The sequence below is a fragment of the Haliotis asinina genome, chromosome 14 (assembly GCF_037392515.1).
Source record: "Haliotis asinina isolate JCU_RB_2024 chromosome 14, JCU_Hal_asi_v2, whole genome shotgun sequence".
NCBI lineage: Eukaryota > Metazoa > Mollusca > Gastropoda > Lepetellida > Haliotidae > Haliotis > Haliotis asinina.
In genome coordinates, this window is record NC_090293.1 from 16,603,320 (window position 1) to 16,674,244 (window position 70,925).

The window sequence follows — 70,925 nt, forward strand, 5'->3', positions numbered from 1 at the left end:
GCCATGAATGGACACCATTTTCGTTATGGATCAACAACAGATGCTGGTATCTGCAGCAAACACCAGGGGTAGTCGTGTTATGTAATCATATAATAGGGGTTTTATCACGATGCCAGTGTTGCACGCACCAATCTTCTGGTTTTGCAGTTCGAGAAGTTTCTTGTGCCTGTGTGAGCGCGCGCGCGTCAAGTCAGACAGTGTGACTGCTTCAGGCCGATTTGAGCAATGTTCCAGCGGGGTACACAGAACTGGGCTTCACACACTGTACCCGTGTGGAGACGAACAAGGGCCATTATTCTCGAACCGTTCCTTGCTGTAAGAATCTCTGATAGTAGCCAATGTGTTCATGACTGGTTTAAATAGTTCGTAGGGCAACGAAGTTTCGAGAAGAGCTAGCCTTGCTTCCACCATCCAGCGTGTATCGTTCTGTGGGAAAATGGCCAACTGTGGTAGTTTTCGGTGCAGCAACGTAGCCTGTCGATGTGATGGTTGACCATATGATGTAACATCATATCAGTGTCAGCTGAACATTACGGTTCTTGTTTAAATCTACGAACAATGGCTCAAGCTGAAAAAATCCAAATTATTCATTAAGCTGTATGACAAGAGATCGGGTTCGAGTTTATCCTAGTGATGCTAATACGCCACGGGGTTACAAAATACAAAAACCAGTACAAGGGTTGAGAGTTTTATATGTTAATCTTTGACCAGTTATTTCACATGGGTTATGGATTCCAAAAGATCATTTGATGTGACAATAAAATAGCTTAGGACAGACAGTCAAAGAGTCCAGGTTTTTTTTACAAAAGCGATATCAACAAATTTAGAGTAGCATAACACATAACAAGTACATACTGAAACTAACTCTCTGGGTCATTTGTGAGCATGTCCAGACAGGTCTTGCTATCTGAATCCACTTTCACCACGTCATTACAATATCATTTGCACACAACTGTTCATCAGGAAAACGTCTGTTCCGATGAATTTCCAAGAACTGTGCATCTTTGGGCCATACCCGGGTTCCACAGTTAGCCAGAGAACCCCTTGTTAGCACTGTCATCGATATTTGTTATGTACATCCGGTTTTATAAAATGGTCACCCTGGGGAACGTCATATATGCCCGTTCTGAATCCACAGTACACGTTCCCTGTGATAACATGGACTACAGCAACTTTGTACAATACATGCATGCAAAGAGCCTTCATAACATATGTACAACTCGGTATTCGTTATAACGAGGAACACAAGACAGCGCTAATACCAGAACCAGGGCATTCAACAGTTCCCTATCCTACAAGCACAACACAGCATCTTTGGTTCAATTGATCGATGTCGTGAACGTATATATTTATAAACATAGAATACGAGGAAATAGGCAAATACACGCTTGATAATGGCACCCGTCTTATAACGCGGTATGTTTGTATTCAGGGTGACACCAACCAAATAGTCTACAGATATACACAAAACACGTGAAAGTCTCCGATTGGTGGATCAGAATGCGTATATGTAAAATTAACATGCGTTACATATCATCCAATGTCTTCGGTATTTTGATAATCGTAGTTTCAAATAGTTCTGTTGATGCTGTCAGTCCGACAACTGCGTTTAACACGCGAAGATGGACAATCCTGACATATCCGAAATCTGCCAAAATTAGCGAGAAACCGAGTTCCAAACTTCATGACTGTTGCGCTTGGCGCATGCGTACAAATGTGTCTAAATCTATTGAAAGTAATACAACAAGGATTGTATCCAATGAGTTTAGCACGAGACGAAGTCCACGCTGAAACAGACGCCCGATTGTATCTACCAGTACATACGTCTAACCTATGGCGACCGGCAGATGACGAACGAACCTTTGTCAGTAAGAGTTGTCCAGGAAACACAGTCTGCTGAAAACAGCATGCATTGTTAGATGCCCTTCGCAGGATGCGAGAATGTAAATATGGTACATCTCATGGAGTATTTGAAATGAAAGTCCCTGCCATATGTCCTCAACCTGGCCCCTAAGGGGATGGTGTGGTTGCTGAGCCCGATTTCCTCTTGCGATCCTTCTTTGGTCGTCGCTTCTTACCTTTTGACTTTTTCCCCTTTTTCTTGTTCTTTCCTTTACCCTTTCCTTTCTTTCCTTTCCTTCCTTTCCCCTTCTTGCGTTTACCTCCCTTCTTTTTACCTTTCGATTTCCCTTTGCCACCCTGGGCTTGATCAGTTGAGGGCATTGTAGTCAAGCCGATGACCTCGCTGTTGAACAGGTCTTTACACTCATGCCCCTTCTTAATCTTCTTAAGGGCCTTCTTGAAATCCTTATTTTTCTTCTCCCACGGGACCACGAAGGACATGACGAATTTATTATCTTTCTTGTTTCCCATTATGAGAAATTTGCTTCTGGTGTCATTGAGAAGGTCGCACTGGCAGCTTGCACCCCCTTCGATCACGAAGGCCATATTCTTCTTATCCTTCTTTGATAGGGCTTCCTCTTTCTTATAAAACTTTTTCTTTTTCTTCAGAACCACGATTGCGTCAGCATCCCTCTTCTGAAGTTCGGCGACACCTGTTCGTATAACTGAAACAGGAAAATAGCACTATGAACGCATGAACAATGATCAATTCCTTCTCTCTGGCGCAGCTTAGTGCTTAAGGCGTTCGCACGTCACGCCGAATCCAAGGTTCAATTCTCCACATGGGCACAATCTGCGAAGCCTATGACTGGTGTCCCCCGCCGTGATATTACGGGAGTATTGCCAAAAACAGTGTAAACCAAACTCCCACACTCTCATAAGTCTATGGCAATGCGTTGCGCCGAGCAGAGTTGCGTCCCTTGGACACGAAAGGATCGTACGTTCGAATTCCAATTCGATCTAATTCTGTTTTGTCTGCGTAGCACCCGTACATATGGAATGTTTGCGAAGTGGGAAATGTAACACTTAGACTCAGTCAGTCAGTCCCTAAGAGGACGGGATTCTGGTAACTACCGATGAGCTTCGTGTCATTGACGTATACCCCGCCACCGTCGTAACTCTACGACAGATTCGCACTCTCCCTTTAGAGTACAGGTATTAGTAAAGATTACATTCAGTAAGCAGTTCTTTCGTTTGAAAGAATTATTATGCAGTATAACAGATGTATTCCGGGATGAAACTAAAGACAAATCCATATTCTAGTCCGACAATGTGTGATATTCAATTGTGATTGGCTAAGAGCTAACGCGTTCGGTTGTTACATTACATTTCGCGGTCTTAAATCAACAATATAGCACCGCAAAATTGAAAACAGGGATGCTTTGTCTTCTAATTAAATATTGCAAACGCAGTCTTTGGGACTGTCCTCATCAAAAGTGTCATACTGTCTGAAATGGGAATAATATTAAAAAAGAACATTTGATACCATTCCACCCTTTTTTCTTTGAAAACAAAACTTTGCAAATTTGTCCAATCGTGAAATTGCACCCGTTCTGAAATGACCTTTCGAAACGAATCTTTCCTTTTTAATTGATGCAATTTTGTAAGCTATCAAGACTTCTATCGGCGAGGATTATCCTAATCTTAGAGATGCCCATCAGAACGTCGTAACTGTATTTCATGTTCTCGGAGAATAAAGGCGTCGGAAGGCTGTGAATCATAGGTAAGCCAGGTCGACATCACTTGATGTACAGCCCGAAATATATATTCACGTTGCCTTACATTCATCACAAATATTATGGCTCACGTTTCACAAAATATTGTCTGGAGATCGGGGTATTGTAGTAGACTATCCCGCCATTGTTAAGCCCTATCATTGGAAACCTAAGCTACCCTTTGAAACGAGTTATGCAACGAGCTCCGAACAAAGACGTTTGAATAAAATCTGCGGCAAACAAGTGTGTGTCAACATTGTTGTCAACACCCCAAGTGAGCCCGTGTTGCACCCTTGCCAGTTTTCTGCATAACACGAATCGTCAGTAAGGAACACTCTTTCATTATGCGACGGTACGCGGGGTCGGTCTATCTGGTTTTCAATATAGATTTTCCTGTCCATTCTTCGGGTGAGTGAGTATGGTTTTACGCCGCTTTTAGCACCATTTCACCAATATCACGGCGAGGGACACCAGAAATCCGGCTTTACATCCATTGATAAAAAATCGTAGACATCATTTGTTGTGAAACATGTTTGTCCGAATAATATTTTATGAATCAACGTGTTTACAAATATCCGGATTTTAAAGACACCGTGTGTACAGTAGAGTTATAACGCATAACATAGCCCGTGATGATAGCTGACATTAGCTGGTAAGGGCGTGATGAAAGCTAGTAAGGACGGGCATCTGACGAGTGAGCTGTATTTGTTCGCCAGTGACATTATTGATGAAACGGAGGTGGGCACGAGATCGAAACCGGACCTGCACAGACAGTACAATCTGAGTTCATAATGTGAAGTTATTTGTGTTACGGAATTTATGTCAGAACACAAGATGTTAATCCATCCTTTTCTGTACTAGTATCTAAGAGGGCCAGTGGGGTAGCCGAGTGGTTAAAGATCCGAAGATCCGTTTTCGATTCCCCACAAGTGTACAGTGTGTGAAGCCAATTTCTTGTGTCCTCCGCCGTGATATTGCTGGAACAACGCTATATGCGGCGTAAAACTAAACTCTCTCGCTCATATAAGGCTGCTACATTCAAGGGACGTAACTCTGAAGATAGAGCTAAAAGACATAGACAAAAGCTAAGACGATGGGAGGAGTTAGTGTTCCTTGTTGGAACATTGGTAAAAGCGGCGTAAAACTAAATTCACTCACTCACTCACGTCCAGGTTGTGTACTAATCAACAGTTGAACATCTCGATCGATTTTGTGATTGGAGAGGCTAACGACATCATAAAGAAATGGTCGAATGGGGATATCATTGGCTGCCACTATCAGTCCACCGACGTCATCGCAACGTAAAAACACTGACGCTAAACCTTTTTCCGGCGTAATTCCATCATCGTTCTTGCTTTGTAATCAGACAAGATTGTTGTGAAATCCGTGACGAGACCCCAAAAAGTGAAGGTTGTCAGCCCTTACTTCAGCTAAATAAATGCTATTATTTCCCCGTACACAATATGAAAGAGAGTTTAAGATAAATTTATAGGGTGAGGCGTTGACTGGTGGAATGGAAACGCAATCAAGGTTGTCTTTCTTCTGTTACTCTCGCATAAATCACGGACCGAATTCTAACACCGTGTCTGCAGCGCCATGAAGGAAGCACGTGGGGGAAAGGGATTACTCTCCCTTCCCGCTGAAACACCGACTTATGCAGTGAGCGACGCCATACACTCCCCTCCTAAACAAACACACAGTTCACTAACAACGCTGGGTTTTTCACGGTTTTTACCCTTGTTAAATTCCGTTTGGAATTCATACGGTAATATCCAGTTTAAACAACTATTTCTACACCTAAAGTAACATGAGGTGAAACGATGTTGTATCCAGTTGCAGTCTTTTTCTGAAATATATCGATAACCTATTATGATGCCAAGGTATAAGAAAGGTATTGTCGTTAGGGTAGCTGTCAGCGCACTTTCTATTTCTGATTCTTCACAAAACCAGCATACACACAGACGGGTTCATAACCGATCGGTTAACCATGTCAGACCGGTGCAAATATTTTATGTCTGCCACGGGGGACAATAGATGTCGTTATGCAGTTAAATCCTTCTCATTTACTGCGACTGAACAAGAGAGCAAGTTCTCGGGGTGCGAAACTGAAGCCGTAGGTGGTTAAAATGAATCTGGAGATTAAAATCCTGAAGCTTTGGGTATTTTACACACTATTCTACCTTTACAGAGCTCGGGGAAAATCTGATACCACGCATAACGAATTCTGTTTAAAAAAATGTGTAAAACGACCTTACCAAATTGGGACCGACAGTTGTTGTCGACGATGGCTTCGAATGTCATTGGGTGTTTGCAGGCGGTACAGTTATTATCAGCTGAAACACCAACAACAAAGGGTTTAATCAGCATATATGACAGATAGCATTGCTGTCAACACCAAGGGGAAAGAGTCTCGCTTCATGGCGCATGTGTGAACGACGATGGTGTCTGTAAAACCTGTCAGAAAGTCAGCTCGTGGTGAGGTCAGGTATCCTTCCAGTTGATCGTCACTAAAGTTTGTAGTGCAGTCAAACTCGTGATTTTTTTGTTGTCTACTATTTCCACAGCCTGAGTTCAAAGCCTTTACTCACAGTCAAAGTTCGTCATCAAATCCTGTAGTGCACTCAAACTTGTAATTGTTTTGTTATTTGCTATTTCCACAGCATGAGTTCAAAGTCTGTACTCACAGTCAGAGTTCTCCAAGCTTGAGTGATAATATAAACAGCGTAATGAACGAATAACATCGTGACGCTCACTTTATAAAAGTCACTAGTGATGACCTGAAACTTGAAGACTCAAGTACATCCCTAAATGGTATGGGGACAGCTGTTTTCGACCGTAACCAGCAATGTACCAGCCACACACAGGCGGCCAGTGAATATATTCAATATTTGAATGCATTTATAAATAACGACGAGAATGTCCTTTCGTCCACACGAGGATACACGCGTTGATAACAGCGTAACGGATTACTACTGGTATTAATACCTCCCACCCAATCCGCCAAGAAATATGTTGTAGTGGATTTTAAGCAAAATATGTCGACAATAATGACACAATGACTACTTATAATGCACGAAAACTGAAGGCAACGTGACATCTCGAGGAGCAATGATGCAGCTCAAGCCTGGCAACAGCAACAGGCAACAGCAGTCCGTTTGTGGACAGTGTCCGTGGCCTAACTGTATATGTATAAAGTTTTTACTCCAAATCACCATGTTTTCTTTTCAGGTCCTGGGCGGTGGGGTAGCCTAGTGGTTAAAGCATTCGCTCGTCACGCCGAAGACCCGCGTTCGATTCCCCACATGGGTACAATGTGTGAAGCCCATTTTCTGGTGTGATATTGCTGGAACATTGCTAAAAGCGGCGTAAAACTAAACTCACTCACTCTTTTCAGGTCCTGATTCATTTGTTATGGTTATATAAACAAAGCGCGATTCCTTCCGTATATTTTGAGTACTATATCGTGCGTAATGATAGCGACTTATCGTCGTAACGCCTGTTGTATCTAACAAGACTGATATCTGAAAAACACAGACACACACACAACTTAAAATGAAAAAAAAAGAAAAAAGCTGTCTTTCCTTATTCAGTCCGTGTGGTGGTCAGATGGTTACAGACCAAGAGTCAGTGTCGTTACATATACCATGTCGAGTCCCGTTTTAGCGCTGTTAATACTTCTTGTTATATGAATGATATTACATGTGTGATACAACGATGACGAAGTGGTATCATACTGGACACGTACTTACCATACTGGCCAATACGAAGACCGACACAGTTTCTTGTTTTGTAAAGGTTCCAGACCAATATTTCAGTTTGTTCAAGTTTGAGATTCTTGAGAGGAATTTACAAGTTAGTGAATATATAAGACAAGTATTTGGGTGGCAAATTCTTCCTTATTCCATAACTCGACGTTTCTGTGCTACTTCTTGTCCGTTCCTCAGTTGTTATATAATAAAGAAGTCGCCATCCATGCTCGTCTCATATGTTCAGGTTTGGAAGTGATAATAATGTCAATAAAAGAAATAATTATTTTCATATATGTTTTTTAAGACTATTATATTTTATCGAGACATTAAAGTTGAAATAGATGTATTTCCTTTTTCAAATAAACGAAATACGGCTGAGACATTGATAAAACAAGAACTGCCCCGGTCCAAGTATGCAAAACACGACTTACGCTGGAACACCATGATGAGACCATCTACACACAAACATATCGTCATTTCTGTAGAATGACAAGTCACCATGGTGATGGAAATTAAGGACAAATGGCTACCCGCTTCATCTGACCATTTGACACTGCAATGTGAAATGTTTCCTTGCAAAACACTGACCAGGGTCATCGTGACGGACACATGTTGACGTACACAAACTTTGGACATTCTTCTCAACTGTGTATCAACGCTGAAGTCGTTTTATACACGTAAACCGACCGAAAAAAGTAAGTGACCATGAATATTTTTTGGGAATAGGTTTCGGAATAAGTGAAAACAGACAAACAATGTCTTACAAGTATTCAAAAAAAATATTCATGATTCTTTACTTTCTTTTGTCCCGCATATAATTTTACCATGACACCTTGCTCAAGTTGAACCTATCGCGGTCAATTTTGTTTTAGTCGAATACAACAGGTCTAATCTATCATGCAGAATGTGCCCTGTATAAATATGTCTACAGTTACGGACAGAGAGAGAAATGAGGAATAGAGCATGCCATATTCAAGTTAAATAGAAAATAACTATTTGTTAAAACGAGGTATTTGCTAGTATACACCCCGGTTGTTATAAAGAGGGTAGGGGATTTATTTCTCATTAGGAATAGGTCGCTGCAAAAGATATCACATTTTGACACAAAAGATAGAATTCCTTCCCCTGGCACACTCAGTTGATCCTTGAAACATTTAAGTAATTCCCCAGGACAAGGCAGGGCTGCTCTCATTAATTTTTCGATCCTTCATATTTTTTCTCACACATTTCTCAAACAAATTACCTTTACACCAATCAACACAAACCTGCTCTTGAAAACCAAACTAAGTGTCCGCGAGAAACTATGGTTCACCTGAGCAGCAAAAACAGAGATATTGACAGAAAACATTGTTCTGAGTTAGTTCCTAATATCACTACTAATGGGACTTGATGAGTCAACTCTCCGCCAGCCTCAGGACTCCGATACCTCCAACTTATTATGATAAATACCCTGAATTTCCGATGTTCATCACTGCCGCAATTTTAGGAAACTTTCCATAGGATATCTGTCTCCGGAAACGTTATTAGATCCGATACTTTCTGAGCGCCACATAATTTTAAGCTCAAAATAAGTCACAGCAGCAAATGGGAGTCAGGGTATTTATACAATACGATGGACGAAAATGCCCTTGATAATAGAGGATGTCAACCCGTTGAATTAATAATATTATCCCACAGATGACGAAACTTATACAATGAATTGAAATCTAAGTACATGCTCAAAACAAACTGAGAGAGCATAATACGTGAGGAAGGTGGGGCGTCAAGTTGGGTGCGACATTTGATCTGACTAAATGTGTTAGGATAGGGTGGCTAAAACAAAGAAAGTTGGAAGAATTATCAAATTATGATGTAGGTGAAAGAACAACACAAATCAAACAGGGGTTACGAATCAAACTTAGGTCAAACAAGGTTATTCTCCTATCAGTTCAGTACACCTTCTTGAAGTACAAAGCCATGGAATCAACTGTCCTAATGATACAAGCATGCACGTGGGTGATACTTGGGTGCAGGTGATGTTTTCACACCATTAATCACAAATAACTATACGTAACTGTATAAATGCGCTGAATATACCAAACTTCACGTGTAATGAAATGTTGCACGGGAGTTTATTCTTTTCCAGCCATTTCACATTTTCACATTCAAGCCATATCACGACAGCCATTACGTGTTCACCGTCCGAGCCAGGCAGACCAGATTACCAATGACCAAGGTCGTTGGGGTACCATGGTAGGCATTCAGTAACGTCACACACTGGGTCATTACTCCGAGGCGGACGTCGTCAGTGTTCAATACGAACACCTGCGCAACAAACAGGCATCTTGGTCAGTAAAATCCTAACGCCGAAAAACAACGGTAAATGGACACAGCGGATCTCAGTCACAGAGCCATAAATTCAAGCACATATCCATGTTAATGTGTATTAATGGTGAAACCCATTTCTGGTGTCCTCCGCCGTGATATTGCAGGAACATTGCTGAACGCGGCGCAAAACTAAACTCACTCACTTACACTGATGTCTGTACTTGATCATGTTCTTGAAATGAAGGGGATTCTATGTCATATTGACCAAGTCAGCATTAGATAACACCACATAGAAAATACGATACATGATGCGTATGTGAACACAGCATAACCTTAAATGCATGCTACATTTGTCTTATTCCTTAATAAGACTCAATCATCTTCCTTACACAATTGTGTATCCTAGCATAGCTGAGGCAATGTATTCTCTAAGAAGATGCAGTGAACCTAACTACTACGACCGACGATGCTTGTTAGAGAGGCCACAATCACAAGAAATTTACCTAGGAAACCACCTGAAGAACTCCCATCGTTTTTACATTGAGTACCAATGCACGCTGAAATGATAAACATTGAAAGCCATGGAGCCACACTCACTCATTCCGTCATAATAGGAGGCACAAATCGTGTCAAAGCTCGGCATTGCTAAGATGCTGTTTTCCAGCTAGAATCTACAATAACTGGTATCGGCGTCTGAAAAAGGCCATTAACGTTCAACAGGCAAGGAGACAAATTTCATTGTAAGACATCAAAACGTTCATTTGATTTCTCATATCAGATGTTGAAAATTCGTTAAATTAGTCATTTTTGCGTTCTGCATTTTGTAACAACTTCGCCATTCGCAACATCTTCATCGTTAGATAACGTGGTGTGGAATTCTAATAAGGAGGCTGTCGCCACACGTAGTTGAATGAAACGGAATTAAAGAACTTCTTCTCAAGAAACGTCTCCTGGTCTGTTGGTGACAATACTACAGTCGACGCCATGCTGATGTGATGGCTACCCTGTCATGACATGTGCAAAGATACACAACCTTCTTCCTATCAGCTGACACAAAGTATAGGTACTGGCTCTAATGTCATTTCAGTAAAACACGTGTATTTTTGCCCTGGATGATCAAAGAGCAGAATCTCAGCGTTTAAGTGATCCTAACCATACCTTAAGATGGAGTCGTTTGTGGTCCCGGAATGTTGATACTTGACATAAGGTTACTTTGCACATGTCATGTCTGGGTTTTGTGTACACATATATGATATTCACGTTCTGATTAGAATGAATAATGAAATGATCATGAATCCTGAAAATAAGACAACATCATATTATTTTTAAATCTCTCCAAAACATAGTCTGATACAGAGGTAGCACACAAAATCCTACATACGTGTTAGATGTTCGTCTTTATTTTAGCAGTATTAGTATCATTATCAATACATTAATGTATTACTTTTTCACTAATAATTTTTAAAAAAAAACAACCGCAAAAGGTTTTATTGTGTTTCAGGCTAAACATACTGGACATCTGCATTTTGGGTCAAGACTGAATATATAAAGCTAATTTTTGTCTCTTCATGAAGTACAAAGCGGTGTGAGAATTTTAACAAGTAATCATGAGACCAATGACAGCCAACAAAGCTTTCATAGTAAACCGTGGAAATGTTAGCGGTGAACCTATCTGAAACCAGAGGACGATTTCTCACAGTCCTCAAGTGCGGCGGCGCTATTGGTCTCCTACAGCGCCGTGACAAAGGTGACGTTACGGTTGCCCGTGTCACCAGCGGAGGCCACAATGGACTTTATCCGACAATTACCAGCAGTATATCGTCAAGTGTGTGCGGAGATTCCCCACCTGGGGTTGACATGTGGGAAGATACACTTGGATGTGTGGACAATATTCCCCCCTACGTCTCCACGCCTGCCCTGACATCCCTGTGACACGTTCTCAGGTATGGCCAGGCGTTTACAGGGACGGTATCAAAACCTCGCACGATGATTTACATATGGCATTTGGAATTTAAATGAGTTAAATGAGTCTGAACTTCAATATCAAGTATCCAAAACGTCTTTGGCCAATGTCCAAGACAGTTAAGCGGCCTCCATAATCGATGTCTTAAGATCTTTACTTGATCTGTTTCAAATTCACTCTTAACTGGTTCTCACACATCTAGTCAGTTTAGACATACGAAAACAAACATATCGTAAATTTAATACTTATTATTCACGAAATATGTCCAGCCCCTCTTCACATTTCGTGGGCTTATACTTGGTGACAGTTCTTCCATTTTGTATCATTGACAAGGCGGGAGTTTTACCGGAAGCGCAGTCTTCAGTCGGAATTTATTTTGGGTTATATTAAGATTATGCTCTCAACACAATTATAATCAAAACACTCGCCATGTCGACATGGACACTTTCGTAATGACCACGTACACAGATAACACATACTTTGTTGTGCTTCTGTTAATTTGACTATGAAAGGTCGTGTATTGCATATCATTTTATTAACCTAAAACCTGAGGCGGTCTCTAATGCACATCACTGACCTGAATACCGAGAGTATGCCTCTGATAATCGATTCCTGATTATAAACGGTTTGTTTGTTGTTTATTGCCGTACTAAAATGTTCAACCTGTATATGGCGGACTTTATATAATTCAGTCTGGACCAGACAATCAAGTGACTGAAATCATGAGCATGGATCTGCGCAACCGGAAAACGATGACATGCATCCACCAAGTGAGCGAGTAAATGGTTGTGAGTTGCCCCCTATTATAAACATTTGCACTGTGTACTTAACCGGGTGTGATACACGTGAGAGCAGCCCCAAGTCTACTCGTGTTCTTATTAATGTCACAATCAAGAAGCTGTTACAACGCTAACCAAACGTGTCACTGGCTATAAGAGGGACAGGCGATAACAGCACACAGTCCGTTCGAAACCGCCTATTCAGCATTGTTTCCTTACATACCGTGCCTGAGTACAACCCTTCATCCAAATTATCATGATAAACTTTGGACTGATTTTGACGCCACCATATAACTGGAACATTACGTATAACAACAAACCATATCGAGAAACAAGGTAGAGACGCCATATGGAGAGACGGGGTGGAGAAGTATTGAGAGATGGAGTGGAGAAGCCACATCTAGAGACGGGATGAATATGCCGGATCGGGAGACGGGATGGAGACAAACTCGATCGACACATGGTGAAACTACCCAAGTGTCATTTGAATGCATGCGCGTCATATGACCCACTCTGTGAGAGCGTTGGGTTTGGTGAAAGGTATAGTGGGTTAATAATACTCAGAAGTGGCGGATTGTAAATTATGTCAGTTTATGGCCAGTTCCTTCAGTTATTTTGTGATACGTCATAACACTTAAGTACCAAGAAGATGTATTAAAGTTGTCACCACTGCAAAGTATTATAAAAATCTGCTTTATTACCGCGAAGATAACTGATCTGGTGACACAACATGCACTGCAGAGACTGTTTGAGGTTACCATATAGTAAATAGATTTGACACAACGACTAATCTGTTTGTGCAAAATACAGAGTTGACGCAAATGTAAATATGAGACAGCACAACTGTAAATACAGTGTGAACACGACCCTAAACGTTCGAGACAGCACAACTGTAAATACAGAAATAACTGTAGATATAGACGTAACACATCTGTAAATACAGAGGCATAGGAACTGTAAATACAGAGGCAAAGGAACTGTAAATACAGAGGCAAAGGAACTGTAAATACAGAGGCAAAGGAACTGTAGATACAGACGTAACACGAATGTAAATGCAGAAGCAAAGGAACTGTAAATACAGAGACAGCACAACTGTAGATACAGAAGCAAAGGAACTGTAAATACAGAGGCAAAGGAACTGTAAATACAGAGGCAAAGAAACTGTAAACACAGTGACAGCACAACTGTAGATACAGACGTAACGCAACTGTAAACAGAGGGGTAACACGATCGTAAATACACGGGCAACACAACTGTAAATACAGGCGATACACAACTGTAAATACAGACGAAATACAACTGTAAATACAGAGGCAATACGAACGCAAATACAGAGACAGCACAACTGTAAATACAGACGAAATACAACTGTAAATACAGAGGCAAAGGAACTGTAAATACAGAGGCAAAGGAACTGTAAATACAGAGACAGCACAACTGTAGATACAGACGTAACGCAACTGTAAACAAAGGGGTAACGCGATCGTAAATACACAGGTAACACAACCGTAAATAAAAAACAAAAAAAACCAAAAAAAACCCCTGTAAATACAGACGAAACACAACTGTAAATACAGACAAAACACAACTGTAAATGCAGAGACAGCACAACTGTAACTACAGACGAAACACAACTGCAAATACAGACAAAACACAACTGTAAATACAAAGGTAACACAACTGTAAATACAGACGTAACACAACTGTAAATACAGAGGCAGCACAACTGTAACTACAGACGAAACACAACTGCAAATACAGAGGCACACAACTGTAAATACAAAGGTAACACAACTGTAAATACAGACGAAACACAACTGTAAATACAGAGGCAGCACAACTGTAACTACAGACGAAACACAACAGCAAATACAGAGGCACACAACTGTAAATACAAAGGTAACACAACTGTAAATACAGACGTAACACAACTGTAAATACAGAGGCAGCACAACTGTAAATACAGACGAAACACAACTGCAAATACAGAGGCACACAACTGTAAATACAAAGGTAACACAACTGTAACTACAGACGTAACACAAGTGTATATGCAGAGTCAACACAACTGTAAATACATATCAGCAGTTATGTAAACCTCTGAGGCTGCACAACTGCAAAACAGAGGCAACTCATGAACTATTAATACATGTGCAACACTCTGGAAAATAGGTTCGCATGTAAACACAGTGGCGGGTACTAAGCTATCGTTTGAGTTGATGTGTCGTTATTATTTCATAAAAGCACAAATTCGACCTATTCTATTGAAATGATCAACGCCGATGGAGTGAATAAATAGGTTTCATGCTTAATTTATGTTCGGCCATATGGAGCTTTTAGCATTGGGATGTCAGATCACTGATCAGGTCTAAAACGTAAAGTAACGTAAGATGTTTTTGCGAATATTTTACTTTAACTGCGGATACTGTATTAGCAGCAAGGGCGGGGGATATTTATGGATCACTCAAAAGTGAATATTACGTCTAGAAATTTCTTTGATACTTGGGGCGGTGTTGTAACCTGGTGGTTAAGCGTTCGCTCAAGAACATGGGTTTGATTCCCCGCATGGGCACAATGTGTGATGCCCAGTTCTGGTTTCATCACTGGAATATTTCTAAAAGCGGCGTAAAACTAAACTCACTCTTTGATAGGTCCTGGTGTCATTGATGACTCTGTGATTCATTGTTACAATCTTATGAAGCGTGGTTTAAAAGGTTTAACGGGATTATCGAGACTAGTTAATCTTTGGTGTTGAGGTCAGTTTTCTGTTGAGAAAGCACGGGAATTACTGAAGACAGCGATAGATTGTATACAGTAACCACTGGCGTCCAGAGTCTTTATTATCAAGGGTACTGAATGCATCATTGTGTATTTTGAGAATCGTGTTTTCACATCGTGTTGTAAATATGGGGTAGAAGTACATAAATAGCACACTGGGAGACACTGCACAAGTCGGACGTAATTACCAATTTTACTATCAATGAAACAACATTAAATTTCGACCTGTGGAGAAGATGTGTGAATGTGTCACCTTGGAAACAAATATGCAACATTCCAAGAAACAACGTCCTATGGGTAGGTCTTTGTTGTCACAGATGATGGAGTTCATACGGTGTGGATACAAAAAGTTCATTCATGTGATGACTGACAAAACACAAATGATATTCACTTCTCTATTTTAAAGAAGTTCATTTTAACAAACGTTTACAACTGTGGAGCTGATTTCTGCAAACGGGGTTAGTCGGGATTATATTATAAGTTACAGTTGTCCGGCTAGTTGTCCGGTGTGACTCGCGCCTTCCAACTGGTGCAGTTAACAGGTTATTTTCACAGAAATGGTACAGTCGAGGGATCATTGTATCGAAATGATCAAACATTTTTGTAGGGTTGTTTGCATGGAACTAGTATTATTGCGAGGGGCATTGTGTAAATATGATATTGTGGTGCTCATTTTATTTTAAAAAATGATATTGTGATGCTACATTTATAAATATGATATTTTGATTATCATTTTACGGAAATGATATTGTGATGATCATTTAACAGAAATGATAGAAGTTTAATGTTCATTTTATTAATTTGATATTTTGATGCTCGTTTTATGGAAATGATATTGTGATCGAAATTAATGTCATAAAACATTATAACAGGGGACCTCACGACTACAAAACAGTTACGGTCCCCGGGCTCAGTTTTATCAAATCGATTATCTGTGAGCATCAATCATCAAAGTCGAGCGATACACCGTCAAAATATTCAAGTCATGGTGCTCACGGCCATACCCACATTTAAAAACTGATGACATGCGCAATTCACCAACTTCGGCAACAAAATTTAAGCTGAAAATTAACGTCATGGACTGATCTTTCGGTGCAAGTGATCTAGGTGATGGAATAGTAAAACTACCCATGGTATGTACGATGGGTGTATTTAATTGAATAAATTTCACACAAAAGTTACACCAAGACATATTATTTGTTGTATAAAAGCAGCATCAAATGGCATGACATTATGAAGTGTCCTCTAATCCCGGGTCAACACGGGACTCTTCGTATGCACAATCCCCTGCCCCATCTGTCGTTGAATTATCTGTCTCTGGTGGACCACAGGGCGCCTAGCGACAGAGCGGACTGCCTACTTGCCACTCCCAGCGAAATTCTAGATGTACTTGACAAACATTGAAAGAATAAATCTTCCCCTGTTGAAAAAACTATTCTGTTGTCCCTGCTGTTGGATTACCTACAACTTGCGCTGAGCAGGTCGAGTTTTTTTCTTTGAGAAATTTATGAGTTTGGTTACCGTGTCTTCCCATTCATTTCAGCGCGTCAGGGCTAGTCAACAGAATACGGGCATATATCATCGCAAATATTTCTGACGTTTACGCCATCTAAATAGGTTTTTGCTCTGATTGTGCGAAAGAAAATTCCAAAAGATTTCGCAGCATATCAATTACTTCTGTAAAGTTCAGCACAAACGATGAGAGGTCGCGATGTTCTAGTCGCCGATTGCAATCACTTCGCCAAACACGTATACGTCTTTCAATGAACGCCTTCATTATTTCATTATTTGGATTTTTATGTAAAAATACATATAATTTGGTGAAGCTAGAAGCCGTGCTTTGATCATATTTATATACTGCACTATGGTAAAGATTACTTCTCTGAACTGTAAGATTTAAAGGATAAAAACATATCATTATTTCGCCGAATACCAGTGCCATGTTATTTGCTTGGAAACTCGTGTTTTCTCTACAACCGGCGCACTGACTATTATATTAATCATAGGAGTGAACCAGAAAATATCGGTGTATGAAAGATCATAGGAGTGAACCAGAAAATATCGGTGTATGAATGAAACCGGGCTGCATAAACATGAATTAATAGTTGACGGCTTATAAGTGTGCTAGGTTTATCAGTTGAGCTGTGGCCAGGAAAAAATGTTCTTACACTGTGTTTGTAAAGCTGTTATTTAAGGTTGTGTGTAATTTGGTTACATTACATAGCTCTGGTATCGTTCTACTTGCTTTGTAAGCAGTTTTATGCTGCCAGTATCAGGGTATTCATTCATTATGCAGCTGTCCATTATTAATCACTATTATCTTGAATAAAGAAGTACTCAAAGCATATGTATGTTTCGTTCAAGAAATATAAATATCCTATTTAAAAATATAGATCCGGATCAGAGTTTGCTACTATCAGCGCATTAGCTACTGCATTTAAAATGTGGACCCTCTTTCCAAAATTTGATAATTCCAGCATCTAAAATTTAAAACCTAAAATCGCGATTCTGATGCCTGAAAATTCCTGAAAATGGTACACGTTTTAACATAAGCATAATGCACTAGTTAACACCACACATTAACACACTTAATATGGCATTTATATTTACTCATACGTGGAGTTTGCAATGTCGAAATTTCTTTTCATTTAATTAATTTTGATTTGTACTCAAAATCACCCCAGTGGAAAGGTTTTTCCAGTAAGCACACAATAAGGCTTTTATGTTAATGCTGCGGTGCTATTTGATATAAACTAAATATCAGGGAAGTGCATCCTCCTGCTTCGGTATTCACTTTAATAAATTATCTTAATTTGGAAAGATATAAAGAAAAACAAGAAAATGATAAAATCCGGGTATCGTTTTAGCGTCAAGATGCGTTCAATAAATTATTAATCTAATTAACTGTACATAAATTAACATTATTTTACTGCCTCTGTCATGGGGAGTTGTAAGCTGAGTTCATTACAGAACATGTGTTTGACAGAACATGTACTCTGACAGTTATTCGTGCTTCCTCAGTACGATAAACCCTTTGGTTTAGTGTCTAGCGCCGACTCGGTGGTAAACATATACACACTCACAATCCATATCGAATGCAATCTATACACACACACCACGCTTATATGAAAGATTTATCTGACATGATTACAAAGTTACATTTCTTTAATGTCAGTTCAGATACATTTGTAAACTGTTACTGTTTGGAATCCAAGCTGGCTGAATCCAACCTAAACGGCACATGGTTGCTATGACTATCAAAATATAATTTTTAAGTCCAGTTTAGATAAAGATCATTTATCAAACATTTCCTGTTCCAAATGGAAGCAACCCTTACATGACATGTCGTCACTTATTGCACTATTCTTTATTTTGATGAAAATTCACATCAGGATCGCACTAGTCCCCATAACAATGGGACGCTTTATCTCCAGCACGTCACTACAAAGCGTACCGGCAGAGCACCTTACAAGCGTTCTAACCGTTGAATCAACACACCTTCTCGTATGCTGTTTGTTTTGTAAATCCACCCTTGAAATATTCTTTTGTGCACTATTGACATTTGTTATTATGAGCGTAATTATTCATCTGATAGAAAAATGAAAACGGCTCATTTTTAGGCCCGCAACCCACCGTTATGATATTCTGTCACAAGGTTATCGCGTGGTTATCGCCATGTGTAAAGTGTTTGATGTAAGACATTTGTCCGCTACAGGTTTATCTTACGTCTTGATAATGTTTGGTTACGCAAACTGCGCACTTACTACCTACTGTAATCTTATCTACTCCAACATGCCATTGCCTCTTCCCGTATATCGTTATTATTGAACCGATGTCACGCACACCTTCATTTAAGCTCATCTTATTACATCAGATATCCTCTTTGTTAATTTAGTTTGTCATTAAATATCAACAAATATTTTTTTACATAAGCAGTTGCGATTTCAAGAAGGTAGTCAATGCTTTAGCGTTTCAGAAAATAATTTGGACTTTGACGGGTTGTCTAAGTATATATCGATTTTACTTTCAAAAACACATAAATATACACAAAATAAACATAAAGAACATTAGAAAATGTATCTCGGTTTCCTGTGGAGAAATTTGAGTTACAAAGATATAAAATACATTATTTCTAGATTTTTTAAACAAAAAATGACCATGATATAATACGACATGACAATGGAGGTGTAGACTCCTTAAGTGCTGAATATGGACATAAAATGAGGTACAAAACAGAATATGTGTATCATCTGAACGAAATAGGCATTGAAGAATTTCAACATCCAATAATCGTAAAATTAAAAAAAAAGATATCTATAGATGTTATTTACAAAGTCGTTTCACTTGTAATGCCATTTAATTTACACATAGAAAACGTAAATATATAGGGTACATTTGAAAAGAGTTTTTGTGAGAAAATTCAGCACTTCGGTTAATGTGAAACAAAATGAGATGATCGTCATGGAATGAAACCGAAATGAAAGATCAGGCAAACTAAATACAAGGAGCAGTCGAGTTGCGGGGGCGGCCATGCAATAGCGAGGGACTTCTTCAGATGAAATAATATAGAGACTGACAGAAACCCAAACAATAGAACAAAGAGAGACAGTGAAAATTCAAAAGTGTATGTTGAGAAATAGCAAAGTACCGGAAGATGTCAAAACTAAGGGTATTTCAGATTCGAGAAGGAGTTAAAGAAACGAGAACAGAAAGGATGGGGAATGTTTTTTGTCATATTCCATGTTTGAGAATATGGCGAGAGAATATTCACGCCTTAAGGTTAGGGGGTAGAGGAAAATAAATATATACATATATACATATATACTTACGTTTGTTGTAGTTTTGCTGCTTGATGCACAGGTCGTTATCAACAGGAAACTTGTCGCATCGTAGCATTTCCGGCCAGTCGAATTTATAGTACTTCATTCTTACCAGGCATGCGTTTTTGACGCTTTCACACAGTGACCTACAGGGCCAAATTGTTCTTTCCAGGCACACGGGGGAAAACAACGAACACAGGAACAGCTTAACATCCGGGTGGCAATGAATACCAAGAAGAGGTACCCAGGACCTAGACTGCTGGGTCACTTCGTTGAGTGTATCATGATCCAAAAGGTTTGGCAATCTCATGCGTTTGTAGCCTATGTCTTGGCATAGGGTTAGATTTGTGGGAATATCAATGCACTTTGGGGTGACCCCGATCCACTTTGGTGTCCAGTCTCTCGGGTAGTCCCCGTGGATGATGTAGCCATCGTTGTTGTATTCATCTCGGTAGTAGTTGTAGTCGTACTCCGACGCCGAGGCTAATGAAACCAGGCAGATCAACACACTCAACCAGGCTTGCGGTTCCATCTCCATGATCTGATATCACTATAGACTTTCACAGTTACTCTTCCTGTGCCGTGGGTTAGCGGTTAGCGTCTAGTTGGATGTAACAAAGCTTTTGAATACGTAAACTTCCATAAGAGGCACCTACACCTCCAGTAGAAGTCAGGGTGCCAGGCACGACGCACGATACCTCCTACACTCCACTTGTAGCTCCCCTCGACTCGAGACACAGCACAATTCGAGCCCACCCCAATTGCTTAACAAATTATGACACGATAAGAGCGGTCTCCGACCAATTATCGGAGTGGTCTACACAGCAAGGTCCCAGCACATGTGTTGTCACTTGGTCGTAATTACAAGGTAGCAAGATGGGTCACTCTGAGCACTTTGGTGCAGTCCCTTCTCACGTGTTGATTGAAAGACGTTGTGCATAACATGCAGGGCTACACCATCCCAAGCCTCCGGTCGTAACTATTGTCAAGTCTAGCTAGACACAAACACAGGAATGATGAGACTTCCACAGTTCATTATTTGTCAGGATCCACAGAAAGGGAGCTCTGCCATGGCTAGGTAGCGAGTCTTACTCCATGCGAGTTTCCGCCGCCGTCGTCACGAACCCCACACTACTCGCGTAACCGTCTGTTTCCACGGAAACCCTTCCACTCAAATCCACTAAGCAGACACTGCAAATTCAAACCAATTCAATTAATTCAAGTTTTAAATTGAAGACTCACAAAAACTATACGGCGTTCTATAAGGCGACATGCGAAATAACCATATACAAAGCGTGAAAGATGAGCGAATAAAACGGCTATTGACTGTATCGTGTGTCTAGTGACAAGGCTGTCGCCGGTCGAGACAGTACCTCTGACACACTGACAAGACAGTGTTCGATGCTATATACACTACACTCTTACCCATACCCAAAACATACCACGTCTATTTCAGACAAACACACCCACAAAGGTCCACAGGCCTGTCACTCAAGCTTGTCTCGATTGGTTTACCAGGGCCCCTCAAGTGCCACTCATTCACCGCCCCGCCTCTCATCGAGGACTGAGCCTTTACAAAGGTAGGGATCACTATCCGAGGTATTTGAATGCGGATTTTCTACTGACAGTCTCCAAATCCCTTCATTCGAGTGGGCGGCGAAAGATTAGAAAAATGACGAGCATCATTTAACGCTAGATACATGGATGGTTCCCGAGGCTTACCGTCGGTAGGTGACATACCGGCGGCTTCCACAGACAGACGATACACTATGGGGGTTACCCCTGTCTGTGGATTTGCAATATACCACTGTCAGAGATTACAGGCACACGGACATAAGAGAACGAATTTGTCTGCTTTGCGAGAAGTTTGTGGCGAATGACGCTCTGGCGTGCTCCTATCAATAACCCCGACTTATGCACAAACACAATCGTTAGACTTACATATCCCGAGGAAAAGAGCTGAAGACTCCAGGCAAGAAGTTGTAGTAAAATTAGACACATCTGAAACACTCTGTTTACTTCACAGGAAAAAGTTTAATTACACACTGCTATATATGTGTGGTTCTCTGGTAAATACAAGCGATAAAACCCTTTCCTCAATCATAGACCACTATATCTGCTTTCTGATAAACAGAAACCATAACACCCTTTCCACAAAAATGTATATATATGTTGTAAATATTAACGATAACACTCTGTTCATAACCACACAGACCACTATATATCTTCTCTGGTAATTATATATACGATAAAACCCTTTCAACAACAATAGACCACTATATATGTTCTTTCCACATATTCATAACCACACAGACCACTATATATGGTCTTTGGTAAAGATAAACAATATGACACCCCTTCGACAACCATAAACCACTGTGTACGTTCTCTGGTAAATATACTGGACAAAAACAGTATGGGATATACGTGTGTGTAAAATTTGAAATTATTAGTAATGCTCTACTTATTTACTGACACACTGATAAAAATACCAATATCCGTAACTTATTTTGTCCAGTATATACACGATAATACCCTTTCCACATCCATAGATCACTGTATATGTTCTTTATTTAACATAATCGATAAAACCCTTTTCACATCCGTATGAAATGGATCAGACGATGCGTTGGTGAAACAGTCTACGGGTAATACTAAGGGTTTAGATATTTTTTTTAGCTTGTTCTCTGTTGACCAACATTTGATAGCATCTTTCAATAGTTAATAATTAGGTCACGTAATGATAATGAATATAATAATGGGATTCTGTAGAGCGGACGTGGTTTGATGTAAATATATATAGACAGAAGAAATAGAAGAAGAGTAAGGGAATAAGTACCGTATATATTTGTTTGCAGGTTTCTTTGCATCTTTGCATCTTTGGGAATTCATCGTTGATAGAAATCTTAGGATAATTTGAGGAACTCCTTAACGTTTATGCGTTCCTTTATGTCTTACCATCAGTTTAATTCCCCGATGCGCAGATGCTGCTTTCTCAATGTTGTGTGGCATCATGCGAGGTGTTGTCCTTTGGGTAGTCTAATGGATAAAGAGTTCTCACGTCACGCTGTGTTCGATTCCACACATGGTTACAGTCTGTGCAACCCATATTCGATGTCCCTGCGTTAGAGCGGGGATAATGTTACACGCTGCATAAAATCCAACTCACTCATTCACTCACCCACCCACCCACTCACTCATTCACTCACTCATACAATCACTGGAACTGAAGCTCACTACACAAAAACTGACATGACACAAAATTCCAGCAGACACTATACACAGTATCCAGCTGCTCTTGCTCGATCAACTCATGTGTTGGGGATGGCCAGGAATCTCAAGGTATAAACCCTATTACACGAGACAAAGGGGGAATCTCTTAAGCCTGTCAAAAGGGGAAATTGCTGCGTTGTGTACAGTTTCAGGTGAGATTCAATGCTTGACAGAGACGTTTGTGCCTGAGGCTTCTGAACTCACGTCAACTGCACCTCGCGACCTTTAGCACGTAACAAGTACCTGCCAACCATATTATGAACAGTTAGTTCAGCAGGGTAGGAACGCGGTGTGTATGGGAAGGGTTTATGGTATATAGACAGTCGCGGAGTATGCCACGCACGGGGACAGACAACTCACAGGTCTGGCTTGTACTAGTGAAAGCGACACATCTATGTCTCGTGGGAGTACGTTTTACATATATCTGGGGCTTGTACAGGGTAGACGTTTGTACGAGGTTCGTTAACACAAGGACACACAGAGCTAATGTGTGTGAACGCAGGTAACACGTACATATAGGTTGTACCGAAACACGTAGCACGGCAAAGAGACAAAAGGTAATAAGTAAATATTATGTGTGAACACATGTAACACGTGGATATGACGTGCGAACAAAGGTAACACGTAGACATGACTTGTGTTAACACATGTAACTCACAAATGTGTCGAACAGGTAACACGTGTACCTGACTTGGATGAAGACAGGTTACATGTAGATATGATAGGGACACAGGTAAACACTTAGTTATGACTTGGTCGAGCACAGGCAACACGTAGACATGACTTGTGTTGACACATGTAGCTCACAAATGTGACTTGTCGAACACTTAATACGTGTACCTGACTTGGACGAAGACAGGTTACATGTAGATATGATAGGGACACAGGAAAACTCTTAGTTATGACTTGGTCGAGCACAGGCAACACGTAGACATGGCTGGTGTTGACACATGTAACTCACAAATGTGACTTGTCGAACAGGTAACACGTGTACCTTACTTGGACGAAGACAGGTGACATGTAGATTTGACTTATAGGGAGACAGGAAACACTTAGTTATGACTTGGTCGAACACAGGTAACACGTAGACATGATTTGTCGAACACAGGTAACACATAGATATAATTGAGCGAACACAAGTAACACGTAGATAAGACTTGTGTTAACACATGTAACTCACAAATGTGTCGAACAGGTAAACTCTTAGCTATGACTTGGTCGAGCACAGGCAACACGTAGACATGACTGGTGTTGACACATGTAACTCACAAATGTGACTTGTCGAACAGGTAACACGTGTACCTTACTTGGACGAAGACAGGTGACATGTAGATATGACTTGTCGAACACAGGAAACACGTAGTAACACATACATGTGACACTGTCCTTGGCTTGTAAGGACACAGGTGATATCTAGGGTTCCAACTATATCGACAATGATTACATATATATGGCTAGTGCGGGTACCGGTTACATGTAGATTTGTAGGACACGTACACATGACTGTTTCGAGCTCCAGTACGTCATAAATACGACTGTTTCGAGCACCTGTAAGACCTAAATATGACTGTTTCGTGCACATAGAACACCTATATATGACACCAGTAACACGTATGTATGGCTTCGGGCCCCTGTAACATCTAAATACGACTGTTTCGGGGACTAGTAACACCTACACATGACTGTTTCGAGCACCGGTAACTTCTAAATACGACTGTTTCGGGCACCAGTAACACCTAAATATGACAGTTTCGGGCACCAGTAACACCTATATGACTGTTTCGGGCACCAGTAGAACCTTGATATGACTGTTTCGGGCACCAGTTACACCTATGTATGACTGTATCGGGCACCAGTAACACCTAGACGACTGTTTCGGGCACCAGTAACACCTATATATGACTGTTTCGAGCACCAGTAACACCTAGACGACTGTTTCGGGCACCTGTAACATATAGGTAAGCCATGTGTGGACACAGGAACCACCTACAATAAATATACATAGATAAGACATGACTTGTACTGACGAAGGAAAGAGTTAGCTATGAATTTTACGACCACACCAATAAATGGCCAATAAAATTGCGGTCTAAATGTTGCTTAAATACAACCGTCTTTTAATGCAAACATATCAAAATGGCTTTGAGTGGCATTTACAAGTGATACACAAAGGGTGAAACTGTTTCGATGTCCGCTTATGTAATATGAGGGACATATTCTTATATTCCTTCATCTGGTTATCAAGTCGCCTGATGTCGAAAAACGTTTATGTCGAAACTGTTCTACATCAAAAACGGTTAGGGCAGACGAACTGAATGTGGGACCTTCAGCTAAAGCATTAAAAAAAAGTACAGAAATATTTTTTGTAAAGTATATTCACAGTGTTCCTTTCACGAGGCAACCTTCACTAAGGTTAATCTTCCCATTCTTCAACACTGCGCTGAATGTACCTCACCTTACGATCACCTGTGAAAGAAGGTCCCGAACATTCGTCATAAAATGACCCCAGCCCTCCCGGAGAACATGGTGTGCGCGTGGAAAAATCACTGACGAATTATTTATCATGACGTAGCAAGGTGTGCAAAAAGGAACCGCAAATCAAGTTATGTGAAAACAGGAAAATATGTATTTCTTTAAATATACGTATCTGAGCACAATTTCGTTTCACGACGTCGTTTCTAGGAGGTAGATGTGACGAGCAGTTGGCCTGGGCTGTTATAATACGTCTTTCACTGAAATCGTCACCGTGACGTCGTTGTCAATTACACGCTTAACTTACCGTATTACAGTGTCACTCCGGGTATATTATTAATCGCTTGAGCATAAAATTCAAATTGTTATATTTAAAAACATCATGTGACCCTGTACCATACTCCGTGTTTATGTGAGACAGAGAAGGCTTTGCTATGTTCACGTTTAACAGAACTAGAAACATGAAAAGCAGGTTTGTGTACAGACAGTTTCTGACAGTAATTGCGTCGATATAGTATATAATCAGTTCTACTGTGTTTTGTTATCCTTGTCTTTTCCACGGTAGGCCCTTCCTATACATACATGCATCGCCATGATTGTCACCTAGACGCATTCATTCACTGTGAGTGGAAAGCTCAACAGTCTAAACTATGTTCACGCAAGTTGGCGTTTATCTTTCGTTTAATCTTTGTGCTCTCTATGAAAATATTAATTCGAAGCAATTGCTCTCATGACTATTCGTTAAAGCCTGTTTCCACGAAGAGAGTTGATTTGAGCCGTGTTTTACGTCATACCGGTTGCGGAGTCATGCAGTGACGAGACCGAGTCTGAAAACATACGCACTTTAAATACAAAGTCAAAAAGATTTTAATTTTTTATTATTGTTTATATCATTCCATTATTCTTCCCCTCGAAAAGTACTTCAGTTAATCAATTCTGTTGTTTAGTGCCTCACCATGTAAACACCCTGCGGTTTTCACAAACGTTCCTGGTATTTCTTAAAACGAAGTCAATCTGACATGAAAACCAAGGTTAACAAACACAACCAGACGTGTCTAGAACAAGGAGTGTCCATTTTATGTTATGTGATTTTTTAAAATCCAGTAACTCAAAATTCTTAAATACCCTTTTTATTGGACTCAATGAAATGTTGGCAACCGAGGAAGAATCGATTACACGAAGACGGCCTGGAACTGCGATTGGACTAGACAGCGTTACGCCGGGAGCTCCTTATTATGAGTGAGTATAGTTTTACGCCACACTCCTCAATATTTCTGCTGGGGGTGGGGGGGTGGGGGGGGGGGGGGGGGTGTCCTTACTTACTTACTATAAACAGGTCATTAAGACGAAGATCATGCTACCCTCCATTAGTACCCATGTGTACAGCATGGCCACACGTCAGTCAGCCCTACCAGATACATGTAGTCCAAACGTATAATGAAACAGTATCCTGCGCGAATTACCCGCCGTAACGCTAGTGTCGCCGTTGTTCTAGACCCTGATTACACGATGTGTTTGGCTAATATTTATGTGTCTGCGAAGTGGAAATCGAGAGGGTAATTATCCAGGATTAGACTTCTCGACAAGGACTTTTACAGGCGTGCCGGAGACTTTAGGTGAGAGCTGTCAGCGACTATGCAGTAAACATAGCTTGAGAAACACAGCATGACTGCCCCACACCATGTGATCCGACAACGCTGTCTTCATGGACAGGCGTACTTATTCGGTCCTGCAGCTAAGTCCGTATGCCCTAAGGCGGTGCGTGTATTATGGAAGAAGTGAGGATAGTTTTACGTCGCGTTTAGCAATTCTCCAGCAATATCACGGCAGGGGACACCAGAAACCATGTGAGTAATACAACAGGTGGGTAATTGTATTACAGGAGTAGGGTGCAGAGGGTGTTACCTATATTCTTTAAAGGGTACATCTTCCTTAACGGTACTGAAATGACAAATTGACGTATGGATGAGTGAGTGGTACTTTTAATGAGGGTAGCTGAAGTGAGTGAGCGATTTGACGCAATGGGCCTTCATTTCAGTTCTCTTACGTGACTGACTAGGTTGGGTACTACCTACACATCTGTGGTCATGCTATGTTTATTATACAGTTCAGAAGACGTCGATTGGGTAGCCTAGTGGATAAAGCGTCAACTCGTTCGAGGCCAGTAGGATGTGATACAAACGAATAAAGTATAAAAAAGATCAGCTAAAACTGTGAGGAACAAACTAATATGCTAATGTGTGGAATAATATAGAATACTGGGCGTTTCTTAGACTAGCGTTTTGTCTATGAACATATATAAGTTTGATATTAACAACAACGGGGTTTAAAATGAAAAAGGAACCCCAGAAATTCAGAACCTGAGGGAAATCTAGATTGCTTCTCTTAGGGCTTTAGCATTGTACGGAGTTCTATGCAGTAGGGGAAATAATGTAATTCAGGGACGGTGAGACAGACTAGGCGGTTCCAACAATAACCAGTTCAAGAGTCTTGTATTTGAATGTTGCTAGGCTATGGCTGATAACAGTGGGATGTAGTTCGACCTTAACAAGAACTACGGCAATACTTGCACTCCAGACGTGTGGCTCTCGCGGCTGAAGGAGGCTGGCAAAAGCATCCGTGCTTCCCATCCATCATCTCGCCGAGTTGTGAATGACGGATGAGTCTGAGAAGCGTAGCACATCTGCGGGGATGTAACGGCTCATCGGCACAAACGTACCCAACGTAGCGATAGCTATCTACACGATAAAGAAGCGAGGCGAGCGGTGCTTGAGCCACGATTCACACGTTTCGTAACAAATATCAGAGTTTTCTGTGATAATATGACATATACGTTTTGTAATCTGTAGATAAATGACAGGGCAATTGTTTTCATAATATATAATATGTTTCACTACTTTAACGCTCACGCTACTAACAGACTCTAGCTGAAAAGTGCTGCGTGTTGATGATTGAGTTTAGTTTTACGCCGCTTTTAATGATAGTCCATCAATATCACGGCGAAGTATATTACGAATGGGCTTCACATATTATACCCATGTGGAGAATCGACCCATGAGGAGCGAACACAATAATTACCAGGCTACCCGATCGCCGCAAACCCTACTGCGAAATGTTGGTAAACATAAAATGATGTATGAAGTAAGGTATTAAATGTTTTGCAGCTATGGCATCTAAGAAGGTTTTAGAAAAGATTTTAATAGTAATACTATTGCTGTCAAAATACCACCAGTGCGTAGATCAACCAAACAGACCACTGCAAATGCTTCTAACACTTTGTAGAACAAACAAGGGGCAGGTAAGGGTAACGCCGTCATCATTTATGAAATGAGTAAGTGAGTTGGGTTTGGGCTGTTTTTAGCAACACTCCTGCAATATCACCTCGGGATACATCAGAAATGGGCTTCACGCATGGTGCCTATATGGGGAATCGAACGTGGGTCTTCGGCTTGAGGAGCAGACGCTTTAACCACTCCGCCCCATCCTCGTTTCGTTGATATTTCAGGTCAACAACTGTACTAACAACACAGGGTCGAGATGCGATATGGTGAAAAATGATAAAATGTTTTAAGCGTTTCCTACATGCCAGTATGGGTTCCATGAACTCAATTTCCTGTGACTAACATTTTACGATGTATGTTATGAAAAGCAAAAGCAAGAGTGCTGGAAAAATAAATCAACACAAATCTTCGTGAGGCCTTTCCTTTCTTCCCCAAACCCTGTTACAAGTCACAATCGCGGGAGCAGTTATTCTTGCAACTTCAAACAGAAACTGTTGATGGCACTGTACAAAGGGCACCTGTTAACGATGGCACACAAACATCCTGCGACGCACGTCCAGCGTAACGACTAAAGACAGCGTCGGAGGAGGACTCACACTACTATCTATCTTACTGGCTGTTGACTATCCGGGAAGACACTTTTACGACTCCGTGTTCGACTAACACAGAATACCTAATAAGTGAGCAGGGCGGTGATGGCATAAAACTATCGTTTAGTCTCCGAGCACATTTTGACAGACAAACAACTTCAATTAAATTGAAAATGAGCTCCAGCGAATATGGACATTCTGAAACTGATAGGCCGCCTCCTATTGCTGGAATACTGCCGAGAGCGGAGTAAAACTTAACTCACTCAGTCACTCCGTCTGAAACTGACGGCATATGTGCTTCATCCAGGACCTAGATTTTCGAAGCTTTCTTAGCACTAAGGTAGTCGTAAGTTAAAGTTAATGTATGACACAACTATCCTAGAGCAAAGAGAGCTCGGAAGATCTAGACCAAGGGCTATAGCACTGCAGGAAGTTAAGGGATAAAATGTTATTGAGGGACTCTTTATGATGGACAGACAATGATTGTATGTGCAACTCCATTCACTTTGTTTATTGTGGTAAGAAATGCACTGGGACATTGGTGTATTGAAGAGCCATCCATATTTGTTTGTACGTTCCTCATCTTAAACAGCAATTGTCATGCGGAAAAAAATTATATAAATAAAAACAAGAAACGTAACAAAATATGTTTCGCTACTTTCACAATTGTTTTCATGCATTTTCAAATTTTACACTATACAAAGAAAGAGTAATCCACATTAACATTTGTTCAAATGCATTGCTTCGGTAACACTATTTAAAAATATATACACAGATTTTAACAGATTAAGTTGGCCCTTTCATCATATCAGCGCATACAAGTCAGTGTATTTCAGGGACTGCGAGACTGTGATACGGACTAACTGTGGTATGGAAAACTGAGATGAGAATTTTTTTAGCGCTTCGCGTCAGAATGAAAGTCATGGGCAGACGGGAGATGGGAAACACAGAAAAACTACAAACAGCCTAAGCAACGGGTTCAGACAGTGCCCGTCGGACTTTCGGCAACTTCCCTGGCTTGTTGTCAAATTCAGGTCTGATACGCTTATCCAGACACTTGCGACTTTTTGCTTTAAAACTACCATCCACTGCCAAGATTTGCCTTTGAAAAGAAAATCTTTATAGCATACAGACAAACACAGCCGCGGAAAATCGGGACTCCTTATTACTATTTCGTCTCAAACGGTTTTTTAAAATTCTCAACTCCCTCCTGAGGTTTGACTGTAATCAACTGGTGTCGTGTTTTTATGGTGCTGTACGAGTTCTCATCTGCCAATATGTCGTGATCTTAGCTACTTTTCTGATGCCTAATAAGGTTAGATTTAATATACGTCTTCTCTATAATGCATACCCGTGGTTCATACTGTAACGCTGACGACCATGAATGTGACTTACGAATGCCGATCACATCCTCCTAGAACCCGTGAAGATCCGGGTCTGAACTGGACTTGCTCATCGCACGAGGTACCAACGTGATTGGGTGGTCAGGATCGCTGACTTGCTCGGTGCTTGGGATCGTATCCCACTTGATTTGAATGATGTTCAGATTATTTTCCACTGTTACAGCATCATGCTACCCTTAGTATCTTAGCTTTTGTAATTGTTAGTCTATCATGCCCCCACTATTGTACACCAATCAAATACATTGGCTTCTATTGATTAATCCATTGTAACAACATCATACCAGCTTTTGTATATTTTAATCCTCCTTTCATCTGCTATGTTTTAATTGTATATAACTTCTTAAAATCACCTCTCTGGCTTCATGTACATTACTAGTATATATATCCTGTTTAACTTTTAGTTAGCATCCAGCTGACGAGGGGGCAAGGAATACCCCAGAAACGTTGTGAAAACAATAAAGAAGAATTTGACATCCATAACATTTTGTGGTATATCAGATTATTTTCGCTTTCACATTGCCATAGTATGTTTTTGATTAGTGCTTATGGGATTAGATAGGTCAGATAATACATACCATTAGGTTTAAATCTGACATACGCCATAAGCAGCATTTAACTACAGTATTCACCAGTGGTAGGGTAGTCTAATGGTCAATAGTGGTTAAAGCATTCGCTCGTCACGTCGAAGACCCTAACATGGGTACATTGTGGGATGCCGACTTCTATAATTACAGTGATGGCGTTCTTAAAAACGGCGTAAAACAACACTAATAACATATCATTCTGCTTCTATATGGAATTGGCACACAATGAGAATCAGTTTTGTATCGTGGTATAATCAAACGTAGAGTAGTAAATGAATGTCAGTACGAGGACCTTATCTCTGGGTCATTGTTCATACCCTTACAAACATGATTAAACAATAGTTTGTCAAGATTAGAATACTTGAGATAACTAAAAGATCTTGGGAGCGGTTGCAACGACATTGAGATTAACCCATGTGCGTGCAGTTGATTAGATGTTTGGTTGAACCTTGTTCAAAGATTATACGCGGTTAAGAAAATGCACATAACGGTTCGACCCTTAATATTTTGGGTCATATCTTCACACCCGTCTATCACTACGTTGATATTACAAAGAGTCTTACCGTCACAGTGGCTAACAAAGTATGGGAGAGGTGTTGTAAACCAGACAACGCATTCCGCACGGTCAAGGTCACGAAGGGGGACAACCTACAGTAACTGTCTCAGACATTATTGCCTCTTTGTCCGTGATATCTACCAGCACACCAGTTGGCGCAAAAATATACACACTTACGGTGTATCACATCTGGTAAATGTCAGAGACAGGCACCTTCCATATGAAACAGACATGCCCTAACTTAAGATGATGTCGTTAAAGCGACGGTAAACTCACTCACTCTGCGTTCGGCAATCTACCGACCAAACGGGTGTGATTCATATGTTGAATAAACGTCAATTGCAAATGGCAACATTTTATGTGGAAATCCGGACAACACAAATGACAATGAGGGTTAATAAAGCGTTCGCTTTTATGTCAGCACACACGGTCCAGTCAGGACAATTTGCGTTCGCTCATCACGCTAAAGACCTGAGTCCAATTTGTAACGTAGGTACAATGCCAATTTCTGGTGTCCCCCGCCGTGAATGCTGGAATATCGCTAAAAGCGACGTAAAACCATACTCACTCACTCAACCGCGTGGCGAGAACCGGTGGCATTTATTTGTATGCGTGTATATGTACTGTGATGTAGCGCAGTCATTCTGCAGCGGGAGTGTAATCTTATCGCTGTGGGTTCCTCGAGTGCGGGCTTGCACACAGCGTATATAGGAGGCGCGATACAATTTCACCGACATTACACAAACTTTATGTCAAAAACAATCATCGCCCTCCACACCCCTTTTCATCAAATGTTGCCATTTTACGTCATTTCGGGAAGCACTTTATTGCTGTAAACGTCGCACATATCGGAATGCACAGTTGTCAACTGATTACGCGAACCCAAACTGAGACCAGATCGTGCACAATGCCTGTAGGCTATCATTTGGGCGACCACAAACGCCGAGTATCTCGAGAAGATGCATTGAGAAACATTCCTGTGCTGGGGTGAAGTGAGGATGCAACACGGTGCGTGTGGGAAGATGCGTGTGGTTAAAGACCTACCATGCTTTCCGGTCTGGTGCCCACGTCTGGATCTGGGTTTTAGAGACGGTGCCAAGTATGAACGCGATACACTGAAAAGTGAGTGAGTGAGTGAGTGTGTTTTCAAGCCATTTTTAGCAATGTTCCAGCAATATCACAGAGGGTGGCGTGTTTACGCCACTTTTAGGAATGTTCCAGCAATATCACGGAGGGTGGCGTGTTTACGCCACTTTTAGGAATGTTCCAGCAATATCACGGAGGGTGGCGTGTTTACGCCACTTTTAGGAATGTTCCAGCAATATCACGGCGGGTGGCGTCTTTACGCCACTATTAGGAATGTTCCAGCAATATCACGGAGGGTGGCGTCTGTACGCCACTTTAAGGAATGTTTCAGCAATATCACGGAGGGTGGCGTCTTTACGCCACTTTTAGGAATGTCTCAGCAATATCACGGCGGGTGGCGTCTTTACGCCACTTTTAGGAATGTTCAAACAATATCACGACAGAGTGACACCGGCAAGGTCTTCACATGTTGTTCTCATGTGGGGAAATTTAGGTGTCGTTGTTCAAAGCGACCTTAGCACTAAGGTGACAGTAACTCCCATACCGTAGCATAGACTTAGTCTTAGTGCTAAGGTTGTTTTGTCCAACGGCACGCAGTTCCTCGGCGTGACAAGCGAACGCTTTAACCACTAGACTACCCTACCCCAGATACATATTATGGTATTAGCTGCTTGACACATGCAACATCCAAACTGACTCTACAGGAAAAGAAATAGATTTGGTACAAATCATGCGACTCACAATAACATGTACCAATTCAGCTTAGCTCAAATGGACGGAGATCGGAGTTACGTGGAACATGCGTTATGTCCAGATTTTCCCATGTAACCAAACCTTTAACCGGACATGACACGTGGTCGAGAAGGCAAAACCGTTTATCGGGCCTAAGCTCGAAGTCGAGTAAAACGCTTTATTAGATGTTAATTTGAAGTTGAGCATTGTGTTGGTGACAATGGTATATTCTCAACATCTGACGTAGATGGCGATATTGTGATATTCGCAATAAATGCACGTGTAGATGGGAATAGTGTGAGACTGTCAGAATCTGTTCATGCAAATGACGTCCGTGAGCCGGCACTATCAGTACTGTGGCACTGTACCCACTATCTGACAAACGATTTGACAAAATTCAACGTACAGCTATCGTGAAAAATATGTTACGAATGAAAAACTCAAAAAAGCGAATTCGTTTGCGTCGTACATGCACGCGTGTGTGGTTGTCTTTACTTACAAAGGTCATACGGAGATGCGTACCACGCCCTATTAGACACCGATTTTGAGGCGACGAGTCTTTACAGCAATGTGTAATACGAGAGTGTCGGTTGTCAGAGACAGCACGAATGAGACATTTGACAAGTCTCTGGGCCTCAGTGGTCAAATCTGTCTGTCTAGTTTTATCCATTAATGTCTAGCACCAGACAGTTTAACAAGAACTAAGAGTATCATTTTACAACATCTATCCTATGAAGCTCTGCCTACTGGAGCACGGAGGTAGTCAGTCTGTGGTAAAATCCTAAGGGAAGAAAGATGAATGTTTCTATTGTCGTCTTTCCTATCAGTCCAGCCTAGGATAACACACAAGACGTTTCTGGGCCCCAATCCACAAAGCCTCCGTAGCGGTTTCGTATGTCTATAACGTATAGGGTTACGACTGGTCGTAACGTTACGAACTGTTTGTGGACTGGGACCCAGAGTCCCGTTTCACAAAACTCTCGTAAGCCTAAGGTCTCGTAACTTTTCTCGTAGCATTTGTACCTGGCATACTGTAACACAGGAGGTGCAAATGCTACGGGAAAAGTTACGAGACCTTAGGCTTACGAGAGATTTGTGAAACGGGGCCCTGATCCATAAAATCGCGGTTTTGCTGCAGGTGAGGTGTGTTACACGACAGCTGGAGAATATATGACAGGAACAGAATTTATCATTTCATTTTGTTTTTCAATAGCGTTACCGACAATAATTGATTCATCTATACAAAGGATATACTTACCCAGAGAGTTAGTATGGTTTTACGCTGATGTCAGCAATATTTCAGCAATATGGCAGCGGAGGAAACCAGAAATGGGCTTCACACATTGTACCCATGTGGGGAATCGAACTGTGGTTTTTGAGCGTGGCGAGCGGACGCATTAACCGTTAGGATACCCAACCGCCCCTCTTATCCACAAGATGGCCCCGCCTACTTTAGCCGTGAATTACAAGGATTCATTCTTCACTTTCCCAAATGTACACACTGACCTTGAACTGAGTAGGGAATGGGAATATGGCTGTTCTAGATGTAAACAGGTTGTCGGCTTGAACCGCGAATTGTTCTTGATCGTGGGGTAGTGATTTAAACAAGGAGAACATCACGTGACTGTCAAGGAACACATCTATTTCAACGTAATGGGTGATTCGAGGATGCTGCTTGTCATCATGAGTAAGACACCCGTGGATTCTTTGGTCCGCATTCGTCAACTTTGTCATAACATTTAGCGCATTGTGTTTAATGCCGTGTACCATAATGAAAAGATATAAAAACATACTCTGTTTTTGTAATCAATTTGAAATTCTATTCTTTTCCCCACAGACTCCAGATCTGTGTGTGCAGAACCTAATCTGTATTCAAAAGATTGCTATATTCCATGAGCTCTGAGTTACAATCAACTCGACGCTCTGTTTAGATTATGCTGACGCTACTCTATGCTACATTATTAAGTTCCTATGCTACACTAACAAAACTGTATGCTATATCAACAATACTCTGCAATATTATCAACACTGTATACCATATTAACGACACGCTATGCTATGTTAAGAAGACGCCATGCTATATTAAGAAAAGTCTAATATGTTTTACCTAGACTCTGCATTATCAACAAACCTCTATGCTATATCAACAAGACTCTGTATTATGTTAGCAAGAACCCATTGTAACAAAACTCTGTTCTATGTTAAGATGTTAGTAACGTTCACGAACGTTGATATTTACATTGCTATTTACAAAATACGAGTTCACAAGACGTTGCAATATTCATAAAAATGATAACAGTCCTTTTGCTGTTCAAAATACAAACTACTATTTTCACCAGACTGTTTACATCATACAGCTGTAATCTATTTCAGCTTGTAAATGCTGTACTCACAGGACTGTTTTCTAGATGATTATTCCTGCCGAATTCTGTGCAACACCTAACGTGAATCAACCTATGTTACACACACCTGACATGGAGGGTATGTACCGGCATTATACCGCAAAGCTGCGTTTCTGGGGTATAACCTACCTGGGGTTTAACCTCATAGGAATGACCCCAGTGTTGGGGCATGGTTTATTTTCTGAAACCTGGTTTGTAAAAAAGCATTTATACTTATATACATACCAGTATTGGACCATGAGGAACTATATGGCGCATTGGGCCGTTATCAACAAGGGACGTTAAGCGTCTCTGGACGAAGTACTACCAACAACACAACTCGGCCAGATACAGGAGATTGTGAGGTGACACATTCACAGGGCTGTATGCAGTATTTATGTTATATTCACATCTTTGTACGCTATATACATATCACTGTAGACCACTAGAAAAGGACTGTTGCAACATATACATGATATAGCTATAACCGTACACAGACTTGCTCTCTCGCCATGTCAAAATCGTGAGACTGTCATATTACGTATTCACTGCAAGCCTACCGCTGATGGGACTTTTTAAGTTATAACTGTTACCGGTTACATAATATTCTTCTATTTCGTATGTTATTCTAACTAACATAATTACGATCACTAATCCTATGGCGACATAAAATGTTTGTATGTCGCTGCTACGACTGACATGGTTTTCAAGCATAGTAGTCATGTAACTGTGTACGAGGATAGCTGTAATAAATCCATACGAATTTATGGATATCAGTAGTCTGTGATAACACACTAAAGCAAATATATCCAACTTGTTTTGTTAAGGATATTCATTACAGAGACTAGTTGTTGGTCTAGGATAACGTTAACACTTTCTTATTTATTGCATACAGGGGCGTTCCGGTGTGGATTCTTACATCGTTATCACGTAAAACTCTGTGCAATAAACCAGAAGTTGGTATCTATAAAGCTGTATGTTTCATTATTGACTCAACTACTTCAAGAATGCCGATAAAACAATTACGATAAATATTTATATATACGTATGTTTTAAGACTACCAGATCACCGGTGAAATTTCAATGTATCCATGTTAAATAACGCAGACTCACTACCCGGATCGTACTTTACCGTTTTTAACTATAAAAGAAGAATGTGAGAGGGGGTATCTCACCAAAGACCAGACAGTCTATCTCTATTATCACATATAGGCAATGAAGACACCAGACAACATATACCCTTACATACAAACGCACGTTACCGTACAAGTACTTCTCATCGGGTCAAACACTTTCGCTGTTTTTCTGGAAATACCAACACATGCCACAAGATAAACCCAGGTTTTAAAAGCCAAAGGTGTGTTAAAAAAATAAAGTTCACTCACCTTTTTAACAAGTCACTTGCGACTTGGAACCTTCTTGCAAGTCAGTGGAATAATTCAAGCTATGTTTCGTGAGCGTGTATTACCACAAAGGACGCACGAGCGCGCTATCGCTCCGTCTAGACTGAGCTTTAAAATCTCGGAATGCCCGTCTGTATTCCTTCACGTGACAGTCTGGAGTCAATGTTCGCCTAGATCCTGCATGTGTTCAATCCTCCAGCTACTTAGGCAATTATTGCTGCTCAGACAGTGCCCTCTGGATTTATCGGTTTACGTTCTTTGTATCAAGAGATTATCCCTCATCAAATTTCGGCTTTGACAAAAGCGCACGATTTTGCTTATTCAGCACAAGGCGGCATTTTTTCAAGTATTTTATTAGGGCTTGAGCCTCACGGGTGGAGTTAGATCCAAGCTCGGCGGTACATTTGAAGGTAAACAGTCTAATTAAGATTCCTAAGTATGTATGTACAGCTGTTTCAGTCTGAACTGTCAGTTAATGAACAAGTAGATGTAACGGTTATTGACCAACAGGGCAGATAGCTATAACAACAGAGTTCACGCGTGCGTTACCGACTTAATGAAACAAGCAATAACCGTTATAACAACACTGTAACTCGTGGGCGATAATTGTCGCCACCTAAAGTCAGACATTTCACGGTTGAAGCATAATTATACAGAAATTATACATAATTATACAGAACAAGACTGGGTTATATTATCCATATCGTTACCTCCCATATGCACGATTAGCTTTAGGCAAACTGATTCAGTTTTCATCGGAACTGAGAGGCCTTCCTCTTTATATCTCAAGGTAATATTTGAAATGAAATTTCTCGAATTTAGAAACAAAATATCTGACTCTACTATCAACGAGAAAGTATTTTTATTTCTTGTGAAGCCTAATGGTGAAGCCTGTATATTGATACCAATAAAAATGTTGTTTTTCTGATGGAATAGTAAGCTTTTGTTAACTAGGAAGTAGTAATAATATACACTGATATATATAAAACGTTATCACACAGAAAACTATATCAAACGAGCTGATACGACTGCTACTATAAGTGGGGGGTGGGGGTGGAGGACTGGAGACAAACCTAGCAAGCTGTTTGGTTTCGAGAAGTGATGACAAGTGAGTGACTTTAGTTTTACACCACACTCAGCAATATTCCAGCTATATGGTGGCGGTCTGTAAATAATCGTGTCTGCACCAGACAATCCAGTCATCAAAAGCATGAGCATTGATCTGCACAAATGGGAGCCGGTGACATATGTCAACCAAGCCAGCGACCCTGACCACCCGACCAGTTAGTCGCCTCTTACGACAAGCATGGGCTACTAAAGATCAATTCTAACCCGGATCTTCACGGATAATGATGACAAACAAGGAACATGACCGACATGAAACCTTTACCAGAAACATACAATTGGAAAAGATACCCTCACATAACTTCAACAAGAAAACATTCCTGGAGACACAAACGACAAATATGCTACAAGGTCCAGTGCACAACCAAATCTTGTGTCATCCTGAATTTTCAGTAATCACGGATTTAAAGCTAATTTGTTACTCATGGTAAAACAACACTCAAAACATGAATTCACTTCTAATTTGACATTTACTCTGACGGGTGAGTTTGTGTATCTAACAGTTTCAGTGACAGATGTCAACAGTGGTACATAAACAAATTACGTACCCATGACTTTGTGAGTTACTTAAGTTGGCATCCTCACTGCGACAGTGAGACACGGGTCCTCCATCAAGACATCAAATATAGTTGACAAAATGTTTCAGTGATGTTTTGACTTGCTTCAGCCCAAAATTCCATGACAGCTGTACAGTATGCTCGGCTTGGAGTAAACTTAACATAGCTAAACATGTTACATACGCATACCGTCCTCAAAATAATCTCCAGTACACTGGCAGATTTCGCCCATTTCGTCGCACGTGTTCGTCACAATTGTCAAGGAGAAATCAGTCTTAAGCAACTACGAGAGGGTTGGAAACACTCTGAGATAATATGCCACAAGTGTCTCCCATTTCTCAAGTCTCATAATTTTATTCAAGCATACAATAATTAATAATTTAGCATGTCTAGCTTGCTTCCGTGTTCTGGACCACATGTATATTTATTTTGTTGACAAATGTATGTTTTTAGATTTTTAAATACATCCATATTTGTTGACAATAAATGTCAGTCTAAAGTGCCCGTATGCCTTGCCTTCCTCCTTGGCTGTACTGAAAGCTAAACTCATCTATCTATCCGTTAAGAGGTAAGTCCAGAACAGCGGACACGCAAGTCTGTTACGTCTTAACTTGTTAAACATAATATTCACGATAAATAATTTCATTTAATTTTCATCCTTGTCTGCCGTGCCATCTCATACTTAAGAGGAAAGTATATTGATTATAAATATTATGGCAAACATTTGTGCGACCTTTGTCTTCAAACCAACAACTAACTTCTGTGAATTTGTCTTAATATATACATCTTGGTTATATGAAATCCTGTGAATCACTTCATTTGTAAGCACACTATTGAAATGTTTTGTACTGTGGGCCTGTGGGCCTGTGGACCTGTGGCTTGGAAAATACTTCATGGCCAAATAAAATACTTCATGCACATATAATTTTCATTTAAACTATCAATTAATACATTAGAGTGAGTATAGTTTTCTGGCGTTCATAGCAATATTTCAGTCATATAACCACGGGGGACACCAGAAATGTGCGTGGCACACTGTAACCAACGTGGCGAATCAAACCCGGGCCTTCGACCTGACAAGCGAACGCTTAAACCCCACCACCCCAACTGCCTTAAAGACTTTTGCATGTCCAACGTATGTCGAGTGCTAACGGTGCAACAAAGGTTGATGTTCATGCTTTTGACCTCTGTCTTTTCCAGATCCGACTATGTCCAGACCGCTGCCATATAGATGCTATTTTGCTGAGGGTGGTGTAAAAATAAACTCATTCACGAAGAAGTGGACAAAAGAAAATGATCTCACGTGTGTATATCCCTCACTCCCCGGTGTCTGTCAGTACATCGGTCAACGGAAACACCTACCAGTCGTGTCGCCAACAATCCGTGACATTCAATCGTTGTAGTATTATATTGTTTAAACATCCACATTTGTGTAAAGAGCCCGTGTTACTTTACCATATGACAGATGACAGGGACACCATTTGTGGCCCTGTCAACATTTAAGCAAATAAAAACACACGCATCTGTGGCGAGCGGAAGGGCGGACGCGGAACTCAGTGTGCCGTGATCAGCTCCCAGACTTGTCAGTCAAGCTCTGTCACTAACCTAATATTTTAATTTATTTAGAGAAATAGACTGTTTATGTATTTTAAACAATATACCATTCATGCTATCTCTCTTAGAATGAGCACCGTGGCTTTAGATTAAACACATTCTGCTGTGATAATATTTCCTTTATCCTTATTACGACTTTAAAACTTCCCATCAATACACCCTTTCCAATTTTGAAATAAACTATAAAATGTGATGAAACACAAGTATATCATCATATGATATAAAAGATACTTCGAAGTTACATCTGAGCCACCTGGAGAGCGTGAGTGAGTGAGTTTAGTTTTACACCGCACTCAGCAATATTCCAGCTATATGGCGGCGGTCTGTAAATAATCGAGTCTGGACCAGACAATACCGTGATCAGCAGCATGAGCATCGATTAGCGTAAATGGGAACCGATGACATGTGTCAACCAAGTCAGCAAGCCTGACCACCCGATCCCATTTGTCACCTCTTACGACAAGCATAGTCGCCTTTTAGTGAGTTGCTGAAGACCTATTCTACCTCGGACCTTCGCGGATCCCTGGACAGCGGAAGGCCGCGTCACTCCAGAAGACGTTAAAGTATTTTATTTGTTGGTCCCTGTCTGGTACTCGGCATTAACGGTTACAACAGGCACTGGTCACCACGGAGTCCGTATTATGTGTCTGGGTGGGGTATTCACTTAATTGCGGCGAGTCAGAGCTATAAATCAGCTACAATCTCGGTACACGCAGCCAGATATACACACGCACGCACGTCGTCATATGAGACAAAACCCTGTTTCACTTCACATCATCTGATGGAACTGCTAAAAAGATGTCAGTGTCAGAGAACTGGACACTGACATTCACGCAGATTCCAGTCAGATTCCATTGGGCGTGAAGGGCTAACTAGCGGAGAAATTAGACTTACACAAATCTCTAAGGTAACACTTAATACATAATATAAGCTCAAATCTTTGTCTTGCATTGTCAGTATTTGCAGCAATGAGAGAACAAAGTGATACAACAATGTATATGAGGAGTGACAAAAAGTGGCAAAACTGGTTCAGTTCTTGTTTTAGGTGACTGTGTCAGCTCTCTACAGCCTGGCACGTCGTCCAAGTAGGATTGTTCCGTCCGGCCCCAACAGATGCCGGTTACTGTTAAATTGATATGATTGAATCACTGAAAGCCAGAGATGACACCAGGTGTTTGCTAACGGTAGCACTCCCCACATTCTCTTTGCATGAATAACTGTAGGACTTAAAATTACGCTTAGTCTCCGAATATTGTTGACGTTTGTTAGAAACAAATAATCCATCTTGAACTCCAAGGGAACTCCAGTGAGTTGGGACAATAAGAGCCCGAGGGAATCTAGACTTGCTTCATTCATCCATTCATCGCTTTAACATGGCAGGAAGGATTGAGCACAATAGACAGAAATGTGGCTCAGGATAAATGAAACAGACTAAAACAAGTATTTGTGTGCTCCTGACGCTTGAGGTAGTTATGCTAAATTTTATTCTGACGTGTGAGCACTGATCAACTTACTGATGATTGATTTTTACAAGTTAGATGAGTGAGAGTAGTTAGATGAGCGAGAGCCGCTTTTAGCAATATTCCAGCATTGTAACTGCACGGGACACCAGGAATGGGCTTCATTCGTTGAACCCATCCGTGAACCGAACCCGTGAGCGAATGCAGAACAATACACACAAATGTTTCCTAGGGGCATCAAACATCAAAGACAAATTATCAATTACATGAATACAAACACCAGAGGGGCTAACACACGGTGTTCGTCGGCTTCTGGTAGAAACGCCCAGTCCCATGAATGGCTTACTTGAAGTAGGAAAGTTCTCGAGGAATAATGTATCAAACCTAATTATATTCAGACCTTGCAAGCCCAAAGGAAACATCTGTGGGCAACCCAGTACTTGCCATGTCAGAACGACCTTTCATCGTGACAAGGTCACGTTGAGTACTCTCATAAAATACCCGCGATCCTTTAGACAATTGTGAATTTCCTTATGCTTAGTTTCCAAAGTTTGGATGGACAGGTTTGTCGAGATATGTTCAAAACTAATGTGTTGACGGCTGTTGGAAACTAGTCCCGTAAGGCGCCAGAAAACTGCTTTCCGATTGGCTCTTTGTTAGTAATTTTGAACTGGCATTCACGGCCGTTGATGGCTATCCTCATTGTGACAACTAGGTTGACCTTATTTTAATGATATATTTTATATTATTTCAAGACCAAATGTTATCAGAAACTAGAGTGCAACGATTACAATTCAGCCCTTAAGTAGGTCACGAAACTTGCGAGACCATAGTACATCCGATAACAACAACGTTTCATACCTCATGGTTGTCACTTGACGATAATCCACGCAGGAATAACAAATTTCCGATCAAACCATCGCGAAAATTGCCAGCTGTTACGACTGTCGACAGTTGTGACAGTCAATCATGGTTGTACATTTGGTGCGGACTTATAGTCATACAATTTGGCGGTCTCACAATTTGGAGCCCAAACGGGAAAACCCTATGACCGGAAGTAGTGTCTCAGGAGACATACAGGCCCCATCCCATATCTTAGTATGTGGTTGATGACCACAAGACAAGAAAACTGTTCATGCAATAACTATTATATCATTTGTCACATAAATGTAAAATTTATACAATTAAGAATAATGTTACTGGGGATATGTGGCCTTGGTAAAAAATAACATTGTTTTACCTTTTCTTAGCAATTTCTAATAATACTCATTATTTTCCAGGTTTCTAAGCTAAATGAAACAAAATGACATCTATCCTATTCGGGCAACATCATCTACTAGAAATAATGGCAACCAGTGGTCAAGCTGAAGCATGTCATTGCATCCCAGCTGATATCAATCACTGGACTGTCTGATCCATACTGGTTTATTTACAGAACACTGCCTTGTAGCTGAACCATTGCTAAATGCGTCGGTACACAACAAACAAACAGGCCCGTTTTAGCCAGTTGTTGTAAATCCCGTATACACCAGTTTCACAATCAAGAAAAGAAAAAAGAACCGTCCACATGGTGATTCTGGAGACAAAGACTTTCTGGCTACAGCCAAACCCTGGCCTTGACCCTGTAGACCCAAGAGACCGAGAACAAGAGCCTTCTAATTACACTAACAAACAAATCTCACGTGTTCTGCTGCATAACACGTGCCACCTCCAGTGCGTGAGTCCCGCTTTCTGAACTTTGCTTGTTTATGTGCATCACTAGACGCTAAGTAAACACAAGTTTTATAAACTTAAGGGCCGAAGACTGAGATTTCCGAGTGATATTTTCCCTGCAGTGTTGGAGTGAGTGAGTGAGTTTAGTTCTACGCCGCACTCAGCAATATTTCAGCTATATGGTGGCGGTCTGTAAATAATCGAGTCTGGACCAGACAATCCAGTGCCCAACAACATGAGCATCGATCTAAGCAACTGGGAGCCGATGACATATGTCAACCACGTCAGCGAGCCTGACCACCCGATCCCGTTAGTCGCCTCTTACGACAAGCATGGGTTGCTGAAGGCCTATTCCTTCACGGGTACTGCACTGTTGGAAAATGAATACGTTCACTGCAGTGAACATATCAGTTTGCCGGACCAACTTCGTGGACAAACAAAGTTTCGTGTCCAGTACCCTGTTACACAACACAGTAAATGGCAATGTAAGCATTCAACATTTCACGATATGCATTTGGTCAGTAAACATGGGCATCCCCCAGTGAAAAAACCCGCACCGATCAGCTGATCGCCGTGTTATTCAGTGCACCTGCACTGAACGAGCGCGATTGTGAGTGACTGCCAAGCGTGAGGAATTGAACCCGGGTCTTCAGTGTGAAGAGCGAACGCTTTAACCATTACGCTACCCCACCACCCTTGGATTAAGATTTTTAAGTCTTTTACCACCATATTAAAAAAACTGAACGATGAGCGAATATCGAACTATGTCTTATCTGTGTGCCTGAACAAAGAAACGATCAGATTTTATTATACGATTTGGGAGAATTTCGATTTCGCCAATCGAATTTTCTCAGATTAATAATGTTTAAATTTAATTAAACTTTGGAAGCATATGATAAATAGATATATTTGTGTCCATTAAAATAAGATGTATCTGTCATCTCGTGACGCGATGAACGCCATATCGTCACTCGTTGCTCTGCTACTTGACCACGTGGCAAGTCTTCTTGGTGTATTTGAGATAAACCAATACGCTCTGGTCAGAGTTTTACAGGTCGGTTCAAAGAACCGGCTCGTGAAAATACAAAGAAGTCAAAACTGCCAAAGGGCTGTATGCCTTTGATAACGTAATAACAATTTCATACACGTGCTTTGAATGATTTTTCCGGTGAAAATATTTTTTGTAAAGCCTTAAAATTACACCACTTATGACTGATTGCTTCATAAAACGAAATGCGAAATGTTAAAATTGAAATGTGGCCCTTTGAATACGATATATGGTCACATAACCGAAATAACCATGGTTATATATTCAAAATATGAAACATTATGATGAACATTCACCAGTTGGACGTCCATTCCAGTCATCAAACATGCATGATCGATGTACGTTTGGGTCAACGTTTCCGTGATAAACCCCTTCAGTAGATGGTCCTTCCTTGGGACATCTGCAGTCCTGATCGAAAGCTCCAGTGACGTCAGCAGACAGGAGCAGCCAGAAAGCTGGGAATGAGACGTCTGAAAAACTGTCTTAAATAGGCGTCTGAAATCAGAGTTGCAGACCGTAAGGCAGAAGAGAAAAGCAAGGAGGCTAAACTCGGCAGGTCCCAAGCGTGGCTCATATATCTCCCTTCTGCCTTTGTAACTGAAATGCATAAACCTCAACTCTCTTCTCAGTGATAGCGCCGGAAAACCGAATTGATTAGCTAAAACATGAAGAGTTACACAAAAAGGGGTGCCCGGATGTAGCTTGTTTGTTGTTTAACACTGCACGTAGCAATATTGTACCTATAGGGAGGCGGTGTGTTCATAACAGAGCCTGGACCAGACAATCCAGTGATTTGCAGTTTGAACAACGATTCAACTCGATAGGGTACAATCAGACGCCATCAAGTAAGCGATCTTGATACTTACCCATTTATTAGCCCTAAACGGGCAGCGTTGCGTGTTTTTAAATACGTCCTCCAGGTAAACTACATCATTTAAAGGCTGCCGTACGTAAGATACTGCTTCTAGCAGAAGAAAACAGCATTTACTCAGTCATTAACGTTATCATACCATGAATTCCCATGTGCCCCAATATTTCGAGACTTTACGTGACCTTGACATTGTGGAGGACAAGTGAAGACCCCGGTTAGAACTGGCTTTCAGCAACCCATGCTTACCGCATGAAGCGACTAACGAGGTCCGTTAAATAATCTCGCTGACCTTACTGACACATGTCATCGGTTCCCATCTAGGTAGATCGATGTTCATACTGTTGATCACTGGATTCAGGCTCCCCTAAGTAATTGAAGGAATTACAGCACATTTGAAGGAATTGCATCTCCAATGTAAACAAACGCAGCCCACTCGCGAAACAACTGCAGCCATATCGGCTATATAGCGGTAATAACTGAAACACATCGGCCATATCGGAAGCAATGTCGGTAATACTTGAAACACATTTGCTGTAATTCCTTCAATTACTTAGGGGGGCCGGGGATTGACCGGTCAAGACTCGATTATATACAGACCGCCGCCATATACCAGGAATATTGCTGAGTGCAGCCCAAAACTAAACTCACTCACACATACAATGAGGTGTTAGTTGTTACATGTTTAGATATTAATACACAGTAAAGTACGTTTTAAACAAACGCTATAATGGAGGGGTGCGCATAACGAACTGTTTCGTTTGTCTCGAACCACTACTGTATGTTTTCCTGTAGACAGGCGAATAACGAACTACCTTTATAAAGAAATAAATCCAATGTCCTCGTCGAATTCGTTATGACTGTAGTGACTGTACATTCTTCACAAAGGGGATAATGAGAATGTTTATTTTGTTTATTCATGAAACATTCGCTACGAATGCAACAGTTTTCAAGTGCATTTATCTATACCGAAACGTACCTGTGAAGGTCCCGGGGTAGAATAGGCCTTCAGCAACCCATGCTTGCCATAAAAGGCGACTATGCTTGTCGTAAGAGGCGACTAACGGGATCGGATGCTGACTTGGTTGACACATGGCATCGGCTCCCATTTGCGCAGATCGGTGCTCATGTTGTTGGTCACTGGATTGTCTGGTCGAGACTCGATTATTTACAGACCGCGGCCATATAGCTGGACTATTGCTGAGTGCGGCGTAAAACTAAACCCACCCACTCATGCTCTCTTTATTGTACAATAAAGAAGTTGATCACAGAGGTATAAGAGTAGTGGTAACAAGCATTGTCTCTATCATAACATGGTGTATTAAATATGCAAGATAGAAATAAAGGAATTGTTTATAAAACATCCAGAAGCAAAAGGTTTATGCGGAAGAAATCCAGTAAACCGTTCTTGAGGTATCGCGCTAACAAGCTTGAAGTGCAGGTTAGCACGCTGAAGTGTCGCTGTGACCATAAAAAGTAGTAAAGGTCACAAAAAGTGACTGGGCTATGCCCAACATGAGACTTGGTCTCGAATATGAAGAAAAATTCAGAGGATTCTTGAAATATCAATACCTTTCCCGGGTTTCATTCTTGTATTAATACATTTACACGAAATATGCGTATTTAATTAAACGCACTGGCATTTTTGCCTATGTGGATTTATAACCGCGTATGTCCGATCAGGTCTTCGTCATCTGAGTCGGACCAAACAAGAATGACTCGCATCAAAAGTAGCAGATACAGATTGTTATCTGTATCTGTATATGATCGTCTTGAGGAACGGGGCGCAGTTCGCCTTTAAGGTTCTTAAAACAATCGCTGGATTTGATCCAATCCAAGGAATACACAGGTACTCATGGTCCAACGAAAACACACTATACACAAAGTCAGTCAGTGGAAAACACCTCCACGCCTGCCCTAACCGACAAGGATAACAAAGACTGAACCAAGCGACATTTATTCCATGTAGGTGTATAATATTGTATGACTGACCGATCTTGCCTTCACCATTTTGGTCGGGCTAAAAACGATGGACTCACAATAGAAAGTAGTAGATACCGATTGCTATCTTCCAGTACCCAATGCCTTTAACGTACAGACAATGATACCAGGACTTCTTCCGATCCTCAATCCCTACAGAACGAACAATTAGAAACATATACTAGTAGTTGCATAATCTGTACGAGCACAAACAGGCACAGACTCTCACTAAATAAATTTTCACCGACGTCCAGAGTTCTAATGTTTCATTTTGATTACACCAAGAACACTATAATGCAAGGACGCCGTATTTAAGTTCACATTCCCTAGATATTTCGCAATGTACAAATGGGTAAATAACGATAAAGGACATGTCTATTTTTCATGCTGTATGGGTTGATAATTATCCAGAGCTCCCCTCGGAATATGTAGGAGTGCCCTATGCAGTGAATCTTAGACAAACAAGGGGATGCGCTCCATCAAATATCCCTACAATTTAACACGTCTGTTCATCTCTTCCTGTGAACTAACCTTTGATGATTTTCTTTCCTACACCCGCGTTCAAGGTTTGCCAAAACTTTGATCATAGAAATAGACGTTATTTGTAGCAGATACACACTGTGCTGTGAGTCCCTATCTTTTTGATCTGACGCTTTCTAAACACGTGGCATGTTCTTCAATGGTCTGGGAGTTTTTTAACGAACTTACCTTACTCAATTTAATCAAATATTAAAGAAACGCAGGAATTCGAAAGAAACTGTCCGTGAAAAGGTTCTCTGAAATGCAGAGATTGGCAAGATAGCTACATTCTTCAGAGCTTCTGTACTTTGAATATAAAGTGATTTATTTAACTGCTTTCCGAGTCATGTTCTAGCCTTTGAGATAACGCCATACCTCCCAAGGCTGGATGAATACATGTCAGAACACATGGTTAGACGAGAATGGAAGTCAGTGTAATTAAACTGCGAGTTGGTTTACATCACCCGCACTTGAGTTTACAGCGGATCAAGAATTACATGAAGATATGAACATTTAGCCCATTTGGAAAATAATAAGCTTATCCTGTTTCTCGGAAGTTCAAAGAGTTTCACACTCTATCTTGATTCATGGGGTGATATGTCTTCGGAATAATTATCCTAACTGCTCCTCGCATGAATGGCGTGTTCCTCATCCGATGCCAGCTTGTTCATTAAAACTCAGTTTACTTAATTACATCTATTTATTTATTTACACCGAAACATGAACTTCACTATCTCTAAGCATCGTTGACGGTGATTTTACTTCATATTTGCGGTAAAACCCTCAATAAACGTGCTATGATAGCATCATTGCACACGTTTCAATCAAAGATGACTTCACACGATGGCTTTCAGAATAAATGGTTACTGAAACGTTTCTGTGCTGTTTAGACAGTTTATATTAGTTGTTCGTTTATGTTTGATTAAAGTGATTTGACCAAAAGCAACTGGAAACGTTATCAAGTCAAAAGACATTCACAGTACACAAGACACTCATTGGAATCCGTAGGCCGTTGCTCATGATGTCGATCACAGGATTGTCTGATTAAACTAATAAACAAATAGACATATTTAGAAGCAATGAAAAGATATGTGTTTACGTTTGTTATGTGTTATTTCATTTATTACAATAATAATTATCGTCATCCCTTACAAATATTAACCATGGTTCTGAATAGGGCTGTAGGGCGACCTCGTGGTTGAAGCGTTCGCTCGTCACGTAGACAACCTGGGTTCGATTTCCCACATAGGTACAATGTGTGAACGCTATTTCTGTTGTGCCCCGCCATACTAATGCTGGAATATCGGTAAACGCGCCGTAAAACTAAACTCACTCACTCACTGAGTACTTTCATTAAGGTAAGAAACCATCTTCGTTGCATTTCAGACACACACGTTGTGGAATCTGAATCTGATTAACCCACGGCTTCGTTAAGGGCTGTGCTATTAAACTACACGTGGGTCCCATCACGGGGAGCATTCACGAAAGAATATAAAGCCGGAGTAATGTTTACTCTTGTAAGATGGGTCACGATGACATCGCAGTGATAGCGAGATAAACGAGAACAGGTGAAGCCGCACGAAAGGGTCACTCTATTCTGTAACCATATCATGTACCGGTGATTATTTTCATAATTCTCCCAATCTAAATCTTTGGACATCTGAGGATTCTGACATTTTGTTCTTCACTTCTGAAATAATGAATAGACAAATGAAAGGGTAAGACCTCCCGAGTATTTACAGTATTGCTTGTACACAGATGTTTAAACATATCAATGGTGACGGATACAGAGAAGAAATCCCTCGGTTGTGAGGGTAAGGGTGTAAACTGGCTCATCTATGGTGGCTTTAGACGCCTGCTGTTGTTCACGTTTATCGCCCCGTGAAGATTCGGGTTGAACATTGAATAGTGTTATATGACAGTTATAGACATCAATCTAAACATGGCGCATTCTCACAGAATATCTTAGATTATCAGCATCAGTATTATTAAGAATGCCACGGTACCGTTTAATCGTTTTGTCCCCTAGCTGTGTTGATGTCTGAATGAAATCTGGTTCATCACTCAAGTGAGATATCTCGCTTTCCGGCTTCGCACCTGTTAAGATTTTCTTATTCCAATTTTTTGTTGTACATCAAATCATATGTCATTTAACATCTGTTTCATTAAAGAAGTTTTCACTAACCACTAACCAGGTGATTTCACTAATCATTGACTGATATTGATATGGACGAGGTCACAGAGCGAAAACTCAACGTTTTGTGATACCACGGAGGACGCTAATAATGTATCAAACACCAGAAAGAAAGTGTTCATCTTAAAGGTCAATTCTCCTCTATGACGTCATGTCACGTGATGGCAACATTCATCAAAATCTCATAGTCCTTTCTGAAATCGACGTTTATTGTGCGTTATATCGATTCAGACAATCTGTGTCTAATACTGTACATCACATGCCATAAAAGGCGATAAGAGATATAGCATGTAGTCGAAGAAATGATATAGGTAGACTTTAACTGGGGCATTACAGGCCACAGTTTTGTTTGCTAGGTCATCGTGACATGTAGATTGATGCGCATGATGTCAGTCATCGGACTGCTTGGTCAAAACTCAACTATTTATAGATGACCGTTATGCACTTTAAATATTTCTGAATGTGTAGCTAAACTGCTGGCAAACACCTACCTAATGAAGACCCTGATTTAACTGCAAACATGTACTACTCACTTTAACATGCAAGGATATGATTTTTTTTCAATCAGCGATTCACATCAAAGGCCCCGCTACGTCAACTCACAAGTTACTTTTTGCAGCCATCCCTGAAGTTCTATATATGATACGCAGCTTGTGCACATGATGTGGGATGCTACGTCACGCCATGACCTTTACAGGAAGTTTGCACACCTTACTCACTGACACATTGTAATGCAAATTGTGTATGGCGGGAACAGCATGGAGCGGACATGTTCACCCTTTTCCCGAACAAATGATGAAGTCACTAAAAGGCGAAAATTCATGGTTGACATCTTCATTATTTTAGTGTTCCTCAAAATAAAGAGGTTGACATTGGTAAATGGTTTCCTTTACGTGTATCAGTGAGTGAGTAAGTGTAATCTGACGCCGCGTTTAGCAATACTCCAGTAATATCACGGTGGGGGACACCAGAAATGGGCTTCACACGTACCCATGTGAGGAACCCGGGTTTTTGGCCTGATGAAGGAACGCTTTAACCACCAGGCTATCCGACCACCCCACTGATTCCCGGAGATTAATTCACAACATTGTCATCACTGCTGTTATATTTTCTGTGACCTATACTTGTCTGGCGTTGACGTTGGGAGTTTTTAAAGAACTATCATATACATATTTCTAACTGATCACGTTGTCAAGACTACCAATCCAATTGGTATTGCTGATGTTTAACGCCGCACTCAGTAATATTCAAGCTATACGGCGAGGGTACCTCATCGATTCTGGATCAGACAATCCAGTGATCAATATCAAGAGCATCTGTCTGCACAGTTGGATCCAACTGGTACGGTTGCAGTGTTGTTACTGATGCTGAGACTGATATCATTCATGATCCTGTTGATGCTACTTGCCACATTTTGTAGACTTGCATGGGCTCTCTCGGACATATTTGCTTCAGGGTCTGTACGGCAGACTAATGCCACAACTTTATCTCGCTGGTACTACTGTGAACTCATAGCTAGACTGACACTTAGTCCCTTTCACATAGTTATCGTATGTGAAGATAAACAGAATGTGCACATCTACAAAACAAATCTATATGCAACCCAGAACAATCCTTACCATTTGGAGCTGAGGCAATATAGACCTGCTATCTCATCACAGATTTGAGTAGGACTCCTATTCAATGGCAAACAGATTTTGTCATCACTACTGCTGCTGCTACTGGTACACTCCCCTGTACACCCAGTATCATGCTACATATCATTGCTTCGAATACCGGTACGACCGTTACAGGTGATACTGTCGGACGTTTTCTGTCATTACCGTTGCGACCCGTCAAGACCCATGGTTGCCACAAAAGGCGACTATGCCTGTCGTAAGAGGCGACTAGCAGGATAGGGCGGTGATGCTCGCTGACTTGGTTGACACGTCAACGGTTATCAAATGCGCAGATCTATGCTCATGATGTTGATCACTGGATTGTTCAGTCGATTATTTACAGACTGCCCCCATATAGCGGGAATAGTGCGGCGTAAAACTAAACTCATTCACTCCCTATTATCGTTGTTTCTACTACTATGTCATTTTGACTGATGTTGCAACTGTTTCCATAACTAGTAACGGTATTGTTACAAATATTAAGCCATTAACATAACTGCCCCTTCCACCGCTCCTACTGCTGCCGTCTTTACTGCCACTGTTCCCAATAGTATGTCTCTGTTAATCCTTGCGCTACAGTTGTCAGGATTATTCAGTTTCACCACGTTGCTGAAGATTATACCGTCACTGCTTCCCATCGTTATAGCATGCTGCCAAAATTACTACTACCACTGATAGTATCATTACTACTTCTTCTATTGCAAGTATCGTGGGGCTACTACCATTGTTATTGCTGATTCTACAAACATTATCATACTACTAATGTCACTGTTGCTACCCATGACGTCATTACTGTTGTGATGGTTGTTATAACTAACAAATGACTCTGACGTCACTTGTATTGTAGCTACCACTGATAATTACTGTCGTTCCAACCGATGCCGTCATGTTGCAGCTACTGATATTCCATTATGCTGCTACTGCTAATATCATCATACCAAAACCGGCGGTGCTTTCTTGTTTTGTTTGTTTGTTTCAATTTTATTCCTACTCCAAATGATACTAGTCTGTTACTTTCAATTGGGGTGCAATTAATGTGCTGCCCCTCGTACAACTTACATTGCTCATTATATCATATATACTTATTCATTATATCACATATACTTATTATATCATATATACTTATTATATCACATATACTTATGACATGATACATGCTAACACCACATCTCATCATATCATATATACTGACCCCGGCTTTCGTCGTTGTTGCGGGTAGTTCTCATGAAATTGATCATATTGCTGGTAGTTCTCATGAAATTGATCATATTGCTGGTAGTTCTCATGATATTGCTTATATTGCTAGTGGTTCTTATGATATTAGCTGATATTGCTGGTGGTTTTCATGATATTAGCTGATATTGGTGGTGGTTCACACAGTATTGATTACAGCGCTGGTGGTTCCCAGTATATGACATAAATATTCTACTATTTTTACACAATTGCTGCAACTGCTAGTACGTCCACTGTCGCTGACAACATTACCACCCAAATTAGACTGCTGCTTCCTTCACTTGTTAACACCGCACTAACGTAAACAAAGCGCTGCCATCACATCAACACTACCGTTGTTGTTATTGTTGTCGTTGTCACCAAACCTAACCAGTCAGGCAACTTTTTGTTTTTACATTTGACGTTGTCAGCAATATTCCAATAAGCCGTCGACCTGTATATGGAAGAGTTTGGTCCTTGTCTGGTTCAAGTTTATTTTATCAGCAACGCAGTGCATGTTGGAGTTAGTCTGTCCCACAGTCCCAGACCTTATTATTTTCACTACTGCCTAGGCCTCTCAGCAAGACTAAAGCCCTAATCGAGGCAAGTCTAGATTTAATGATAATAATCGACCAAGTCACTAGCATGACAATCATCATTAAGTAATATCTAATAAATAATACCATTATTGCTGCTTTACAATATTAATAATTCTTAACTAAATAATAAATAAATCAGAATATACGTCCTTCAAATACCAGGACACCAAGAGACATTTTGACGATCATCGTTAATATATATTTCAACGATAAACAAACAAATCCCATACCTTGAGACTATACAAACAGGTATTCAGCCACACAGAATATCGACAATCGCCGTTGTAATGGCATCCCACGCATATAATTAATGTCACCGAGGGCTACAGCAAGAAAGGATGTAACAATCACACACACAAATTCATCGAGAAGCAGTGATATCGAAGGATTCACATACCATCAATAAACACTGTTCCATCAGGTTACCAAATCAAAAATGATTAGCCGATATCGACAATGGCCGGTCTCACCATATAATGATTTTCGCCTTACAGCATTAAACGATATAATATTCACACACAGAACCTTGAGAAGCAGTGATATTGAAAGATTAACTTACCATCAATTGAATGTAGGCATCGCCTTAGTGTGAACCACTAGCTAGCGGTGTGACCACTGTAACCCGTGAAAGGGCGTTCGCTCGGCAAACCTCTAGACTGAGGTTTATGACATTGAAAACATTTCTTCCGCTTGTCGTAAATTCAGCGACAATACTCCCATATTTCCCAGCCCTCCGCTGCGCTATTGTTTGGCGTATCTCAAGTTAAACACCGACTGCTGAGAGTACACACTGTGTGCACAACTTGTGCACGTGTGGGGGCAACCAGCGACCTCATCCAAATTAGTCTCGTGGTGAGTCGGTGACTGGACGGTACGTTTGTGATGCATATTCTAGACATGTACTTTTCCCTACGTTAACGCTAGCACTCAAGTGCGCATTTTAAAGGCACAATGTGAATCTGTCGAAAAGCGTTTAAACATCTTGCGATTTTTAAACGTTCAGTGTCCTTTAGTACGGTCGAACTACTTGAACGAGGTGTTCAGTCCTCGATGATCCAATTATCCCCGTCCCCAGCAGCGTCTTCTATGACGACAGAGGGGTAGCGTTAGGTATATCCTTATCAACCACGTTGTATCAAGGAGCTCATTGACAGGTCACTCTATTTGACTAATCTAAGCCCGACGAGTTTGTCACGCTCTGACTACAAAAACATAATGCAGCTATTGACAGACGAGAAATTTCAAGAATTTAAATTTTTATATTCACGTTTGAAAAAGGGGTAGGGGTCACTGGTATATCTCAGTTGTGTGTATTTTCTCACAGTGGTGAAGTAAGACCAACGTTAAGCTTCTTAAAAGCGTACACGCCCGTGCGAAGAATGAGCGAGTGAGTGAGTGAGTCTGGTTTAACCTGAATACAACCTACACATAGTTACATCAAGCAGAGGGGATGTGAGGTAGCCAAGCGGTTAAAACGCGAACTTATCACGTCGAAGACTCAGGTTCGATCCCCCGCACGGGTGCAATGAGGAGCGTATTTCTGGTGTCCCCCGCCCTGATATTGCTAGACTAACAACTAGTCTCTGAAATGAACATATTATACTGAAAAAAGGTAATAGTAAAAATACATATAATGAAATGAAGCCCTGACACTTCCTTCATTTTCAGAAGCTAAGGAAATCTAGACTTGCGTGACCTTTCTTGGATATATTTGATTCAGGGCCTGCACGACTGTGAGTGGGTGAATTTAGTTTCACGCCGCACTCAGCAATATTCCAGCCATATGGCGGCGGTCTGTAAATAATCGAGTCTGGACCAGACAATGCAGTGATCAACACCATGAGCATCGATCTGCTCAGTTGGAAACGATGACATGTGTCAACCAAGTTAGCGAGCCTGACCACCCCATTCCCGTTAGTCGCCTCTTACGACAAGAGTAGTCGCCCTTTATGGAAAGCATGGGTTGCTGAAGACCTATTCGGGGCCTTCATGGGTCCTGTGCGACAGACTATGATATTGCTGGAGTATACATATAAGCGGAGTAAAACTAAACTCACTCACTCACTAACTCACTGTGAGCATGTCTGGGGAGCGTGGTTAATGCAGGTCACTTTCGTCAATCTCATGAGACAGGTGTGGTGCTCCCATAACAATCATGATCCATACTATCGTGGATTCAAAAACACGATCAGCGAATCCTGGCACATCCTCGATATCTCCAGGGTATACGTTCCGATAAGTCTCCACTATACCCTGGACGCATCTACGGCTCTGCCCGATAAATTTATTACCTCCCTTTGCTGGATCCGCCTTCTCACCGTAGCCAATCAGCTAGGCCGCCTTTATAACTGATCTTGCCAGTGTCAACAAAGGTAGAGGTCGCAACTGCAAAGGTTTGCTCGCTGTGCTCCCAGATTTTAAGGAAATCATACAAACAAATTGACAGGTCCGAAACCTTAAAACAACATATGCAAGAACGCCTTCTACCTCTGCCAGAGAACCTCTGCATGGTTTCTGTTGCCAAGTATAATCGGTTAGATAATTCAAAAAACGAAAGTGAGTTGTTATTGGTTCGCTCAACTTTTCAGCGTAGACACCTGACTGGATCAAAAGACAGTCAAGGGAGGTAATACATTTATCGGGCAGAGCCGTAGATGCGTCCAGGGTATAGTGGAGACTTATCGGAACGTATACCCTGGAGATATCGAGGATGGTCCTGGCACAGCTAAGGAACACTACTCTCCAAAAAGAAGTTTCTACCACATCTCATTGGACCAACATTTCCTTATATGGTGATCTGTCTGTGTTTTGTTTGTTTTTGGTTAACAAGGCGCTCGGTAATATTCAAGTTATATGAGGACGTTCTGTAAATAGTTCACACTTGAACAGACAAGTGACTGATATTTTTAAAAACGTAAAAAGACACGCAACAGCCTGTCCCGAATCATCAGTTCCGAATCAGCCTTGCATTAAATATGTCAACGTCAGCTTTTGTTTTAGTTTAATTTTTATTTAACGCCACACTCAGCAATATCGTAGCTACATGACAGCGGTTTGTAAATAATCGAGTCTGGACCAGACAATCCAATGATTGACATCATAAACATCAATCTGCGCAATTAGGATACGATGACATGCATCAACCAAGTCAGCGAACCTGACCACCCGATCCCGTTAGTGGCCTCTAAGACAAGCATGGGTGACTGAAGACCTGTTCTAACACGAATCTTCCCATCGTCACTGATGCTAACTATCCAGCAGCTAGCAATCATCTACTGTGGGAGATTTACTGGGACAAAGATACACACAAAATGCTGCAACGAAAGCAGCTTACAGGTCAAAACAAAAAATAAGGGTTTCATTTCAAAGATCCTTCCACTGTCAGTACAAAAAAAGTATAGTGGGGGACGGTATTCTAGCCTTGTGGGTACAGCGTTCCCTCGTCGCGCCTATGGCCTGGGCTCGAGTCCTCACGCGGTTGCCAAGCATGTCTGCTTTACTATACTGTGGGGAGGTATTCTAGCCTTGTAGGTACAGCGTTCACCCGTCTCGATTCCCAACATAGTTGCACCTATTTTATGGTTGCTTTGCTGAAAGCGACGCAAAACACCACTCACCTTAATTCGGCTTTAATCTATGTACACATACTTGTAGTGAATAACGGATCATTCACCATACATGTCAAAGCGACTATGGTAATAAAAACGCATGTTTCTGTCACTATGAAACCTGGTAATGTTTCTTGTTTTTGTATGGAGTGGTTTATATGAAGGCAAACCGAGGCTGCCTGTTCTATTCTGACAGGTCAAGTTTTAAACATTCACAACCGATTTACCTTGTTGTATATATATGAAAAATACAGCGGCTATACTATGAATTAACTATGGTAAAATATTTCCTTATCAGCCAACTACCAACAACTTCTAACGCCCAAACATATTATTAATATCTAGAAATATGTTTATTCGTTTAATATTAAAGCAGTAATGTCAGTATTTTACTACACTGGGTTAATTATTCCTTAATCTTCAGATCTATCATCTGACCAAAAACAGTTTGGACACAGCACACACACCAACAGGATAGATGCTTAACGTGTAGCAAGATCTGGAATCATCCCATGCATGATTTCCCGACGACATCTTCAGTCTGACCTCGTTACCTGTCGGATCTGAAGGTCCGTGGCTAGAATCCCATAACGGGAAATTTGATGGCACGCACCAACCATATGCATGTGTTCGCAAAAGCGACGAAATAATGTAAACGATTTCATGAACGACTTGATACATGCTGTAATGTGGTTACGTACTAGTTATCTTTTAATGTAATGAGTGAGTGAGTTTAGTTTTACGCCGCACTCAACAATATTCCCGTCATATGGCGGCGGTCTGTAAATAATCGAGTCTGGACCAGACAATCAAGTGACCAACAACATGACCATCGATCTGCGCAATTGGAAACCGATGATATGTGAAGTCAGCAAGCCTGACCACCCGATCCCGTTAGTCGTCTCTTACAACAAGCATAGTCGACTTTTATGGCAAGCATGGGTTGCTGAAGGCCTATTCTACCCCGGGACCTTCACGGGTCTCTTTTTATGTAAACACCCAAGCACATGTGCGGTGGGGTAGCCTAGTGGTTAAAGCGCCTACGCCGAAGATCCAAGCTCCAGTCTCAATATCGGTGCTTTTTCATCATATCGCCATATCATCATATCATTTTTGGTATCCCCCGCCATGATATTGCTGGAGTATGGCTAAGTGCTGCGTAAAACCAAACTCACTCACTCACTCACTGATTCTTTGTTGTAGCCACATACCACTGCACCTAATCGGTCTCAAAGCACATTGGACCCGTGAGGATCCGGGGTAGAATAGGCCTTCAGCAACCTATGCTTGCTATGAAAGGCGACTATGCTTGTCGTAAGAGGCGACTAACGGGATCAGATGGGCGGGCTCGCTGACTTGGTTGACTCACATTATCGGTTCCTATTTACGCAGATCGATGCTCATGTTGTTCACTGGATTGTCTGTCCCAGACTCAATTATTTACAGCCCTCGACCACATATAGATGGAATATTGCTGAGTGAGGCGTAAAACTAAACTCACTCACTCAATCACTCAAAGCACATCGAGCAGAGTTGCGTCCCTTGGCGTGAAATAAACCAATGCTTGTTGGTTCTTGATTCGCTGATTATTTCTGTCTATTTACTAGCACCGTGTTCGCGTGTTTCAGTAAAGTAATAAATCCCTACAACCTGCATCACGTCGGGATCAGTCCCTTATTAACACGCTGCGATGTCAGTGAATTACTGCTCAATGCAGCATTAAACCGTTGACTTACTCACAAAAGTCCTGTCTGCGATATTTCATAGTCCTGCAATAAATCCTGGTATAGCATGGCTCGTTCCTATAAGCAGATAATGTGGCACTAAATGGTTCAGATGATAAACTACAGGGCAAAGGAAAGTATGCTCATCACAAGACATGACAGCGTGATCGCAGCAACACAGCAAACCTAGCTAATGTCCAAACACAACAATGATAAAGCCAACTGTTAGCGGTACTTGCAAAATTACCCCGTCGTTCGTTAAATTAATGAAACAAAATGAATCATGATACGCAATTAGCTATTCACCGATGTGTCCAGTCCGTTCACTGCGGGTGCGATCACGTTTTTGTATAACACGGCGGAAGAGTGTCATATCAGTACAAATAGGACTTAAACGTCCTGTTGTATAGATCGCGTGGGATACCAGAAATGAGCTTCACACATTGCATCCATCTGGTCAATCGAACATTTGTCTTCGGCATGACGAGCGAACGCTTTAATCATGAAGCTACCCCAGTGTCCCCAAACTATGCTAGAATCAACAATTAAGTAAACGGTTTTCCACCGCGCCTGCCTCCAATGGCCAAGGGAAGATAACTCCCCCTACATAATCATTCTTGCCGGATGTGCTGTGTTTTATGTCACTTATTATTATTCAAACATTATGTCTACTGCATGGTGTGTGTTTTGTCGAAGCGCTCTTTGAAAAGGAGGGTGAGTTGCAATTTGATGATAACATTATAATTTGCGAAGTGACATATATATATATATTGCATTGAATGGATACTTACACAATTCAGGCTTTCCACACTTTTACGAAAACCCGACACTGTGTTAGACCGGGTTTAACAGTTCTCTTTTGTTTGTGATTCGTCCAAATACATAATTTATACCCTGTACATGCATTTAATATCTTCCGACACTGTACGTGTCCTTATAATATGTAAGCGATACGATAGGCAACCTAATAATATGGGTGCCACAGAATACGTATGCTAATAATATGGGTGCGATACGATACGTATCTTGATAACAAGTTTGCGAAGGGAATACATATTTTTTTTAACACAAGTGAGATACGAATACGTATCCTGATAACAAGTAAGCTACACAACTACGTATCATTACAGCATGGATTCGATACGAATACGTATCCTGATAAGAATACGTATCCTGATAACACGTTAGCTACACAACTACGTATCATTATAACATGGATTCGATACGAATACGGTTGACATTATATGAGTGTAATAGAATACGTGTACTGATAATATGGGTGCGATGCGGTACGTATCCTGATAATATGAGCGCGATAGAATACGTGTACTGATAATATGGGTGTGATACGGTACGTATCCTGATAATATGAGAGCGATAGAATACGTATACTGATAATATGGGTGCTATACGGTACGTATCCTGATGATATAAACACCACGTTTTGCTGACATGTCTACAAGGCCTTATCGGTTGTCTTTATTCACTGTGTTTATGAGGAAGACGTTTAACAACACATGTACTAAGTTTAATAACTCATCGGGGCATGGGTGTTAGCTGGATTGAGCATCATAGTAAAACGTTTTAAGAGTCGAACCTCACATGGCCAACAAAAGCGATGCATCTCTACACAAGTAGTAATCGTGAATAACGCCACGCAAGTATAGCGTTTCATGAAACGGAAACAAAGCCATGGCGCGATACATACCGTTCATGCAGCCGATTAATCGATGTTTCCTTCCAAATATCCCTAGTTACCAAAATAAACAAAGTTTTCACGCTGCATTTGTGAAACAGAAAATGCAATCATATTAGGCAATAATTTGTCGTCTGTCCAAGCAGACGAGACAACCCGCTCTGCACTTCCGGTCGACGTATCGTAATTTCATTGGTTAAAATTCTAACCAAGCAAATGAATATTTGATATTGATTTTCAAATTCGATTTTAGTTTAGTTTAGTTTAGCTCAACATGATCATCTTCTAAAAGCTGTTTTCAGTTTTGGAATACTGGACGCTACAAAAAGAAAACACCCTAATGCGTGCCAAAATGTGATGGTTATTTTCATAACAGCCTGACAATGATTTGAAGCAGTCACCCGACCGACCATAGACAAAACAAATTAGCAGTAACACATGCATGCGATCACGTATGTAAACATGCCATTCTGTAGCCATCAACACCAAACCACTGGCACATTATTGAAAACTCGTCGCATGTCAGGGTTACAACTCGGGAAAAATTATCCACTTAGATTCATAGCGTGATAAAAATTCGTAGTCCTTGTTAAAACGACATATGTTTTGAATTCTGAAGTATGCTTGGGTCGTTCAGCTGATACTGTAAAACATGTAATACATTTCCGTTAACTGTTCGTCACATCCGCTGCCTGTTATTCAGCATGGCAGTAACACATTCTGTCTAATGAATCGAAAACCTGTTGAATATTTACTTCCGCATTTTTTATATTTGACATCACAATCAGTTGTTTAGTTAACATATCCCGTGGAAGCTGCCACTCTGTAAGTCTGGCCACGACAACCCGAGGATTTGTGTTTCTGAGATGTCGAAGCTCTGTGCGCTCCATGGGCACTGAAAGTCAAAGAATTTGAGTTTTCAGCCACAAAACTAACCTAAACACTAAGCTAAATATACAAGGCTCTCATCATTAGATAGTGGCCGATGTATGAAAGAATTTAGAGAAATTTGTAAAAAAATCCATCGGGTTTCTGATTTCCGGGTGGGTTGTGACCAGGGTTAAACTGTATTCTTCATGGTGTATTTCAACAGCGGGGATGAACATCGTGACACTCATCTCACACAAAATTAAATACTATAAGAGAAAAAAAGTTCAATGTTTATTAAAATGTACGCTTTGCTTGTTTTTGAAAGCCTCGTTCTTCCTTGGATTGTCTGGTCCAGACTCGACTGTTTACAGACCGACGCCATATAGCTGGAATGTTGCTGAGAGTGGCTTAAAACTAAACTCACTCACTCCATCAAGGCGGGGATGACCACCTTCTCTAATTACAGTCTCATACGACACGGGACGATGGGGTAGCTTAGTGGTGAAAGCATGCTCTCATCACGTCAAAAACCCTGGTTCGATTCCCCACATGGGTACGGTGTGTGAAGCCCATTTCTGGTTTGCACCCACCGTGATATTGAAGAAATGTTGCTGAAACGACGTATAACCATACTCACTCACTCACTCACTCAAACGACAAGCTTGTGTGCTTGAAGGCCAATACAGTTGTGATCTTTACGAAATAATAAACTTCGCCGACAACTGACATCAAATAGACGCCCTGCTCAGATACCCTTGGTTACAAGTCTCTAAACTAGAAGGCGAAAAGTTAAATCCTGGTGTGGACAAATTGAACTGCGCACAGGAGTACTTACGCGATAGGATGCAACTTTAATCAACTTTAGTGCATACTCGGTACACACCCCTAATCCCAGCACGCATCCTCTTTAATGACCAAAACACATTAAACAGGATTCATTTTTTGTATTTCTAAATCATCGAGGTAAAGCTTCAAAATCACTTTTATCTATGATTCGTCCTGTAAACCTCGGCAACGATTGGCCCAGTACAGCTCATTCATAGATCAAAAAGCACAACGTCCGCTTCCGAAATGTGATTAAGATATGATCACATGCACTAATGCAGATATCTTTATGTCACAATATGTCACCATTGATGCAGCATCTGAAAATAGAACTGCATTTAATAGTAATCTGTTTTGATTTTGTGTAGTTACCTCAGAGTACATGTAAATCAAGTAAAAGTACGAATTATTTTTAGAAAAAGGTATGAAAAATATGAAGTTTTGCAAGATGATATGAGTGAGTGAGAGAATGAATATTCTTTTACTTCTCAAAAACAACTCCGTTGAAGAGGCCGGGTCGATGTGTGTGTAACTGGGGTGTGAAGAGCATAAACAAGTCAGTATATAGTCTGCCTGGTATAAATGACATCCAAACACACGTTAGGACGTGATGTGTTAACAGACACCCCTGTGGGTGACACTGGGCTGTGAATTATCCTGGGGCAGCCGCCTCAATGGTACATTTATAGTGTTCTCCTTAAAGAATGAAAATCCTCTGTTCCAGTTAGTCAAGGATTAGACCGTTTTGTATGTCAGAATCTTGTCAAGTGCAAGATGGATGAAAAAGTGCACAGTTTATACCGATTAAGGAAAAAAAAGGCTTCGGTTAGAAAAAAGAGGAGACGCTTAAGCTAAAGTACCTTTACTTTTATAGACTGTCCCAAAGGCTTAGTAAGGAGAAGTTGAAAAAAAGAACGAACAAAAACGAACGAAAGTGATTTGGATGCTAAAACTTTCACGACTTTAGTAAGAATGGTATTTCACGGAAGCGAGTTTAGTATTCTGGTTATTATTCTTCAACATAAATTGATAGAAACTGCGGCGAGATTGCCTGCAGTATGATGACTGTCGTCTTTCTGCGAATCATGCAAGGTCTATAGTACCATTGTGACAGCGACATTAGCATTGTGACGTCATAACTATGAACCATTATGACTTCATACGTCTAGCGATATTACTATAAGGGTAACGCTATTTTTCAGGGCATTATCATTTGCAGAAGCCCGAGGTCTTTCATTAACCGCAGTTGAAAAGACCGAGCATTTTGCGGGCGTTATCAACTTACAGTGGACCGCTCATTTCTGATAACGAGCGGTCGTTTTCATGATAATTCTATCCATTTTAGCTATAAGATAGTGTAATATTGCTGCAGAATCCCACCCAAGTGTCTACTGATATCAAATATTTACTAAGTCAAAAAAGAAACTTCACAAAATGTAATTTTTAAAAATAATGAATAATTTTTCTCTGATGATCTATATATCCGAAATGGGATCCCTATCTTTCGACTCTAGAAAAACGTCACTCAAACCCATCCATTCGTCGTGCAAATGCAGTTAGTGCCAAATCAGGTTTTGCACGTGCGGTCGATCACGTGATCTTCGCATCTAAGTTTTCTTCATTTGCACGTGTTTGCATTGGCCTCAAGAATTGAAAAAAAACCAACACTTCTAAACCACAGTTGTCAAAAGTGCAACGTCAACGTGCAGTTGTCATGTTGCAAGCGGGAAGATCAGTTATTGACGTGGCAAGAGCAATGGGATGCAACCGTCGTACTGTGTATGACTTGCGAAGTCGTCGACAACAAAGGGGCACCACTTCTGATCGCCCAAGGTCGGGTCGTCCACGTGTGACGTAAAATTGTCCTACGTCACCAGATATCTGCCGGCTACACGAACCAGGGCTGAGATGTTTAGAGGTCGACTGTCCTCACAGATCATTCGAAATCGGTTGCGGGCTGCCAATCTCCATTCGAATTTTTATACTTGTGACTTGACATTCTGTATACCCATGTTTTGGCGTCGGTGTAGCCTGTCAGTGTATCGACTACATCACACAGATCTCAGCAACGCAATAAAAATTTAACCATCTTACCATCTCTTGTTGTTTTATAGTGCCCTGAAGAAAGAATGAGAAGTTTCTTTTTTGACTCAGTATATATCAACACGAGTTGATAAAGTAACAAATATCCGAAGCTTGCCGAGGATATTTTTACCTTTATCAACGAGTGTTGATATAACTGATATCAGTAGACAAGCGGGTGAGATTCTATTTATCCAAAATCATTCTTCATTAGTTTTCAATGAAATATGTACATCTCTGAACACTGCACTGGCATTAGATTTGCAGTGCAACGATGTCATAGCATTGTGATGTCATCAAGTTCATCAATTCCTTATTTCATACTACGCCCTTGAGCTATCTGTGCAGGGTTTGTGACGGGGCCACTGGAGTGGCCGGCAGGATACGTTAACCCTATCGTAAAGACTTGGTATCGTGGGTACAACAACGCGTAAGCTTTGTGTCGTCGGAATCGTACAATAGTTTACAAAGGGGGCGGTTGGGTAGCCTAGTGGTTAAAACGTTCGCTCGTCAAGCGGAAGGCAAGGGTTCTATTCCTCACACTGATACAGTGTGTGCTGTCCATGTTTGGGAACACCCGTCGTGATATTGCTGAAGTAATGTTAGAAGTGGCGTAAAACCAAACTCACTCACTCACTCAAAGTATTACTATAACACAGGCTAGGTTTCATTGCTTTCACGTTAATACATTTTGAACACGAAGCTTTAGATGCGTCATATTGCATCTTGATTAGATTTTATTGCTTTTATGTAAATGTATTTGACATAGGAAAAGTTTTTTGAGCCTTATGTACTTTGATTATGCTTATGGGTTTTATGTCCATACATTTGGTATACGAATGGCGTGTTTACTTTGGATGAGGGGAATGAAAGTTCTGTCTTTGAACATCTGAACAACGTACACTTTGATCTGTGGTCTAACGTCGTAATATGTTTCTGTCTGTGTACATAAAAAACATTCTTCATAATGTGAACGTTTGTGTTTCCTTGAGTCGCCATACTGGACAACTAAGAACATAACTAGTTAGGCGTCCTCATGAGGTTTCTTAAAGTTAAGAAGTAAACTAAGAACAAAATGACTTGTCTAAGTGTTTTCTTACAAGTTAAGGACGTTGTTATGGAAACTGAGTATTTGGATTCAATTCTAAGAAACTTTATGAATACTGCCTCTGGTACTGTTTTGGGTTGAGTTCCGTACAAGATTAAACCCCACTCTTACAGTGTACTCAAATCGCCAGCAGGCCAAGAACACGATCGAACCATTTCCGTCACCAGGTGTTCTACAAAGCACGAATCCGTATAGAAAAGTATTACATTTTGTATTCACAACTGGCAGTAGCCGAGAACATTTATCTCAATAAGCCCTTGTGACAGATGTTTAAAGCCATGCAAATGTCAAACAACAAATTCCACATAATACATCTATCTCCTTCTCGATGGTAAACGGGTATTGTTACAAACATTTCATCCCATTGTTCAGAACACGGGATTAATGTAGTAAATAGATGGGGAAACCGAAATCCAGCTATCGCTTACAAGAAACGAGGGGGATCCATTAACCCTAAACAAATCTGTTATTTCTTGAAACGAAGACGTGACAAGAGCGCCTCCTTGGCTCAGACCCTCCTCGGGTGATCTCCTTAAGCTCCGGTCTCATTTGTCAAGTTATTTTTTTAAATCCGGACTAAATAAGAGGTGAAGGAAATGGGGAAAATATGTAAATAACTCCACCTTGGAATTTTTGTAAGCATACGATTTCAACAGATACTGACAAAGCTAGACAGTATTGCGTTCTATTTCAGTAGTTATGAAGGTGGATAGGTGTGTAATGGCATCGTGTTTAAGAGCATTAAATAACCCAAGAGCAGGTTCACTAATCACAAGGAGTTAAGGACCAAGCAATTATTTCTCTATATCACTGCAGTTGTTGAATGACAGACTACCTATAGTGAGATAGAGAATGACAGTTAACGTCTTTGGGGTAGTAATAAGTGCAGTGTTATGGGGCAGTGAACCATCAAATCGTCAGCACGCAAGGCAGTGATCCAACCCAATCAGCATCTATCCATTTTCAATTGTTATACATTGTTCAGTAAGGGACAGTGGTTCAATATATGTGGACTTTCACTATATATAGAGAGTGAGTTTAGTTTTACACCGCACTCAGCAATGTTACAGCTATATGGCGGCGGTCTGTAAATAATCGAGTTGGGCCAAACAATCCAGTGATCAACAACATGAGCATCGATCTGCGCAACTGGCAACTGACACGTGTCAACCAAGTCAGCGAACCTGACCACCCGATCACGTTGGTAGCCTCTTACGACAAGCATGGTCGCCGTTCATGACAGTCGCCTGTTCAGTCAAATTCTCGCCAGTTAGTTACCGACTTTCAGTCGTGCAGTATACCAATCCTGACCTGTTCGGCTACCAATCTTCAACTGTGCACAACGTCAATCTTCACCTATTCAGTCACTAATCCACAATAGTGCCGTAACTGTTAAGTAACCCCTCCCTTGTCCAGTCCCAAATTCTGACTTGATCAGTCCCCCTGATCCTAACCTGTTGAGTCCTCTTATCCACAAAGGTGACTATGCTTGTCGTAAGAGGCGACTAACGGGATCGGGTGGTCAGACTAGCTGACTTGGTTGACACATGTCAACAAATTCCCACCCGTTAAGTTACCCACCCCTCATCTGTTCAGTCACCCAATCTTGGCGTCTTTGCTCCACCATATCCAACCTAATCAGTACCACAATCATCACTGCTTCATCAGATCCTGTTCAGGCAGCCAGTTCTCACAGAGTCTGATTGGCACACCAATCCTCTCTGGTCCAGTATATGTCCCGTCAACCAATCTTCACCTGTTCAGTCCCCAAATCCTAATCTGTTCTGTTCCCCAATATCCAACCTGGTTCAGTCCCCAAATCCTAATCTGTTCTGTTCCCCAATACTCAACCTGTTCAGTCCCCAAATCCAAATCTGTTCTGTTCCCCAATACCCAACCTGGTTCAGTCCCCAAATCCTAATCTGTTCTGTTCCCCAATACCCAACCTGGTTCAGTCCCCAAATCCTAATCTGTTCTGTTCCCCAATACCCAACCTGTTCAGTCCCCAAATCCTAATCTGTTCTGTTCCCCAGTACCCAACCTGTTCAGTCCAACAACCATCATGTGTTCATCCCCCAATCCTCACCAATTCACGCGTATTCAGCCTGAACAGTTCAGAAAATCCCACGCACCAACAAGAGTTTGGCCACACATAGTCGACATACAACTTCGCAAGAACCAAACCCTTCCCGTAATGAAAACAAATGGGAACAACAAACATTGCAGGTGATTTGTCGCCACAAATAGCATTTTAATGTTGTCTGAAATGCACAGTATTCCCCAAACACAGGTACCACAGTTTCCACCCTTCGCCCTAATCAGAACTGCAAATTAGCTTACCCACGAGTGTGTACAGGTTAGACTATTTCGGTTAGAATACATGACCAAGTGATCAATTCACATGTAACATTGGGATATGAAACAAATCTAATGTAGTTGTAGACCCGGATGTGTATATCAGCGCCGGTGAGAACAAGGTCGGGACTGGGTGCATCACTACATGGGAAATTTATTTCTTTTAAATCAGGGACGGGAATAGACTAACAGCCAGTTCCTGAAATGAACACATTTTACAAAGAAACAAACGTTCTTAAATTAAGAAAAATACTTTAAATAAGAGCCCAGAGACTTTTTTCATTTCCAGAAAATGTGGAACGCTACAGGGTCTGTACGACAGATCTACTCCAGTAAGCGAACTAATGAAAAAAGAGGACAGTTTAAGGGAGTGGCTTAGATAAGCACACAACCTGGAGGAAAGCTTTGAACATGAGCGTACCTTAAGTTAATAGACTTGAATGGTAGATGCTAGGAATACGCTTACGCGATGTCTTGGCAACACATAATGCCCATATTACTGCTTCGTTAAGTTCCATTTCCTGGCGGTCACTCCTACACCATGAAGTCATTGAAAACAATTAATAACCTATTCCAAGCATGAAACTGAGTTGCAGTTTGTTAAATTAAAAATATGAACTACATTTATAACGAACTCAAAGGGACCACTAATTTCAGTTCGTGATAACCACAATCGTCGTACTCAAAATATAGCAAATGGACCCGAATACACTTCGTCACATCTGTCAGTTCGTTGTAGGTGTATTCATTATACTCGTACTTTACTGTAGGTCTGGATGATGTTGTACAAAACACCGTTAGTGGTAAAGCTACCATCAGCCTATGTTAAGGTATGGGAGTTGCGGACACATCAGCCCTAGGATCGCTCTGTACAACGACACGCTGGGCCTCCTTTCACCAAACACTAAGGTGATCCTAGGTCACTAAGGAAACGTTAGTGCAGGGTTAAGGAATGGGAGTTGCGGTCACATCAGCCCTAGGATCGCTCTGTACAACGACACCCTGGGCCTCCTTTCACCAAACACTAAGGTGGTCGTAGGTCACTAAGGAAACGTTAGTGCAGTGCTAAGGTATGGGAGTTGCGGACACATCAGCCCTAGGATCGCTCTGTACAACGACACCCTGGGCCTCCTTTCACCAAACACTAAGGTGATCGTAGGTCACTAAGGTAACGTTAGTGCAGTGCTAAGGTATGGGAGTTGCGGTCACATCAGCCCTAGGATCGCTGTGTACAACGACACCCTGGGCCTCCTTTCACCAAACACTAAGGTGGTCGTAGGTCACTAAGGAAACGTTAGTGCAGTGCTAAGGCATGGGAGTTGCGGACACATCAGCCCTAGGATCGCTGTGTACAACGACACGCTGGGCCTCCTTTCACCAAACACTAAGGTGATCGTAGGTCACTAAGGAAACGTTAGTGCAGGGTTAAGGTATGGGAGTTGCGGTCACATCAGCCCTAGGATCGCTCTGCACAGTGACACCCTGGGCCTCCTTTCACCAAACACTAAGGTGATCGTAGGTCACTAGGGTAACGTTAGTGCAGTGTTAAGGAATGGGAGTTGCGGACACATCAGCCCTAGGATCGCTGTGTACAACGACACCCTGGGCCTCCTTTCACCAAACACTAAGGTGATCGTAGGTCACTAAGGTAACGTTAGTGCAGTGCTAAGGTATGGGAGTTGCGGACACATCAGCCCTAGGATCGCTGTGTACAACGACGCCCTGGGCCTCCTTTCACCAAACACTAAGGTGATCGTAGGTCACTAGGGTAACGTTAGTGCAGTGTTAAGGAATGGGAGTTGCGGACACATCAGCCCTAGGATCGCTCTGCACAGTGACACCCTGGGCCTCCTTTCACCAAACACTAAGGTGATCGTAGGTCACTAAGGTAACGTTAGTGCAGTGCTAAGGTATGGGAGTTGCGGTCACATCAGCCCTAGGATCGCTGTGTACAACGACGCCCTGGGCCTCCTTTCACCAAACAGTAAGGTGATCGTAGGTCACTAAGGTAACGTTAGTGCAGTGCTAAGGTATGGGAGTTGCGGACACATCAGCCCTAGGATCGCTGTGTACAACGACGCCCTGGGCCTCCTTTCACCAAACACTAAGGTGATCGTAGGTCACTAGGGTAACGTTAGTGCAGTGTTAAGGAATGGGAGTTGCGGACACATCAGCCCTAGGATCGCTCTGCACAGTGACACCCTGGGCCTCCTTTCACCAAACACTAAGGTGATCGTAGGTCACTAAGGTAACGTTAGTGCAGTGCTAAGGTATGGGAGTTGCGGTCACATCAGCCCTAGGATCGCTGTGTACAACGACGCCCTGGGCCTCCTTTC

The 70,925-nt window shown here is 41.2% G+C and overlaps 1 protein-coding gene across 5 annotated transcripts; it reads right to left on the bottom strand.

Moving 5' to 3' along the window:
- Positions 1-675: 675 nt before the first annotated feature.
- On the bottom strand, positions 676-55,271 carry LOC137261313 (secreted frizzled-related protein 1-like). Of its 5 annotated transcripts, none has more exons than XM_067799047.1 (5): positions 54,881-55,126; positions 33,217-33,287; positions 20,023-21,204; positions 5,873-5,950; positions 676-2,567 (listed from the first exon to the last, which is right to left on the bottom strand). In XM_067799047.1, exons 3-5 carry the CDS (start codon positions 20,549-20,551, stop codon positions 2,011-2,013), a joined length of 1,164 nt encoding a protein of 387 aa, XP_067655148.1. In that variant the 5' UTR covers positions 20,552-21,204; positions 33,217-33,287; positions 54,881-55,126; the 3' UTR covers positions 676-2,010. The 5 variants fall into 5 exon arrangements, with proteins under 5 accessions (XP_067655148.1, XP_067655144.1, XP_067655145.1 ...); XM_067799043.1 differs by lacking the exons at positions 33,217-33,287; positions 54,881-55,126 and adding exons at positions 10,177-10,230; positions 37,757-37,857; XM_067799044.1 differs by lacking the exons at positions 33,217-33,287; positions 54,881-55,126 and adding exons at positions 10,177-10,230; positions 21,387-21,424.
- Between the last annotated feature and the right edge of the window lie 15,654 nt (positions 55,272-70,925).

Excerpts from the sequence above, each read along its gene's own strand:
- LOC137261313 (XM_067799043.1), bottom strand. The coding sequence starts at position 20,551 with ATGGAGATGGAACCGCAAGCCTGGTTGAGTGTGTTGATCTGCCTGGTT. Across the intron at positions 10,231-20,022 it reads GCAGCAAAACTACAACAAAC|CGTGCATTGGTACTCAATGT; the intron begins GTAAGTATATAT and ends TTATCATTTCAG. Across the intron at positions 5,951-10,176 it reads TTCTTCAGGTGGTTTCCTAG|CTGATAATAACTGTACCGCC; the intron begins GTAAATTTCTTG and ends TTGGTGTTTCAG.